Source organism: Gallinula chloropus (assembly GCF_964237585.1).
Source record: "Gallinula chloropus genome assembly, chromosome: 14".
NCBI lineage: Eukaryota > Metazoa > Chordata > Aves > Gruiformes > Rallidae > Gallinula > Gallinula chloropus.
In genome coordinates this window covers 1-68693 of record NC_140099.1, presented here as the reverse complement: position 1 = coordinate 68693, position 68693 = coordinate 1, and the positions used below count along the sequence as shown (strand labels likewise).

Here is a 68693-nt window from a genome sequence, read left to right as displayed (position 1 = left end):
GCTGTTGGTCTCTGTTCAGCTCTTTACTCAACCTCTGACCCTCAGCACTTGTAAACCAGAGTGGTGTCATCTGGGGCAGCTCTGACTCACTGCTGATGGACCCAAAGCAGGAGGGACAGTCTGAAAACACCAGGAATCGGTGATTTACAGCCCAGCTCTCTGGCAGCTGCTGCCTGCCATCGCCAAGGTGACACTGCCTACAGAGGAAGTAAATTTATAGGGCCAAAGCTCTTTCTTCCCACCACTCCACTCTCCTGAAGGTGACTCTGAGCCATACAGGCATCATGGTCTGCCCCCAGGCAGCCAGCAAGCTGGAGAGCATCCAAAAGAGCATCCCCCACACATCAGACTGGGAACAGAGGGGTACTGTGTCCCAGGCTGCATGGGAAGGATGGCCCTCCTCCTTTTCCTCCTCATTTATCCATCCTTTCCAAGGTAGTTTCCCCAGGTCTTCTAGCTAATTATCCTCAGACTTTGAAAACTGGCCAAAAAGCCTTGACAGCCCCAAATTTATGGTTGAGGAGACTGCAGTGGTGACCCTGGCCACAGGTGACCCAGCGTTGCCTGTGAGGCCATGCCTCCTGCTCCAGAGACCCCTGCTCATCTCGTTATTAATCAAAATGCTGTCTTAATTGCCTCCAGCCTCAGAGGGAGATGGTGCAGCGTCACACATAGCTCAACTCATGGCCATGGTCTGTGACCTGAGAGCAGGGATATTACATTGCCAGGCACGTTCACTGTCCTCCCCTCCCCGTGCCATGACTCTCCTCCTGGGCCATACTGGAATCCCAGGTCCCCAAGGCCATGAATTACACAGTGACACAGCCAGGATCAGGGGCCTGGAGAGTTCAGAACAGCCCCAAGACTGAACATGACATCTCAGAGGGCAAAGCCTGAGGTTAACCCCAAGAATAAAGACACCCCTTGGGTGCTCAACCAGTTGGGTGCAAGCCAATGAGCATCCCATCAGATCCTCCCCCAGCCCAGCCATTCCCACAGGGCACCTTGTTCATCTCTGGAGAGGATGGAGGTGCCCCACTGGATGCTGCAGCTCTGGAAGGGATGCATGAGGGTGAGGTACCTTCTTCTGAGGTCAAGCTCCAGCCCTGTTGAGCATCTGGGTGGATTCATGATGCTGGAGCATCTGGGTGGATTCGTGGGGGGTGTCAAAGACAGCAGCACTTGCAAGCTAGGGATCCCTTCTGATAAAACAAGGCTCCAGAAGCTCCACCTGATGGTGTTTCCTTGGGTTCACTGATGAAGGGATGGCTCAGACACAGTCTGTAGGCACCCAGACAGCAAAGGATTCCTGTCAGGAGCTTCCTCCTCAGCCTTGAAGGAAATTATTGCCTGGCAAGAGCTAGGAGAGAGCAGGTACGGGGAAAATTAACTTGGGAGATAAAGCACAAGAGGGCAGCACTAATGAGGTGAGAAGGAGGTTAGAAGTATTGATTGCCACAAGTGTGAGGGAGATGACAAACAGACCCAGCTCCAAGGCAGGTTTCCATGCAAATACCTGTGCTCCACAGAGCTGCAGAAGCAGGGAAAAGCTGGGCTTGTGCAGCAGCCACAGACAGGGAAGGGACAACAAGGAAGGGTCTGAAACCCCAGAATCTGTGAGGGGTTTGGGTGGGGATCGGTAGAAGATCCTACAGTAGAGAAGGCTACCCCCATCGAGGTTGTTTTCTCTAGTTATTGTGCCACAGGACAGCCCTGGGATGCTGAGCAGCTCTCAGAGGTGCTGGTGCCACCTTCTGCTCGGGCAGCTGTGGAGCTCAGCAGGGCACCAGCTCTGAAGTCACACCAGCGAGCTGGAAAAGCAGCCAAATGCTGATCCTGGGGAGCTTCAGAGGAGGCAACAGATGCTGAACCTTCCTGGCTGATGAATATTGCAGGAGAGCCTTGATCTCCCTTTGCAGATGTCTCCCCACAGCTTGGGAGAGGGGGTGTGGAGTGAGATAGTCCACGTGTGGTTTGGAAACAGCCAAGGCACAGAGGTGTGCAGGTAGGAGAGACTGCAAAGGCCAGGACTAGCACATGGCAGAGACCAGCAAGAGGGTGCCAGAGGTGTGGAGAAGTGATTTGGGGTTTCTCACGAGGTGAGAACTAAGAGGAGGTCTTGGACATCTGGTTTCAACCTGACCCAAGTGCAAATCCATCATTTAACTGTGGAATTTGCTGGGCAGGATGCTGTGGAGAGCAAAAACATCCATAAATAAATAAAAATGAAAAGAAAAAGGGTAAGACTGACTAACATAAATGGTAACTCTACCAGTAGGCTTTGAGTGTGAGGCTCCTAGTACAGGTCCTCCAGTCAGGGAGATGCTGACACCACATACCTCATCGATGTGGTGAATGTGTGGGGTCTCACAGCTGCTTCCTTCCTCCCAGAGAGAGAATGTGCATCTACAGGGGCTTTTTATCAGATGCAGGACACAGCCTTGAACAGAGAACCTGCTCTGTTGGCAATGGTGCTCCAAGGAAGACAAAGAATTGGGCATGAGGTTGGAGAATGTGCTGGTTTGCAGCTGTCCTGAAAAGAAAGGGGTTTTTTTTGGAAAAAGAAAAAAGAACAGCTGTCTCTATCTCCATCAAAGCCCATCAGCTCCCTCCCACAGCAGACTCTTGCTGTGACCAGCCTAAGATTGCCTTGAGCACCATCACCTGAAGGAAGATGTCCCAATGACCTGGTTAAAGCAGCAGATTAGACCTTTCTTGCCAGCAAGATCTGCTCTCAGCTGTCCTCCCAGGCAGAGGAATGTGCTCCTGGTACCCACTCAGAGGGGCTGGGGAACATTTTGGGTAGCCTGGTCTCCTGCCAGTCTTCCTTCTGCACTGAAGATGCTCATCCCTGTGCAAACATGGAAAAGATTTCGGTGAGAGGCACATTCATGCCAAATGCTTAGGAATAAAAAACCACCCCAACACCACAACCCAACACTAGAAATCAGGGTGTATTGGTGCTTTGGCTGACAGCTTTCCAGTGAAGGACCAACAGCAGCAGAGCCAAGCCCTGGCACAGGAGGGAGGGCTGGGAAGCTGCCTGCTCTGCCAACCTGCTGCCTCATGTTTTGGGGCCAGGAGGGATTTTAATTCTCCCTGTTGGAGCTGAGCCATGGTGACCTTACGTTGATCAATGGGGTTTGATCTGGTGCCCACACACAAAGACAACATGCTGGCAAAAGCCACGCTGGTTCCAACAGAGTGCATCAACTGGTGTCAAATCCAGGCTGGGAGGGGGGCTAATTAAGGTCCAACACTGATGCTCATTGTTCTGTGAAGTTAATGAGCCCAGTTAGTGCTGTAGGTCTCATTTTGGAGAAGGTGACAAAGCGAAGCCTTAGGGGATGAGGGCTGAAGGGCTGGAGCAGCTCCCTTGTGAAGAGAGGCTGAGGGAGCTGGGCTGGGTCAGCCTGGAGAAGAGAAGGCTGTGGGGGGACCTCACTGCAGCCTCCCAGTCCCTGAAGGGACCCCAGGAACAGGAGGGGAATGGGCTTGTTAAAGGGCAGAGACTGGCAGGACAAGGGGGCTGGAGTGAAGCTGGAGGAGGGAAGGGGAGATGAGATCTTAGGGGGAAGTTCTTTGCAGAGAGAGTGGTGAGGGGCTGGAAGGGGCTGCCCAGAGAGGGGGTGGGTGCCCCATCCCTGGGGGTGTTCAAGGCCAGGTTGGCTGGGGCCCTGGGCAACCTTGTGTAGCTCCAGGGCTGGAGGTTGGTGTCCCTGCCTGTGGCAGGGGGTTGGGGCTCTGGGACCCTTGGGGTCCCTTCCAACCCAGACCAGTCTGGGATTCTGTGATTCTATGACAAGAAACAGAGGGGGCCAAGCACAGTTGGTTCAATGCTTCCTTTAGAAAATATCTCCAACTGTGATCACTTCAATCCAACAAATGAAAAGAAACCCAACAAGCGGATCAGCACCAGCCCATTTCAAGTGCACGTTAGTACTGACCTTGGTTTACAAAGCTCTGCGTGTCCCAGGGCAGTGAAAACTGACGGTGTCAGCAGCCCATGAGTGTTCATCTTCCCTCTGCCATCAAACCAATTTGAAGTCCCCATCTTGATGTATCAGAAGAAATCACGTGCTCCTGGGCAGAAATTTCTGGAAGGGGACCTTTGTTTTGGGTTGCATGGGCCTGGCTAAAGGATTGTCCCATCTCCAGTGCCCACACCAGGAGGGTGATGCAGAGCACAGGGAGGGACCCCGTGGTATCACGAGGCACATTCTGCATCACTTTGTTCACCCCAAAAGGTCTGAAGATGCTCCTGGGATGTCCCACAGACAGGTCACCAAGCATCTCATCCACAGCAGGGATAGAAACAACTAATTCAAATTGGAAGGGACACACAGTCCAACTGTCTGACGGTTTCAGGGCTGACCAAGAGCTAAGGACAATTATTGGAACATAATCAAAATTCCTCTTAAACACTGACAGGGCACCTGGTACATCTCTAGGAAGCCTGTTCTTGTACACACACGTGGCTAGAGCAGAAATGCAGTAAGCCCTGTGTGCTGCTGCAGAGCCATGTCATGGGCTTTGTTTTTCTTGGGTTTTGTTTCCTTTGCTTTTTTTAAAATAAAAAAAAAAAACCAAAACCCAACAACCAAGTTTGGAAAGTCTCAGGAAATCAAAACAAGAAACTGCTGACAAGTGTCCTGCTGCAACCGAGCGAGAACAAGGAGCTCAGCTCCATGGATTCCCAGAAACACAGCCCAGATGTGGCTCACAGTGATGGTGCAGCCAAGCCACAACCCCCAAAATGACTATCCCCACGACTGGGAAGCTTCCTCACCACCCCATCCAGCGACAGATGATGCCTCAAACTCCACCCAAGCAAAGACCCTGAGAAGACAGCGTTGGCAGCAGGGCCTGGAGGGGCCCTACTAGTGCCTAACGTTGAGGAACAGCAGTAAGATGCAGTTGGCACCGACACAGCATGAAGGCTGCCCTGGCAGAGGAGGTCACAGGGAAGGTTGATGACCCAGGGTAAAGAGCCGAGCAGAAAAGGCTGCCTGTTCACAGACTCAGAGAGCTGTAGGTGTTGGAAGGGACCTCCAGAGCCCATCAGTCCAACCCCCTGCCCAAGCAGGGTCCCTGGGACAGGTCACACAGGTCGGTGTCCAGATGGGGCTGGAATCTCTCCAGAGAAGGAGACTCCACACCCCCTGGGCAGCCTGTCCCAGGGCTCCCTCACCCTCACTGGGAAGAAGTTCTTCCCCAGATTGGGGGGAACTCCCTGTGCTCCAACTTGAGCCCATCGCCCCTTGTCCTGTCCCCACAGACACTGAGCAGAGGCTGCCCATGGCCCCCTGTGTCCCACCCTTCAGCTATTGATCCCCATTGATCAGATCCCCTCTCAGTCTCTTCTCTCCAGGCTGAACAGCCCCAGCCCACTCAGCCTTTCCTCACAGGGAAGATGCTCCAGGCCCTTCAGCATCTCTGTCCCTCCTCTGGACTCTCTCCAGGAGATCCCTGGCTGTTTGACCCCAGGGAGCCCAGCACTGGCCACAACACTCCAGGTGGGGCCTGACCAGGGCAGAGCAGAGGGGGAAAGCGTTCTTCCTTCAACCATGAGCCTTAAACTCCCCATACAGCAGAGAAGATTTACTCCCTGTACTCCACAGGAGAGATTATCTCCAGTTGCCATTATTCCATTATCAATAATTCACCAGGCAGCCACGCTCCTGCCTGCATCGCTCCAGAGCTCAGCGCTGACTGAAAGAGCAGCCGTGAGTAATCACGTCCTCCTCTGATATCACTTACTCCTCTCAGCCAGGCAGAAGGAGTAACTCACACCACCAATGAGTCACATCCCCCTGGAAGCTTCTCATTTTAGCATCCCAGCAAGGAGAGCTGCTTTGCAGAAGCACTAAGGATTGCAAAGGCCTTGGTGCTTAAATAAACTAATAAAAGGGAGGAGAAAGAGATAATTTAACTCCATATTTCAGTGTTGTAGGAGGAGTTCAGATAAAGGCATGCTTTCTCCTTCCAGAAAATCTGATACAATTAAATGATTGAAAGAGAAAAGCAGATGTAAAACTCGAAGAGGGGAGGCCAGGCAAGCTGCTGTGAATACAGATCACACGCTTGATCAAGGCTCGCTCGCCCCCCCCCTTTAGAAGTACAAGCAGCTTGTTGCTGTTCCCACTTATCTCTCATGGAGTAACCACTGTGGTGTGTGGAGCTTGGGGTTCAAACAGCACCATTTCTTAGCAAGAGCGCATCTGACCGATTTATCCAGCACATACACACGATACATGGGCACAAACACCTCACTGCCCACTAAAGAGAGGATCATCAGCACATGAGCCTGCCTCCTCTGACTAAAACCCAACCATTAGAGTGATTTACAGCTCTGAAGATGCACAAGGGTCCTTCGTGACTAAATTAGGCACTGGGTGAGAGATGAAAGATGATCTACCCAGTTGTCACTGGGAAACCTCCACAACCACAGCTTTAGATGAACCATCTCGGATGTCCGAGACATCTGTGCAGTCATTGACTAAACCTTTAATCTCTCAGGATGGCTTCTCTTCAAAACACCCTGCCAGAGGCCCAAGCCAAACAGTTGGGTGCTCCTCCAGCCAGCCAGGTGGCTCTGTCTCCCACGGATTTAACACCACCTCTTTCCCCAGGAGACAGGAAAGTTTTCCCATTTCTCCATTCGTTTGCACATTTCAATGTGTGTCTTCAGAAACCCTCCCATGGGGGGAGTGGGAAGCATCCCTCTGGAGGAGGGCAGGATGCTCTCCAGGATGACGTGAGCAAATCAGAGAGCAAAAGGTATGGAGAAGACTTCTGGAGGGCAAGTCCCCATTGCATGGCCGGTACCACCAGCCCACATGAGCTGAGATGAAAATAAAACCCCCCAAAAGCTGGCTTTTCAACTCTCTGGGTTTACTCATCTGCCCCCCGCCCCCCCCCCCCCCCCAGCATCTCTGATAGCAGCCTGCAACCAGTCCGATGAGAACCCAGCCAGATCAGCCCTGGGCGCAGCGTGGCCACCAGCAGAGACAAGCTGCTCTGGCAGACACCAGACCTCTGGAGCCAGGCACTTTATTATCTTACACTTTGGAGGACAACAACGGGGGCCAAAGCCCCGTGGGGGCTCTTAGGCAACAGCAGAGCAAAGCCTCTGCGCCCCGGGGTTTGGGGATAACCCATCCTCATGCAAAGCTGTGACTCATGCCTGTGCAAGCACGCAGCCCTGGGCATCAGGACTCATAATCTGTGCCTGGACCCCTTTCTAACACTCCTAACTGGGTGAAATTAAATGGAAGAGACATTCAATTAGAGAAGGCCCAGTTCTAACAGCAAGGGATCCTTTGGAGTCGCTCTCTGGAGCTGTTAAGGGGTGGGATGGGATTAGCAGCCCCTGGTTCCCTCCTGCTCCAGCCGGGGTCGCAGCTGGCTGAGCTCTGGATTTACTGCTGGTGGTGCAGCTGTGACCATGCCAGCCTCCAAAGTGGGATCTGTCCCTTGGGGAGGAGGCAGTCAGGGGGCTAAGGACCCTCACACAGAGCCATGGACCCTCCCACTGGAGGAGATGCTGTCCCGGGCCCCGCCTGCTCTGGCGTAGGGGAAGGCACAGGTTCAGGTGAGCAGGCTCCTCCCAGCAGCAACAGCATGGGGAGCAGAAGACCCAAGCACGGAGGAGACCTGTGCCCACCCACACCAGCCAAGGGAGGGGGCACAGAGTCCTCACTAGCCCCCATCACGAGGGTGCCATGGGAAGGCAGGTGGGGAGACGATCTCATGGTTGGACTTGATGATTTTAAATGTCTTTCCCAAACTAAAGGGGTTTATGATTCTAGGAGATGCCAAGGGCTTACACCAACCCCTGAGGACAGCTCCCTCCCGGTACTCTGCCAGCTCACATCTCCACCACCACCCTTTCTACGCTTGCTGAAGCCTGCAGTGTGGGAAATGAAAGCGCCTACGTTGCCCACAGCAGCTCTGCTCCAGTCTCCACTCACTGCACAGTCAGCCAGGCTGATGCAGCAGGAGATGCTGCAGTACCTGACACCCCGCAGAAGATGACAGCAGCCTCAAACTGCTGGGTGGTGATGCTAAAGACAGCGTGACCAATGCGATGAATCAGAGCTGTGCTGCTCGGGGGGGGACGAAGGAGCTGGGGGAAATTGAAATTAAAAACCCCAGGAGTGTTGCTTTTAGCCCCAGGATTCAAAGGAAAGGCAGCATGTCCTGCTCCAGAAGGTGCTCTCCAGCTTGCCCCCACCCACCCTGGGAAGATGGGACCCCCTTGTCTTCCCCCTGCCCATGGAACCTGTCCCCACACAGCAAAATCCCCAGCTACTCACACCATCCTTGTGGTGCTGCTGCCTTGCAAAGCAGTTTCCTCCAAGGATCCAGGGAGTGGGTGCCTCATCTTACCATCCAGGCTGGAAGAAGGGAGATTAAAGCTGAGATACTAAACCCCCACCCCTGCAGCCCTCCTCTGTGAAGGGGACGCTGAAACAGCCCAGGATCTCATTCCCTTGGCCCACTGGAGCCCTTAGCACAGGGAAGGGATGTGGGGTTGTCCCTGCCATCCCCAGTGCCACTGCAAACCCAGTGCCTGCTCCTGGCATCCAGAGAGCAGCACCTCTTGGGTGACAGGGAGAGCAGGAGGAGATGTGACAAGGTCAGAGGTGGCAGTGGAAAGGGAAATAGTGTTTCCAAACCTTGGAGCTGGAGACACTACAAGACAGCATTCGGCATGGAGTGCTGGAGCACCCACAGCGTGCTGGCTCCAGCCTTTGCCAGCAGCCTGCAGAGCTCCACGTGGAGACTGGCCCTGGCAAAGCCCCAGGGGCCGCCCCTGCTCCATCTTTCTCTCAGCCACCCACCTACATGGCAGATAAATCCCAAAACACCAGCTTCCCTCCATCCCCATGCATGGCAGAGCCCCCCACCTTCTCCATTCCCACACCTCTCAGCCCTTTGCTCCTCATCCTCAGTGCTGCAACCCTCAAACACAAGGACAGGGTCAGAGCTCTGCTGCCTTGGGTGCTTTTTGGATCCTGCACAGCCAGGCAGGGCAAGGGTGGGAGCTCGCACCCCATCACCCTACACCATAACACCAAGAGCACCACCCAATAAGCCTGGACCAGCCAGAAAAGGTAACAGAGAGGTGGGACAGCACCTACCACGATGCCCATCTGCCCTACCGACCTCACAAGCCATGCCCTGCACCAGCACAGGAGGCTGGGGTGTGGGCAAGAACCCCAAGCACAGTGAGGGCTGCCACCCATCACCCTGCTCGGGGACCCTGTGGGCTGTAACTCACTACAGCAGAGGCATCAGGGTGTGGGAGAGCCAGCAGCACTGCCAGTCGGGGCAAAGAACCTGAAAGCATCTCCAGGATGGGCTGGTGGCTGCTCTTGACCCTTTTAGAAACCAAATAACTAACTTGTCCCCCCAAACTGCTCCATCAAATCAACATAATAACATGGAACATTTAACACTGCCAAGTGTCAGGTGCTGCACTTGGGCTGGAAGAATCCCAGACATATTGACAGCCTGGGAGAAGAGCTGCTGGGGAGCAGCCCTGAGGAGAAGGACCTGGGTGTCAGGGGGGATGAGAAACTCCCCATGAGCAGCAGTGGCTCCTGCAGCTGGGAAGGGCGATGGGATCCTGGGCTCCATCAGCAGAGGGGTGGCAGCAGGGACAGGGAGGGGATTGTCCCTCTCTGCTCTGCCCTCCCCAGCTGGAGTCCTGTGTCCAGAGCTGGGGCCCAACACAAGGAAGATGTGGGGCTGTTGGAGAGGGGTCAGAGGAGCCCCGGGGATGCTCAGAGGGCTGGAGCAGCTCCCCTACAGAGAGAGGCTGAGGGAGCTGGGCTGGGTCAGCCTGGAGAAGAGAAGGCTGTGGGGGGACCTCACTGCAGCCTCCCAGTCCCTGAAGGGACCCCAGGAACAGGAGGGGAATGGGCTTGTTAAAGGGCAGAGACTGGCAGGACAAGGGGGCTGGAGTGAAGCTGGAGGAGGGAAGGGTGAGAGGAGATATTGGGGGGAAGTTCTGTACAGAGAGAGTGGTGAGGGGCTGGAAGGGGCTGCCCAGAGAGGGGGTGGGTGCCCCGTCCCTGGGGGTGTTCCAGGCCAGGTTGGCTGGGGCCCTGGGCACCCTTGTGTAGCTCCAGGGCTGGAGGTTGGTGTCCCTGCCTGTGGCAGGGGGTTGGAGCTCTGTGACCCTTGGGGTCCCTCCCAACCCATGCCAGTCTACCGTTCTATGATTTGGTACCATTTAAAATCAGCAACCACCTCTCCTAAGCACAGTTCTCACTCCAGGGAGGGGAGAAGTGCTAGAAATCAACCCAAAATTGCAGTCAGTTCTCCAAGGAAGGAATTCAGCTGCTTTGCTGATAAGCAGCACCCTAAATCCTTAAGCTGGAGAGAGGTAGATCATTAAGGGGAAATGTTTAGAGAAATTAAATCCTTTTTTTTCCTTGCTTCTTATGCTAATGGGGGAAACCAAGCTGATTTGCAGGAGGGCAACATTTAGCAATATCTAATTCATCAAAGTCCCCATCTGTTCCTCCTGCTGAGTTTGTCAAAAATCAGCTTTTCTTCAACCAAAACGCCCGCGCTGCTTTTAACCGTGAGAGGCCAATTCTGGAGAGATTTGTAAATAAACCACTTCTGCAAATCCAGCCAGGAAAAACAGGCTGGGGAAGGGCCTGGTGACTAGAAATACATCTTGGGATTGGAGGGATTGAGGTGATGAAGCAAGTAAGGGGATAGGAGGGTGATTAGGCAGTGCAGCTGGGAAAATAACCCGGAGAGAAGGCTGGAGTAGTGTTAATGGTACCAGAATGAGGAAGTTTCCAAAGCAGGATGCTGCATCTGTGTCTCTGCTGGAGTTGTTGCTCCTGGATGAAGTGGAATAGGCAGACAGCTCCATGCTGGAGTCACGCTGTGTGTGGGGACTGGTGAGATCCACTGTAGATCTAGGGGGAAAAATATCTACCTCCTAAAAAAAGTCTTTCTGTTCCTGAGGGGAAGTGATGCTGAAATGGTTTGATGTACTGTTATTGGAGCAAACAGATTATCCATCTATTTAACTCAAGAACTCACCATAGAATCCCAGACTGGTCTGGGTTGGGAGGAACCCCAAGGGTCACAGAGCTCCAACCCCCTGCCACAGACAGGGACACCAGGGACGGGGCACCCACCCCCTCTCTGGGCAGCCTGTTCCAGCCCCTCACCAGTCTGTAAAAAATTTCAGATGGAACAAATCCTACTGAAAAACTTGTAATCAGATGACTAATGGCCTGGAGAATCTCCCCTGGGAGGAAAGGCTGAGTGAGCTGGGGCTGTTCAACCTGCAGAGAAGAGACTGAGAGGGGATCTGATCAATGGGGATCAATAGCTGAAGGGTGGGACCCAGGGGCCATGGGCAGCCTCTGCTCAGTGTCTGTGGGGACAGGACAAGGGGCGATGGGCTCAAGTTGGAGCACAGGGAGTTCCCCCCCAATCTGGGGAAGAACTTCTTCCCAGTGAGGGTGAGGGAGCCCTGGGACAGGCTGCCCAGGGGGTGTGGAGTCTCCTTCTCTGGAGAGATTCCAGCCCCGTCTGGACACCGACCTGTGTGCCCTGTCCCAGGGACCCTGCTTGGGCAGGGGGTTGGACTGATGGGCTCTGGAGGTCCCTTCCAACCCCTACAGCTCTGTGGTTCTATTATTATTAATGGAGTCCTGGTGAAATAAAAATCATGAGCATTTAATCTCAAGTTAGAGCCGCAGCAATGACACTTGGAAGGTGGGCAGCCCCCCAGATCATACCCATCACTTGGCAGAGGCCAGGCACCCTCAGATGGATGTGCTCATCCTGGATGTCTGACAGCCCATCCCCACCTCACCAGCAGCATCCCGCTGGGACACGCTCACCAGGTGCAGACAGGGAGCCGATGCGGCTTCCAGTGTCACATCAAGCAGAGGGGAACCCCCCTGACATTTGCTGCCCTCCAGACAAAACTGTTCAGGGTGTTTTTTAATCCTCATTCATTAGGCTGAAAATCTCCCCAGCTGCAGCACAGGCAGGAGCCCTGGGGCTCTGCTCAACACCTGCCCGTCCCACACCTTGTCTTCTCCTCCACAACCCAGCAGCTGCAGGGCCCAGGTGAGGAGCAGGCACAGACCAGCCTGGCTTTCCAAAACACTGCTCCTGCCCCCTGGCTCCCCCATTGCCTGGCACCAGCTGCCTGCGCCACCACCAGCCACCTCCAGCCTCCACAGACTCTGATGCTGGTGACACCAAGCTGGGTGGTGGGGCTAACGTGCCAGATGGAAGGGACGGGATGCCATCCAGAGGGACCTGGACAGGCTGGAGAAGTGGGCACAGAGGAACCTCATGGGGTTCAACAAAGCCAAGTGCAGAGTCCTGCACCTGGGTCAGGACAACCCCTGTTATCCACACAGGTCAGGAGATGATGGGCTGGAAAGCAGCCCTAAGGAAAAGGACTTGGGGGGATGGATAAGCTGGACATGAGCCACCGATGTGCATCTGCAGCCCAGAGGCCAACCCCATCCTGGGCTGCATCCCCAGGAGTGTGGGCAGCAGATGGAGAGAGGGGATTCTGCCCCTCTGCTCTGCTCTGGGGAGACCTCACCTGCAGTGCTGTGTCCAGCTCTGTAGCCCTCAGCACAAGGAGGACCTGTTGGAGCGTGTCCAGAGGAGGCCACAAAAATGATCCCAGGGCTGGAGCACCTCTGCTGTGGAGCCAGGCTGAGAGTTGGGCTGGTTCAGCCTGGAGAAGAGAAGGCTCTGGGGGGACCTTATAGCCCCTTCCAGTCCCTGAAAGGTGCCTGTAGGAAGCTGGGAAGAACTGTTCCTGAGGGCATGGAGTGATAGGATGAGGGGGGGTGGTTTTAGAGTAGAAAAGGGCAGATTTAGGTTGGGTGTTAGGAGAAAGTTCTTCCCTCTGAGGGTGGTGAGACACTGGCACAGGTTGCCCAGAGAGGTGGGGGAGGTCCTGTGCCTGGAGACATCCAAGGTCGGGCTTGATGGGGCTCTGAGTGTTTCCACCATGCAGCCATTTGCTTTACTTTTGGCCATGCAACTTCTTCCAGAGCTCTCCAAAGTTTGAGTAACCCTTTGGGAGACCTGTTCAAAAAACCACTTAAACACTTAAAAAATACCTATATAAAACTAGCCAGAATGGAGCAGACCTCAGCTGGGAGCCTTTGAGGTCCTTCAAGCAACATGGGGAGCACTAGCTCTTGCTCAGCTACCTAATTACAGCCGACAAAGCAAAGAGCCATGCCCTGCAGCACCTCCTGAGGTGGGGGACCCCACCTGAGCACTCCCCAAAAGCCAGCTTCAGCCCCAACCCCCTCCCCCCCCCCCAGGAGCTGACACCCCGGCCCAGGCTACAGCCACCTTCTTGATTTTTCTGAATGTACAGAAGACAAAAGAAGGGGTTTTTTTCAGTGCAGGACAGCAGGAGATCACAGATGAGCTGAGGGACTTCAGTCCTGCCAAGACACTACTACAAGGCCTCTCTGTCAGGCCTCTGCCCGCGCGGTGCTGGCAGCCTCCTGCAGCCCAGCGAGGTCTCGTTACACCACCCCGTGGTGGATGGAGTTGTAGTCAGAGCATCAAGACAAACAACTCTTCCCGCTCCTCAGGGGCCCACAGCTCCTGGCAGGGTTTGTTCCAGCTTATGGAATAAACAAACACGCAGAAACCTTCCAGAAAAACTCCCATCCTACTCGAGGCGGGGGATCCGGGGTGGCTTCTGTGATGGGTCCCAGCTTCCAGCTGGGCTGACAACTGGTTGTGTAGCCTGGCTGCAGAGACCATCACCCACCTCTCTGCACCCTCCTGGCAGGGAAGGGGAGGTGGGGAGAAGGTCTCCCCTCAGCCTCTTCTCCAGATCAAGCCCAGAGTGTGTGAAAACTCCTTCCCAACCAAAGGAACCACCAACAGTGAATGTCCAACTCACACCAACATCACCTACCCAAACCACAAACACCTCAGCACAGCTTTAGTTTGAAGTATGATACTATGCCACCTCCTCAGCCAGGGGACAGGAGATGGGACAAGGGGCAATGGGCTCAAGCTGCCCCAGGGCAGGGTCAGCTCAGCTGGGAGGGAAAAGTTCTTCCCTGGCAGAGCTGTCAGGGCCTGGCACAGGCTGCCCAGGGAGGGGCTGAGTCCCCACCCCTGGGTGTGTTTAACAGAGGGGAGATGAGGTGCTCAGGGAGCTGGTTTAGCACAGGACAGGGACGGTTGGACTGGATGAGCTTAAAGGGCTTTTCCAACCTGGCGATTCTGTGATGTGTCTTTGCAAAAAGAATTATCACAAATGTTTCCTCTATAAAACCACAAACTTCCCCCCTCCCCCCATGGAAACAACAAGCAACTGCAGTCTTGTTTCACTGCTGAACAGCAGGATGGAGTCTTTAAAAAGACGACACAAACACAGTAATCTAATCTAAAGTTCATGGTTATTTTTTACTTGAAGACTCTCTGTAAAATTAAAAAACCCAATATAATTACAGTTAATTAGTTCCTTCTGGAATGAAATTGGTCAAGGTGAGGATATGGAAAGGGCAGTCTGACTTTTAGGGAACTGGGATTCAAGCATCATTCATACACACAAGGGACAGGCTCTGATTTTGTTACACTGCAACCTTCAGCTCAGCCTCAGTAAACATCTTTGGAGCACAGAGTTCAGCAAGATAATCAAGTAACTTAAATATTCACAGGACAGAACCATAATGTGATGAAAAACATGACCAGTAAGAGTTACAGCCATCAGCAAACACAGGCTGCCTTAGGGATAATTGAAAGTTACACACCACAAGCCCAGGTCTGCCACAATGGGGCTGGATTCCAGCAACTAGGAACACTGGGGACCTTGAGGCAGCTTTGGGATTTGGTTACTTGCCTAATGCAGAGAGGCAGTAGGAAAAGGGAGGCGTGGGGCGAGGCAAAGGCAAGGGAAATCAGTGCTAGAAGTTCTTGTTGAACCAGGAGCCTGGAAGTACAGCAAGAACAGCTTGTTTGTTCATTTAAAAGCAGAAGCTAGCCAAAAAAAAAGCTCTCAGAATGTATCTTCTATATTGCACCAAGGGTTTTAAAAGTAACTGAAAAATTAGACAGCCCTGCATTCATAACAGCTACATTTAGATATATTCCAGGAAGAGTCAGCCTGTGTAATTCAGCTTGTAAAACAACTCAAGGCTTCTCCCTAACTTCAGCATACAGCATTTGTATCCCTGTCCCTCTCCATTTATCAGAGACAGTGCTACCAGCTCTCCTCAATACATCATGGATTTATAGCTTCTTTTTTTAACTAGCAACAAAGGCCAAGAGCAAAGCTTATAGAGAATTTAAGGGAATCCCACAGGCCCAACACCTTATGGGTGGTTAGGGCACACAGTGGCCTTCAAACAGCAGGAAAAGTTGGATGTTTGAACAGAAACCAACTAAGAAAACCAAAAGGAACACTCAGATTTTAACCAAAAGGACCTTTTCAGGGATTAGTTATTATCCTCTGACCACACAACCCAGCACTGAAGTTCTAAGTCATTCCAGAGCATCAACGTTCAGGAAAGGAAAGGAAAGATGAAGTCAGAGAAGGAAATTCCAGGACAGATGAGCAAGAACGTGTTATGTCAGTAAGAACTTATTGGAAGATTCACTCAGGTATCTGGAGTGACAAAAGCCATGGAGTATTCCTAAGAGCTTTACAGTTCCCTGCTCAGAGTATTGCTTCTCTTAACATTTCTCTTGTATCCCATGGAGTCCACTGTGAGCTCCTTGTCTGATGTAGTCTTAATCATCAGAGGAGAGCCTGGCTTTAGAAAGCCTGGCTTTAAGAGAGCCTGGCTACAGTGAAATTACCATCCAAAGCCTTTCCATATTTCTCTATTACTCACAACCAAGTTCACCACTGACACAGATTTACCAACTGCCCCTCCTGCAAACCCAATTCAGATTTAAAAACAAACAAACAACAAAGAAAAAACCAGAAAACAAACCACCCCAGCAAGAACAGGCTTGTCCAAAAACCTACATGCTCAGTGTTAGGCTAACCCTTCCCTTGCAGATATTTTGGTAATTAATTGAATTAATGTGGAAAAACTCTTGACAAGTGATGCAAGATAATACTGGCCCAAGGGCCAAGTGCATTCTTTATTTCTGTACAGAAGGAAAACAAGAAGCATATAGAAAACAGGGGGCTGCAGGGGGTTTAGAATGAATTGTTTAGTTGTTGCAGGGTGGTTTTGTGAGAACAGAGAATGTAACTTTCTTTAAAAGACAATTAAGCAGCAGTTATTTCAACTTCAGGCTGGGTACAGCCTGACTGGATCTGCAGTAAGTTTGACTTAAGCTGAAATCACTGGTGATGTATTAAAAAGAAGCAGAGTCCTCCTGCCTACCCAGCAGGATGAACAGGTAGGATCTGTGCTCAAAGAACTCTGCATGTAAACTATTCCCATCTGAATCAAGCCGAGAGAAACAAGAGTTCCTGGTGCTACCTGTAATGTTTTTTCTAGAGAATTACTCATGTTTTCTATGGTCTTTTCTAAAAGAAATCGATGCAAGCAGCAGGTTTGTGGTCAAGCAGAGGTTCCATGTGGGGAAACGTCCACCTGGGAGGATGGGAAAGCTTTAGAGGACAACTTTTGCTCCTCTAAATGGAGACAGCAAGTTTTCTCTCTTCAGAAGAAGAAAGACTGGAGGATGGGGAGGGCATAGAGCTCACTGTCACAGCAGAAAGCCTGGAGCATGCCCCATAACTGAAGGAAACTTTCCCCCTTGCAATTTCTTCGGAGTTTAGGCAGGTTTATAGGGAGAGGCCTTCTTGGGTGCTTTGCCAGCAAACAGGTTAGTGCATTTTCCTTGCTAATGTTCCCTAACACCACAAGTACACTGCTTTACATCCTGTTAAAGAGAGAAATATTATAAATCCCTATGGAACAAGTCACTCAAGGAGTCAGGTACATCACTTCTCAGCACTTCCCTGCACACAGACAGGAGTTCAGCCATCTGCAAGAGCATGTTTACTTCTGAAAGCCTGATGCCAAAACCAGCACCTTTGGCACCTTTTTCTTTTTTTAATTTCTTTTTTTTTTTCTCTGAATTCATGAAATGCATCGATATTACCATGAGAGGAGGCATTCTGCTCTGGAAGCTGAAGGATCTGACACTTTACCTCCTCTTGAGGTGGTGACTCAAAGGCTAATCCCCCACACCAGCACAGCTATGATTTATCTGTCGCAGCAGCTGGATTCACTGGGCGCTGCCTCACGCTGCTTGGGGATGAGTTCCTGTCAGACAGCTCTTTACCCTCTGCTTCATCATCTGAGACATCTTCCTCATCGGCTTCTTGCTCTTCATCCAGCTTTTTCAGCAGCTGAGCTGACTCTGGAGCTAGCTTTCCTTAAGGAGAAAGGAAAACACACATCCACAATAAATACCATCACCATGTGAAACATAATTAATGACTTTTTTAATGTGAGGGGCAGGGACAGAATTTTAATGACTTCAATTGAGGTGGCAATTTCCAGTCCCAAGCTGCTATCTTAGGTAGAATCACTGCTAGCATGAACTTGCCCACAGGTGAAGTATTAACAGATTAGAGACTATCTAGACAGTTAATAAAAAACTTCCTCCAGCTTTAGGAGAAAAATAAAAAAAGTTCAGGTTCCTACAAACCATAAACCAGCATTCAAAGGTTCTTCCACGACTTTTTAAGATTGCAGAGGCCAGCCCCAAACTGAATCACTTGCTAGAAACACAAAGTCAATTGTAATCCTTGCTCTGCCCCCAGAAATTATACAGAACCCCAACTTCACAGCACTGACAGAGCTCTGCTCAACACTTCTCTCTCCCTGCACAAAGGGAATTTTCTATCTAGGGCCAAGAGGATGCTCAGAGGGCTGGAGCAGCTCCCCTACAGAGAGAGGCTGAGGGAGCTGGGCTGGGTCAGCCTGGAGAAGAGAAGGCTGTGGGGGGACCTCACTGCAGCCTCCCAGTCTCTGAAGGGAGCAGAGGAACAGGAGGGGAATCAGCTTGTTACAGGGCAGAGACTGGCAAGACAAGGGGGCTGGAGTGAAGCTGGAGGAGGGAAGGGTGAGATGAGATATTAGGGGGAAGTTCTGTACAGAGAGAGTGGTGAGGGGCTGGAAGGGGCTGCCCAGAGAGGGGGTGGGTGCCCCATCCCTGGGGGTGTTCAAGGCCAGTTTGGCTGGGGCCCTGGGCAACCTTATGTAGCTCCAGGCCTGGAGCTCTGTGACCCTTGGGTCCCTCCCAGCGCAGACCACTCTATGATTCTATGATCTTACAGGCAGGAAAAATTTTCTAACCCCCAAAAAAGTTTAGAAAAGAACAATTCAGCTTTAGCTAAATAGAAAATACAAACAGCTGGAGGTGAAGCACAGCATCAACCCCAAGTATAAACTTCTACACCACTTCCCATGCCCTGCCAACACAAGTTATATACCAGTGTTTATTGAATAAGCTTTACCAAACAGCTTCACTGAATTAGAAGTGTGCAGAGGGCTTACTGGAATACGGGTACTGCGGCGGTCTGTGCCTTTTAGATGGACAGATACAGTCTGCCAGGAACACCATCACCTGAACGCAAAGGAAGCAAGTTCAAACCAAACATCCTGCATGTTAGAATCACCTGAATGACCTGGACAGGCTGGAGATCTGGCCAGGGAGAAACCAAATGAGGTTTAATAAAAGCAAGTGTAGAGTCTTGCACCTGGGAATGAATAACTGCTGGAATCAGGACAGGCTGGGGGGAGCTGCTGGAGAGGAGCTCTGTGGAGAAGGACCTGGGGGTGCTGGTGGGTGACAGGGTGGCCATGAGCCAGCAGTGTGCCCTGGGGGCTGAGAGAGCCAAGGGGATCCTGGGGGCATCAGGAGGAGTGTGGGCAGCAGGTGACAGGAGGGGATCCTCCCCCTCTGCTCTGCCCTGGTCAGGCCCCACCTGGAGTGTTGTGTCCAGACTGGGCTCCCTGGGATCAACCAGCCAGGGATCTCCTGGAGAGAGTCCAGAGGAGGGACAGAGATGATTAAAGGCCTGGAGCATCTCCCCTGGGAGGAAAGGCTGAGTGGGCTGGGGCTGTTCAGCCTGGACAGAAGAGACTGAGAGGGGATCTGATCAATGGGGATCAATAGCTGAAGGGTGGGACCCAGGGGGCCATGGGCAGCCTCTGCTCAGTGTCTGTGGGGACAGGACAAGGGGTGATGGGCTCAAGCTGGAGCACAGGGAGTTCCCCACCAATGTGGGGAAGAACTTCTTCCCAGTGAGGGTGAGGGAGCCCTGGGACAGGCTGCCCAGGGGGTGTGGAGTCTCCTTCTCTGGAGAGATTCCAGCCCCGTCTGGACACCGACCTGTGTGCCCTGTCCCAGGGACCCTGCTTGGGCAGGGGGTTGCACTCAAACTCTGAAGGTCCTTTCCAACCCCTGTGATTCCGTGACTGTGTTATCATTTTGGTTGGAAAAAGACACTTGAGATTGAGCTGAACTGTTAACCCAGCTCTGCCAAGCCCACCACTGTCTCTAAGCACCACTGCTTTTACTCTTAAAAGACCGAGGGAAGGGTGGAACTAGCACAGAGTGGACACAGCCCGATCCAGGTGCTTCACTTACAAGCCCCAGTATGAGCCCACAGAATAGAGTTGCCAACGCAAAGACAGCGTACGACATCCAGACCGTCATCCCAACGCGTTCTGTTAGGTAACCATGGCAGTGCTGGAAGACAGACAAGAGAATTAGTGCAGGAAGAGCAGAGTATCACGTTGGGTAAGATAAAGCAGACATCTAAGCACCTACCCTGATCCACATTGACAACTGAAACAAAGCTGACATACTGCTCATCCTGAAAGAAAGCACAGAAAGTCACTTGAAACATCTTTAAACCAGTCACAGACCTGCATCTTCCAATTCACCTGACTGGTCAGTATTTAGTCCCATTTAGTCCCATATTTAAGAACTTTCTTCTCCTGTCTGGTTCCCTTCCCAACTACTTGGACTTTTATCTTCTATTTTGTCTTTTACTTCAATAAACACTTCCTAAGAATCTGCCTTCAGCACCAGCTTCTAAACTCAGAAGTTTCCTTGACTTGGATCTGCTGAAGTACAAATTTCAGTCAGTTCTGTTTATGTTCTGTGTTACTTTTGGACCCAGAGGCTATGAGAAGCCAGGTGGAACTACACTTAAGGTTGTTTTGGTTTTGCATGGCAAGGTTTTGGTAGCAGAGAGGCTGCAGGGACAGCTTCTGTGAGAAGCTGCTAGAATCTTCTCCAGGTCTGACAGAGCTGATGCCAGACAGCTCCAAGATGGACCAACTGCTGGCCAAGACAGAGCTCATCATCTGGGATAACCTATTTAAGAAGGAAAAAACCCCAAACCAAAGAACAGCAGCTTTTGATCCCAGAGAGAGGAGTGAGATGAGGTGAGAAACTCTGCAGACACCAAGGTCAGCGCAACTGGAGCAGGTGGATGCACCATCAACCTCCAGGCCTGGAGCTACACAAGGTTGCCCAGGGCCCCAGCCAACCTGGCCTTGAACACCCCCAGGGATGGGGCACCCACCCCCTCTCTGGGCAGCCCCTTCCAGCCCCTCACCACTCTCTCTGTACAGAGCTTCCCCCTAAGATCTCATCTCACCCTTCCCTCCTCCAGCTTCACTCCATCCCCCTTGTCCTGCCATTGTCACCCTTTTAACAAGCTGATTCCCCTCCTGTTTGTATGTTCCCTTCAGGTACTGATCTGTCCCAGCACAGCACAGGGCATGTGCACACAGAAATGACTACAAAAATCATGCCAAAACTTACAGGAAAGAGGAAGGACCAAACCATGATGAAACTGGTTCAAGAGATTTCCATTCCTGGTCACTGATGAAATTTATGAAATCAGTTTGGGTTCTTGCACCCTGGTATCTCCTGAACTCCCCATCTTTACAGCTGTAAAACAAACAAACAAGAAGTCCTTAATTTTTAACAGCCCAAGCAGGCAGCATTTGTTTCCAATCAACACCTTCCCTCCCATCACCTTGCCCATTTTTTTCCATTTTTATAGCTGTACTTAGGTTTAGATTACATTGGAAAAATGTTTTAGAGCAAAAAACATTGGGAATCTGCAACTATTTCTATTATCTTGACTCCACATGTATCTTGATTAGCTTTAGGTTGCCATTTCATAAAGAGATAATCATCTTCCTAGACAGACAACTGCGTTAAGATAACCTACAGCAGAAAGATTGCAACACACAAACACAGAGGAAAAGGCAGAATAAATAAGGCCTGAAGGGAAAAGGCAAAAAGAACTCAACTGGCAGGACTGTAAGGGCAGAGCAGGTGAGACAGAGGTTGTCTCTATGTAAAGGAGCTCCTGTTCTTAAAGGGCTTGGTAAATGCCATTCATTTGCCCCAAACCCAAGGAAAACTATGTTCCCCTTCCTCCCCAAAAGTCCTGCTGCATCACACACTTACTGGTAGATCGTGGGAAGTGCTGTTATTACAAATCGCCCGCTCAACCCTGCAAGAAAGCAGTTGTTCAGGGATTAGTAGAGCACTCTCAGGGAAGGGAAGGCAAGAACTGCTAATGTTCACCAAAATAAACCCAGCTGCTCCAGGTATCCATCTTCTAAGTGTGATCAAACACAAACTTGTGCAGATCACAGCACTGCACAGAGTCTAACAGAAAGGGCCCTGGACAAAGAGTGAGAAGGCTTCTGCCTGGGGAAAAAGAGATGCCCAGAGACAAAGGGAGGTGCTATGAGAGGGGAAGCTGAAACCAAGGTTTTCACTCTGTGTGATGCTTTGAAAGCATGGCCAAAGCCTCCCTGAAGTCCTCCAAACCACTTTCTAGAGAGGTCATAGAACAGAATTGTCTGGGTTGGAAGGATCACAGAGCTCCAACCCCCTGCCACAGGCAGGGACACCAACCTCCAGCCCTGGAGCTACACAAGGTTGCCCAGGGCCCCAGCCAACCTGGCCCTGAACACCCCCAGGGACGGGGCACCCACCCCCTCTCTGGGCAGCCCCTTCCAGCCCCTCACCACTCTCTCTGGAAAGAACTTCCCCCTAATATCTCCTCTCCCCCTTCCCTCCTCCAGCTTCACTCCAGCCCCCTTGTCCTGCCAGTCTCTGCCCTTTAACAAGCTGATTCCCTTCCTGTTCCTGGGGTCCCTTCAGGGACGGGGAGGCTGCAGTGAGGTCCCCCCACAGCCTTCTCTTCTCCAGGCTGACCCAGCCCAGCTCCCTCAGCCTCTCTCCATAGGGGAGCTGCTCCAGCCCTCTGAGCATCCCCGTGGCTCCTCTGACCCCTCTCCACCAGCCCCACATCTTTCCTGTATCAGAGGCCCCAGCTCTGGACACAGGATTTTTGTTCCCTCGGTCTATTGAGGTGCATTCAGCCTTCATACACAACCTGCCTTCAGAAGAGACTTCAGACCTTTACCACCGCCACCAATCCCGTCTCACAGGGAGCTCACAGGAGCCCAGAGCCGCGGGGAGGGCGCCGGGAGCTGCGGCCCGTCCCCGCCAGACTCACCCGGCTGCTCCGTGACATCCACCTTGGCGATGTTCACCTCCAGGTCCTCGCCCCACTCGGCAAACTTCTCCCACTCGGGCTGCAGGCTCTGGCAGGCTGGGCACCACGGGGCGTAGCTGGTGGGAGGGGAGGGCGCGGGGGGTCATTTCTGCCAGGAGCCGGGCCCGCTGGGTCCCCGCCGCCCGCCCGCCGCCCCCCCGCCATCCCCTCCCGACTCACAACTCCACCATCCACTCGCCCTGCAGCAGCTCCCGCCACATGCCGTCCGACAGCACCTTCACCGGGCTGCGCTTCCCCTGCGCGGCCGCGCCGGCCGCCAGCGCCAGGCAGAGCAGGGCGAGCAGGGCCCCCGGCCCGCCGCCGCCGGCCGCGGCCATCTTCCCCTCGCGCGCTTCCGCCTTCCCGCGACGGCGACCGAGAGGCGGAAGCGGAGCCCAGCCCGGCCCCGCGCCCCTCCCGCCCCGCACGTCACGACTGGCCACGCCCCCAAAACACCCGCACATGCGCGGAAAGAGCCCCGAGCACCCTCCCTAAACGAGTGCCGGGGGGCGGGGAAAGCTGGGGGGCGGGCTTAATGGGCGCCACAGCCTATAGGGCGTCGCGTAGCGCGGGTTGTGGGCACCGGTTTCAGCCAATGGGCAGCTTGTCCGCCCCAGAGGGAGCCCCGCCCCGCGGCCGTCGGGCGCAGCGTGACGGGGAGAAGCTTCCGGAAGCTGCTTCCCGAGCCTCCCGGCGCTGAGGCGGCCCCGCCGCTGGCCCCTCAGAAGCCCCAGGCCAGCACAACCGGCGGTAGTTTTTGCTGCCCGAGGGAGGAGTGGGAAGGTGTGAGGGGAACAGCCCCAGGCCCGTGAGGAGGGAGGGGGCGGGTTCCCCTCGGAGGAGCCCGTGGTGAGGCCGGCTGGCCCCCTGCCCCTGGGGAAGGGTGGGGAGCAGCGACCACAGCTGCGGCCTGCAGCGGGCGCCGTGCTGGCGGCGGGTGGGCGCGCCCGAAGGAGGCTGCGGCCGAGCTCCTGACGGGACCCGCGGCGCACGGAGGGAGAGGCCCACGCTGGAGCAGGTTCGCTGGCAGGACTTGTGACCCCCGTGGGGGACTGTGCTGGAGCAGGCCGAGCCCTGAGGACTGCGCCCGTGGAAGGCACCTGCAGCCGGTGGGAAGGGCTCGTGTCGGACAAGTTCACGGAGGACTGTCTGCCGTGGGCGGGACCCCACGCTGGAGCGGGGGCAGAGCATGAGGAGCCCTCCCCTGAGGAGGAAGGTGCAGCAGAGGCAACGTGTGATGGGCTGACCCAAGCCCCCATTCCCATTCTCCATCCCCCTGTGCTGCTGAGGGAAGGAGGGGAGCGAACAGGAGTGACATTGAGCCTGGGAAGAAGGGAGGGTTGGGGACGGGGTTAAGATTTCATTTACCATTGCTGTGCTCTGTTTTGCTTGGCATTAAATTAGATTAATTTTTTTCTAAGTTGAGTCTGTTTTGCCCATGACAGTAACGGGTGAGTGATCTCTCCCTCTCCTTATCTTGCTCCATGAGCCTTTTGTTGGCATTCTCACTCCCCTGCCAAGCTGAGGAGGGGGAGTGATAGAGCAGCTTTGGGGGACACCTGGCCTCCAGCCACCATAGTACAGTCGTGTTACTCTCATACACCCTGTTTCCTGCCCAAGGAGTAAGAGGGAGCTCTGGGCACTCAGTATGGATAATGGCCCACAGTGAGATGAGCAAACTGCTGTACGAAGTCATGGGGAGAACAGATGCTCCTCACTCCAACCTCTTTGCATCTTAAGCCACTTCTGGCAGGAGGTTACTTCCTGGTAACACCAATCCGGTGTCACTTCACTGCTGTTTGTCAACACCTGCAGCTCTTCAAGGGAAGGAACCTCTTTTTCTTTCACATGCACATAGTTTCTCTGCCAACAAAGTTTTCTCCAGCTCTTGGTGCGGAGTGACTGTGATAATGTCACCTCTCCTGTACTGCCTGCATGGCTTTCATAGGGGCCTTTGGCATCATTTGGTATCCCATAATTTAAAGCTACGGAGGGAGCTGGTCTGCAGCAGCCATTGGAGCAGTGCAGGGAATGAATAAATCAGTGTTTGGGGTGTTTTTCCAATTTTGGCAATTATTCTATAGTACAATGTGTGTGTTCCTTTCTGTAGAACAGTAAGGCACTACTGAGGCCGCGGTGAAGCTTGTTGTTCATTGATTCAGTAATAAATCACTGCTTGCAGCACCCTCCCTGCCCGTTGCCATCCTTTTCAGTCGAAACTAAACTTGGGCAGTTAGTTACTGATAATCCAGGAATAACTCTGCTCTGCCTGGGGAATACGAGATGAGATGTGAAGAGCTGTCTGCAGTTCCTCAGGGCAGCAGTACACATCCTGGCATGGTAAGATGTATTGAAGAATCAGTGTATAAATGAATCCATTGCAGTGTTACCATGTGGGTGTTCTACATCCTGGGGAAGACGGCTGGAAGCACGATCCCACCTTTTATTCATGCTGAGTAAGAGGATAATGAAGTGTTCCTTTGGTATATCCAAACAGATGACTGCATGAAGGATGAGTTTTGATTTAATGTGTGTGTGTGTGTTAACACAAGAGGCACAACCAACCATGGTGATGTGCAGGCACTAATGAAGCAACCATGGCGCAGCCTTTAGATGGCACCACGGAGAGTTCTTCTGGGATCGAGTCCCACCAGGAAAGGATGAGGCAGGGAAAATGGTTTTTCCATTTAATGCTCCCAGGTTGGAGGAGAACAGAGCTGGTGGCTGCTTGCTGAAAGTAAAGAGTAGTTTCAAAGGCACATCAAAAGACCTTGAAAAGGATGACTTCATTTCTCCTTCAGGGAATCATAGACTCATTGGATGTGTAAGGTTGGAAGGGACCTTCAGAGCCCATCTAGTCCCACCCTGCAGTGAGCAGGGACATCTTCACTAGAGCAGGTCACTCAGAGCCCCATCAAGCCTGACCTTGGATGTCTCCAGGGATGGGGCCTCCACCACCTCTCTGGGCACCCTGTGCCAGTGATCCACCACCCTTAGAGGGAAGAATTTTCTCCTAATAACTGAAATCACTTGGTTCCAGTAATTATTTTTAAAGGTAATAAGCACAGTGAATAACTTTTCATCTCCATTATTATTACACTGACATCATCTTCTTTCTTTCTAAAGTTCCAAAGCGTTTCAGAACAAGAAAACCTTGAAACAAGAAAACCTTTAATGCCTTCTTCCTCCAGCCTATTTGCCTCAGCCCTCCCAAGCTGACTGGAGAAATGCCTGCCTCATCTTGCAAGGTTCACAGTGATTTAACAACCAACCGGACATCAGATGCCACAGAATGACCCCGTGGAACGAGAACATTTTATAATGCTGCCCCTTTTCCCTTCCTCTGTGCCTGCTCTGTTACTGTGACTGGAGATTCACCAAAAAAAAAGGTTGCTTTATGACTTCCAGAAATGTGGTGAGGGGCTGGAAGGGGCTGCCCAGAGAGGGGGTGGGTGCCCCGTGGGTGCCCCGTCCCTGGGGGTGTCCAAGGCCAGGTTGGATGGGGCCCTGGGCAACCTTGTGTAGCTCCAGGGCTGGAGGTTGGTGTCCCTGCCTGTGGCTGAGTGGATTTTTTTCACCAATTAGTGATTGATTTCTTTATTTTCCCATGTCCCTTTTCCAGCGCTGCCACAGAGCGGCAGAGTTGAGGCTGCTTCTAACGGGAAGAGACTGAAAGTTCAGAAGAAAATCCTCCAAGAAATTACCCGGCTCTCCTGCTGAGCACACCCTGGCATCTCTCAAGGTGTTAACTCAGAGGGCTTTTCCCTTGTCCGATAATACTCTTACTCCTGCTTTCAGGTTGTTTTTCTAAGGAGCTGAGGTTAAAGGGGGATTTTAAGGTCAGCCTGCAGTCCTTCCTCAGGATGCACAACCGTGGTGTGTTTTGGCCAAGGTTGGGGTTACAGAAATTGTGCTGCAGAATGGCTTGAGAAGCAAGGCTATGGGTCTATGGAGCCACTGTTCAAGCAGTGTCCTGTGTAACTTAGTACCAGTCTCCCATGAAACTTAATAGCAAGAGTAGGCCTCACACCATCTTGACCCAAATGACAGAGAGGACGGTCATAGCTGTGTTACACAGTAACAAGTAGAAACAAGATGTGTGTTTCAAGCATCTGCTGTTCCTGAGAATGAGAAGGAAGCACAGTTCCCAGACCACAAGATGGGTGATGTAACCTGGTGATGTAACCTTTAACCAAGAACCAATCAAGTTGTGATAATTACAATATGCATTAGTGACAATTATAATGTGTATTAACAATAGTATCAAAGAAAGCCATTAGCCATAATAAATTGCCACATTGGCTGTCTGCATCTTCCCTCTCGCCACGTCAGGAAACATCAAGTCTGTGTAACTTTCACAGAATCACCAGGCTGGAAAAGCCCTTTAAGCTCATCGAGTCCAACCATCCCTGTCCTGTGCTAAACCAGATCCCTGAGCACCTCATCTCCCCTCTGTTAAACACACCCAGGGCTGGGGATTCAGCCCCTCCCTGGGCAGCCTGTGCCAGGCCCTGACAACTCTGCCAGGGAAGAACTTTTCCCTCCCAGCTGAGCTGACCCTGCCCTGGGGCAGCTTGAGCCCATTGCCCCTTGTCCCATCTCCTGTCCCCTGGCTGCAGAGACCATCGCCCACCTCTCTGCACCCTCCTGGCAGGGCAGGGGAGGTGGGGAGAAGGTCTCCCCTCAGCCTCCTCTGCTCCAGGCTGAACACCCCCAGCTCCCTCAGCTGCTCCTCAGAGGATTTGCCCTCCAGCCCCTTCCCCAGCCTGGCTGCCCTTCTCTGGACATACATGCTCCAGGACCTCAGTGCCCTTATGGTAAGGGGCCCAGAACTGGAAAGAGTTCACTGAAAACTCAATGAAAGAGTTGTCTGGTTAGAGCCAATGAGTACCTCTGACACACAGAGAGGCTGAAGCACAAGCCCAGATTATTGTTTGACAGAGGGATAACTATTTTAACCACAGGGAAAGCTTCAGTCAGCAGCACCACTTGTCAGACAAGGGGGTTCTGAGCTGTGAGGTACCAAGCCTGGCAAACAAGGCTGATAACGTTCTCCTGCCCACAGAGCTGTTTGGTTTTGATGTAGGATGAAAAATGATAAAGCAAAAACTGCCTGTGTAATCAAGAAATCATCCTTTCCTTGATATCTGTGCCTCAGAAAATCAGAGCCCACAGGTAGGAGCAGGAGTAGAAAGACTCTGCTTCCTTTTGAGCTGAAAACGAGGGGAAGAAACAAAAAAAAACCCCAGACAACAAAAACACTTGAATGTCTTGACATTTTCCCCAAAGTTCCAGCCATGGAGATGTATATATTTTCCAAATTCAGCCCGTTCTCTAAGTGATCAAAACCATTTTAAAAACTCCCTACAAATTCCCCCATTCTTTTCCTTTTTTCCCCCAGCATGTTAATTCCTCTTCTATTTGAGCTGTGCCCACATTGATCCAGCTTTGATCTTTACACATTTCCCTTTTTTTTCTAAGTACCCTTCCATGTCCTGACAATGAGCTGAACACTAAAGCAGATGTGAACAAGCAGCTGGAGCAGAGAGCCTGCCCGCCCGGGGCTGACCTCGTGAAGGACCACTTGGAGAGAGCAAGAGTGCCAGCCAGGTAATGATTTCCAAACACAGACCAAGCTCTGCAGTCCCTGGATGAGGTTACAGCATCAGAGCCCTGACCTCACTTACAGAGCCTACATTTATGAAATGCCAGGAGATTATGCAGAGCACTCTCCTCCCCGTAATCATATGAGGCAGGAGACATGAAGTCATTGTCCTAAAGCCCAAGGTGAAACCAGGTTGAACCTGAACATCCTGGGCAGTCGTAGGGATGGGTTTTGTACTGCTGTAGGAAGGAAAAGTGATCCTGCCTAATTAATTTGGCTGTTTTCTGGCTTTGTCCCTTTGCAAAAGTTGGCATTTAGAATTCCACTCAGAGGAGCTTTCTGGGCTTCAGCATTAGAAGAATTAAAGTCAAGAGCTAATTACTTTTCTGCAGCTCGGGATTTCATTCCAGGAAGACAATCCATGCATCAATGCTTCCTCCGATGAAAAAATCCTCATCATCAGGAGAAATAATTTCACCTTACCTGCCTAAACTGCAGCCCACAGACATGTGAGGAGCCAAATTTGGCTCGGTGCCTGGGAACGCAGATTTCACTCCGTGTGGAGTTGAGGAGGAGGAGCAGATAGCCCCCCTCTACCAGGAACCATGCTCAGAGAAGCCCCATCAGCAAGCACCATCCCATCCAACAGCCTCCTTCCTCCTGCTCCCCAGAAGATGAGGAGCCCCCACATCGGCTCACAGGGTCCAGAAGACTCGGGGGGTGGGGGGTGGGGGTGGGTTCTTGAGAGCTTCAGCTTCAGTGCGAACAGAGTTCGACAGCCTCAGCTTCTGCCGTTATGTGACCTCTAGCCGACTGCAGCTCCCGTCAGCCAGAGGAGATGCTGAGTGCAGCAAGGTGAGCTGCTTCCTGCCCTGGAAAACTATGTGGAAGACCTCAGAATTACAGCCCAGAACCACAGAATCATTAAATCACAGACTGGTCTGGGTTGGGAGGGACCCCAAGGGTCACAGAGCTCCAACCCCCTGCCACAGGCAGGGACACCAACCTCCAGGCCTGGAGCTACACATTTTGGGAGGGGGCGCGCGGGGGGGTCACTGTCAGGTGCGGGGATTCGAACACGGGGTGAGGTCGCCCATCCGGGCGCTGACCGAGCTGGTACCTGCTTAGCTTCCCGGACGGGGAAGCTGTGAGGTCACCGGACGCTCCCTCCCGGAGAGGCGCCGGTACCCCCCCCCGCCCCCCCCCTCGCGGGATCACTCGGTGCTGCCGCCTTGCGGACACGCAGCGGTACTGCGCCCGGGTGGCGCAGCGCACGGAAGCCGCAGCGTTCCGAAAGTTCCCTCCCGGTGAGGCGGGGTTTCCTTCGCCCGTCGCGGGGTCGGCCGGGGCACTGTCAGGTCCGGGGAACCCTCGAAGGTGATGGGACTCCCTCGGGGGGGGTCAGATTTTGGGAGGAGGGGCGCACGTGGCGGGGGCACTGTTAGGTGCGGGGATTCGAAGACGGGGTGAGGTCGCCCATCCGGGCGCTGACCGAACTGGTCCCTGCTTAGCTTCCCGAACGGGGCAGCTGTGCTGTGTAGCCCCCCCCAAGCTCGCGCCCCCAAACGGGGGCCCGGAAGCCCCCCGGCGGCCATTTTTCCGTCGGAGCCGCACGGAGATGGGCGCCGCCATGCTCGGAAGCCCCCCGGCCGCCTTTTAACAGCCGGAGCCGCACGGAGATGGGCGCCGCCATGCCCGGAAGCCCCCCGGCGGCCATTTTTCCGCCGTAGCCGCACGGAGATGGGCGCCGCCATGCCCGGAAGCCCCCCGGCCGCCTTTTAACCGCCGAAGCCGCACGGAGATGGGCGCCGCCATGCCCGGAAGCCCCCCGGCGGCCATTTTTCCGCCGGAGCCGCACGGAGATGGGCGCCGCCATGCCCGTAAGCCCCTCGGTCGCCATTTAACCGCCGGAGCCGTACGGAGATGGGCGCCGCCATGCCCGGAAGCCCCCCGGCGGCCATTTTTCCGCCGGAGCCGCACGGAGATGGGCGCCGCCATGCCCGGAAGCCCCCCGGCCGCCTTTTAACCGCCGAAGCCGCACGGAGATGGGCGCCGCCATGCCCGGAAGCCCCCCGGCGGCCATTTTTCCGCCGGAGCCGCACGGAGATGGGCGCCGCCATGCCCGTAAGCCCCTCGGTCGCCATTTAACCGCCGGAGCCGTACGGAGATGGGCGCCGCCATGCCCGGAAGTCCTCCGGCGGCCATTTTTCCGCCGGAGCCGCACTGGAACGTATCCCGGCATGCCCCGCTCCCTTGCGGGGGAGTATATCCCGGCATGCCCCGCTCCTTTCCGGGGCAGTATATCCCGGCATGCCCCGCTCCTTTCCGGGCAGTATAACCGCGGAGCTGCCACGAGGAGCCTGCCCGTGCTTTCCGGGGCGATGAGGGGGCCCGTCGGGATGCCGGCGCTCCCTCCCGGTGAGGCTCCGGTTCCGCCGCCCGTCGCGGGGTCGGCCGGGGCCGGGCGGTCGGCGGGTCGCGGCGCGAGTGGTCGCGGCGGGCCGGGGGTCGGTGCGGGGCGCGCGGGCGGCGAGGCGCCGCGCCTTCCACCCCCCCCCAGCCGCGGCCGGCCTTCTGCCGGCGCCGGTCCGTGCCGGGACGTGTCTCCGCGGCGTCCGGCGGGGTGTCTGGGCCGGGAGGGGGGGCTCCGCGCCGCGCGGGCAGTGCGCGGAGGGGGTCGCGGCGGGGGCTTGGGGGTGCGGCCGGGCCAGAGCTCCCGTTCCCCGAGCAGCCGGCACGGGAGACACGGGGCACCGAAGGGGCCGGCGGGGCGGGGCGCGACTGGGCTCTTCCGGTCAGTCTGAGCGTGTTCGGGCCGCGGGGCTGGCAGGTTTGGGGGGATTTGGGGGTTTGCGTGGGTCTGTGTCTCTCTCTAGTTGCGGCTTGTGGGTTTTCTGTCTCGCGGGGCTCTTTTGGCAGAGGAGGGCTTAGGGCTTCTCTTGTGGCTGCTGTGGCGTTCAGTGGTTATCGGGGGTTCTTGTGGTGTCTGGGGTTTCCGGGTTTGCTGGTTTCTTCGGCTCGGTGGTTATTTTGCTCTGGTCTTTTGTTGGTTTTCTGGTTTGGGTTTCTTTTGTGGTTTTAATTGGGTTTTTGGGGGTTCCGTGGCTCGCGGGGTTTCTATAATTTTTTATGGTAAATGAAAATGGAGCACAGGTTCTGCTCTGCCTTTTGTTTCTTTGTCAGCCTTTGTTGCCCTTGTGAAATGTCCAAGCCCATTGGAGACATTACTGTTTGGCTTGCTATTTGAGCTTTCTTCTTGGATACCTTGTACCCATTAAGTCCCCAAAAGTTTAAGAGTTGGGTGGTTACCCATCCAGAACCTGTTGTCCTTCTTGTGAGTCTTGGTCCTTCCCAGCCCTCCACTGACCCCTGCCCTTTCTTACTACTCCTCTGATTTTTTTTTTTTTTCCCCTTGCCTGTACTTCTCTATTCTACTGTCCTGCTCCCTTTTCTTCTCTCCCTTTCTCTTTCTTCATCTCCCTCTCCCTTTTCTTTTTCTCTCTGTGCTTTTTTCCTGCTTTCTCTTCCTCCTTTTTTCGTCTTCCATCTCTGTCCTGCAGGCCACTGCAGTTACTTTCCTTTTCCATCTCTTTGTCGTGATCTGCACCTGTCTTGTTTTCTCCAACAATTTCTCTAGCCTGTTGTCTGGTGTTCTTTTTTTTTTTTCATTCTATATCTCACTGTCCCAGGCAGCAAGCTGGCCCTTGAATATGCTTTATTCTCCATAAATGCAGGTGCTGTTGGCAGCAGTTCATGAAACGAGGGGCATCTCCAGCAGATCCTGTAGAAGACAGAGTTGCTGCCTGAGGAGAGCACGCCTCAAAGTGTGCATCGTCAGATTTGCGCTCGCTAGAGAGTATGGGACGAAGCTGGCATTGGCATCCTGTCCAGCCAGTGCCAGGTGACACCCACTTTGCTGCGCACTGGTTACAGGAGGATCTAGAGTAATACAGATGTACTTCTCAGCGAAGGCAGCGAAGCAACACTTTCCTTTCAAACGGTGAGGCTGGTAAGGAAAGCGCAGTTTGTCTCTGACTGTCTCTATTCCCTTTGTCTCAGGGAGGCTGAATGAAAATGATGACTTCTTGACTGTGTTATCACACTGGGTGAGTAGGTGTGACATGCTGGAGCTGGATACTGAAGTTGAGTACGTGGTGGAATCGATGGATCTGTGTTTTCTGCATGGAGAAGGTAACCTGTCATTCGTTTATTTTTCTTAAAATGAAGCAAAGGACTAGGGAAGGTGGGTTCTTCTTCACAGCGCAGATTTTGATGACATTGTTGGAGTAGAAATCCATCCAAGGGTGGTCCTAAAGTTGGCAACATCAGTAGCATAACAAGAGAGTCTCATGGTTCCACTGTAAAGTGGAAGTACAGAAAGCTGTTCAGCTCGCAGAGTGCAGGCCTGTGTGACCTGGGAATCTACTGATGGACTCTGCCTTATGAGGTGAGATATTTTCGATCGAGCAGGGGGAGTCATCGTGACTTAACAATGTGGTAGCTACACTTGTGATGGGCTCCTGCAGTTTTATCAGCTATCGGACCCCGGAAGGCCTTCATCCTCCCTCCGTCTCTAGGATGAAAAGGCAAAAAATGCCATATTGTGAGGATGATTGAGTACAATTTTCTGCCGCTCCATAAATAACTTTGATACTTAGTATATGTTAGGAGTGCTTGTGGGAGCTTCAGCCTCTTCTCGAAGCAGTCCCGTCTGTCTAAAGCGCGTGCTTTTAAAAACATCTGTGTGTTACATACATTAGGAACTAAAACTGCAGCTTGATTTTCCTCCTCTAGGGCTGATTTTTCATAATTGCTTCACCCCGGTAACAGAAACGGATAGGCCCTGTTTCGTCAGGGTCAGTCCTGACCTCGTTTAAATGCTGCTGCAAAGCTTCAGTGTTTCAGTTTGCAAGCTGTAAAAATACTTTGTTAAAGATAAGAGTGCTTCTTGGAACTTAAGTGGTAGAACCACCTTCTCAATGGTAGCTTTTGCTGGCTTGCTTTTGTGCAATGTACATCTTTGCCATTGTGATTTAGCGTGCCTGATTGGTTTAGCAGACAGACATTGGCACCCGCTGAGTTGATAAACAGGTCTTTCTCACTGTGCCATTTTTCCACTTCCTTTAATTGTATCTTTTTCAGTCTGTAACCACAGTTAATGTCTTTTTTTTTTAAAAAAAGCACACTACAGCAGCTTGCTTTGTTCATGTGTTCAAAAGATGTTTGTGGTTGCTTTTCCCCAGTTGTTGCTTGGTTTTTTTTCCTCTTTAAATGCTTTCTGAAAGGTAGAACTGCATTTCCTTGTAGGGTGCACTTAGACTTTTTCCATGTTATCGGAGTTGTAAGAACATGTCAGTTTCAACACAGAAAAAAGGTCCAGCTTTTGCCACGAGGCTTTTGCCATTAGGGTTTAGCCTAATGTTGCCGAGGAAGCTTTCTTTCTGCTTCCCTCTAAGCCTTACTGTAAAAAAGAAAAAAAAGCTGTCATGGGAAAGCCGGTTAAATCGGGCTCGGACCCCAGATTGTCACCGGTTTAATGCAATGAAAGTGTCCTGACTGGACTGAAGCACCCTAAAACACTTTGCGTGCTGCAGCATAAGAATGCAGATGGCTTATCACGCAGTAACTTGGGGATCAGCACCGTTTGCTGCCACTGGCAGAGGCTTTTTTCTTATTCCTTCTGACTGACACGGCCATAGGAGGTGCCTGTTTTGTGGCAGTAGTGCAGCAGCACCATCTCTCGACCCTGCTGCCTCAGACATTGCTTAGCCTCACTGCATTTTGTTTCCTGGTTTTGCTCGGCAGGACAAGTCCTGTTTGGCTGTAATTGCAGGGTTAGAGTGTAATATGAGGAAAGGAGGGTGTTGGCTTAGGAATTTCTGTTCCGCTTGCCACAGTTTTGCCACCAGTATTGCAGTTGGCGAGGTGGCTGTCGGGCGTGGGAATCGCGGGGGTGAGTCTCAGTGTGGGGACAGGTTTGTTGCTGACGCTTCAGCTGTTGGGGTTTTTGAGTTGCTGATGTGTGTTTTCTCATTCTACAGAACCACCTTCATGTTGCGTTCCAGGGAGTGTACTGTGGATGTACAGGAAAGATCTTTCCTGGTGAGACTGTCTATAACCACCGAAGATGTTCGCCAGCTCTGCGCTGAGAAGTTCGAGGTGGACAAGCCGGCAGAGTGCAGCCCGTTTCTTGTTGTCGATGACACCTGGCAGCAGCTGACGGAGCATACCTGCCCTCGGGAAATGAAGGCTGAGTTGCACAGCTGTCCCCAACCCCAGGTCTTCCACTTTGTCTACAAATGTGTTAACAGAGATCTGTGTGGTGCCATTTGTCACAATGATGACTCCACGTTTTAAAAGCAGCAGCTCGTCGTTGGATTTCTGTTCCTCTTGTTAACGGCTGAAAACATCTTTGTTGGCTGGCATTCCTTAGGAGCCGAGACTGGTCTTAAACCAGGATTGCCCAGTAAAAATCCCTTAGCCACATCAGGCATAGCTTAGAAAACCCCATGTAAATCGTGCCCAGGGCCGGTTATGCAGACTATTCCACCAGCGTGTTTGAGCGAACAGCCACAAGACTCTGCTGCAGCATATCATATCGTGGCCCTCGGCAGGTTGTCTGCTGTGGTGTGCAAATGTCTTATTTTTTTTGCACCTGGCCTCTAGCCACATGTCATTTTGATTTATATATGTGTATGCTAGACAAGCATTGCAGTAAACTGGCTGGTGTTAGCTTGGGTTCGACTTGTCCCATTCAGGGCATCAGTTAACTCAGAATTACCTGGATGATTGATTGCATTCTTTCCTGGTTTTTTTTTTTGTTTGTTTGTTTTTAATTACAGAAAATTGTGGGGGTTTATTATAGACATCTTGCAGCAGTTGCAGGTAGACTGTCAGGGTCGTCTTCTAAAAATATTTTTTCAGCTGTAAAGAATTCTGTAATTATGCATGTGATTTTAACATTCAATATACAAGAATAAGTCTCTTTCGGGTTTTGGCGTATTGCATTTAAGGTCTCTATGGTTTCTCCTCTTTTCCTGTTACAGGTGAGTTCTTGGGAGCTTGTGGTACCTGTAAGAAGGTCGTAGTATTGGCGCTGGTGATTTCATTGCCTTTATCTGAACTGGATGTACTGTTACCTGGGTTAGTGTTTCTATCCATTGGTTTAGACAGCCTTGTGGGTAGGAAGAGGAAGTTGAAAGAAAAGGATGTAGAGAAGGGGCAGAGAAAGAACGCAGAGAACCGAGTTTAGGATTAAAATGTGTTAGTCTGTCTGCTGGTGCAGGCTCCTCTCAGAAAATGAGCCAAGGAGGTTGGTAAGGTGTTTGTAGTTTTACTGATTTTTTTTTTTTTTTTTTTTTCCTGGTTTTTGTGGCTATAGGGGTTGGGTGGGTTGGTTTTTTTACAGGGTCTGGGATTTGTGGGGTTAGTGTGGGCTTGTGAGGTTTTTCTGTTGGTTTGTTTTTTTTAACTGGGGTTCTAAGGGGGGGGTTTGGTTCTCTGCCTTTTGAAGGCTTTGGGGTTCTGTGGGTTGCGGGTTTGGGGGAGGGCTAGGGGCTTCTGTGGTGTTTTGAGTTCCCGCAGCTTTTCTTGTGGGGTCTGGGGTTTGTGTGTGTCTTTAATGGGGGTTTGTGGCTTCTTTGGTTTTTGGGCTTTGGGGGGGTTTCTAGTTTGTGGGAATTCTTTGGGTATTTTGGTTTGGTTTTTCTTAGGCTGAGAGGCTTTAGGAGGAAAGCCTGTTCTGAGCGTGGTGTTCTCCTTGTAACAGAAGCAGGGTCTCACTGTGGCATGCCAGCTGTCGTGGCTAACAAGGGAGCTTTTTTGTTTTGTGTTGTTATAAATATTACAAGAGTTCCACTTTGTAAAATGCTTTTGTGATGAGTTCAGGCTACGTCTTGCATCCATTGAAAGCAGTATTTACTGGGGCCGAGTCTTCCTGTTTGGAGCTGAGGAAGGAAGTATGGATTGAATAACAATGTATTGGTTTTTGACCTGCAGATGGTGGAAGAAAGTGAGGAAAGACTAACAGAAGAGCAGATTGAGTCACTTCTCCAGGCAGTCACCAGTCTTCTTCCAGGGGATCCAGAAGAACAGCCAAGAGACTTGGCAATGTTGGCTGAAGACGAAGGTGACCAAACCTTGGAGGCATCTCAGCCCAACGCTGGCAACGGTTTCGACAGAGGAGAATCGGCTAACAATTTTCTGGGTTATACTTGGCAGCAGTTTACTGTTGTATTGGACATTGTTGTAAAATGCCTTAGAATTTTTATTATTCAGAGGTGATGAGGGAACCAGTTGTTTCCAAGAAAGCGTGGCCAAGGCCACTGTTGTTGTGGCATCTTTCCATCGATGGGGCTGGCAGCAGCTGAGTCAGGGCGGTTGGCTCTTTTTGGGGGACTATGGGGTCTTTACAGGGTCTCTTTTTGGTGGGGTCTAGGGCTTTTGGGGGGGGTTCTCTAAGGGGGGGTGTGGGGTTCTTTGAGGGGATCTTTATGGGGTCTCATTTTGGGGGGGATGTGAGGGGCTTGGGGGCGTCTTTAAGGAGTCTCAGGTTTTTTGGGGGGTGGTTAGGGTTCTTTATGGGGTCTGTTTGGGGGGTCTGGGTTTTTTGGGGGGGCTCTTTGGGGAGTTGGGGGGCCCTAAGGGCCTTTTTAGGGGATCGTGGGGGGGCTCTTTGGGGGGGGGTGTCTCTGAGGGGTTCTGGGGGGGTCTCTCTAGGGTCTATTTTTGGGGTGTTGGGGGTTCCTTCGGGGGTCTTCTAGGGGGTCAGGGGCCATGGTGGGGTTCGAGGGCTCTCAGAGGGGTCGCAGTAGGGTTGGGAGGGGGGTTGAATTCGCTGGAGGAGATGGGGGGTTGTTAATGAGCGCAGGTCAGCGGCAGACGGGTAATTAGTGGGGCAGGGGGAGCCGAAAAGGGCCGAACAGAGGCGGAGAGATACGAGCACTGGCGGAAAGGCCCGAGCACTGGCGGAAAGGCCCGAGCGGGGATTCGAACACGGGGGTCCTCGGTGCTGCCGCCTTGCGGACACGCAGCGGTACTGCGCCCGGGTGGCGCAGCGCACGGAAGCCGCCGCGTTCTGCTGCCTCCGTGCACACTCGCCGCGTTCCTGCGCGGGTGCGCGCAGAGCCCGCTGCGTGCGGACTGCGGCCGGGCGGCGCAGCGCGAGCGGCAGGGCGCTTTAACGAGGGACGCCGCCATTGCGGGGCGGCCGCTCCCTCCCGGTGAGGGGGGGGTTCCGCCGCCCGTCGCGGGGTCGGCCGGGGCACTGTCAGGTCCGGGGAACCCCCGAAGGCGATGGGACTCCCTCGGGGGGGCAGATTTTGGGAGGGGGCGCGCGGGTGGGGGGGGGGTCACTGTCATGTGCGGGGATTCGAAGACGGGGTGAGGTCGCCCATCCGGGCGCTGACCGAGCTGGTACCTGCTTAGCTTCCCGGACGGGGAAGCTGTGAGGTCACCGGACGCTCCCTCCCGGAGAGGCGCCGGTACCCCCCCCCGCCCCCCCCCTCGCGGGATCACTCGGTGCTGCCGCCTTGCGGACACGCAGCGGTACTGCGCCCGGGTGGCGCAGCGCACGGAAGCCGCAGCGTTCCGAAAGTTCCCTCCCGGTGAGGCGGGGTTTCCTTCGCCCGTCGCGGGGTCGGCCGGGGCACTGTCAGGTCCGGGGAACCCTCGAAGGTGATGGGACTCCCTCGGGGGGGGTCAGATTTTGGGAGGAGGGGCGCACGTGGCGGGGGCACTGTTAGGTGCGGGGATTCGAAGACGGGGTGAGGTCGCCCATCCGGGCGCTGACCGAACTGGTCCCTGCTTAGCTTCCCGAACGGGGCAGCTGTGCTGTGTAGCCCCCCCCAAGCTCGCGCCCCCAAACGGGGGCCCGGAAGCCCCCCGGCGGCCATTTTTCCGTCGGAGCCGCACGGAGATGGGCGCCGCCATGCTCGGAAGCCCCCCGGCCGCCTTTTAACAGCCGGAGCCGCACGGAGATGGGCGCCGCCATGCCCGGAAGCCCCCCGGCGGCCATTTTTCCGCCGTAGCCGCACGGAGATGGGCGCCGCCATGCCCGGAAGCCCCCCGGCCGCCTTTTAACCGCCGAAGCCGCACGGAGATGGGCGCCGCCATGCCCGGAAGCCCCCCGGCGGCCATTTTTCCGCCGGAGCCGCACGGAGATGGGCGCCGCCATGCCCGTAAGCCCCTCGGTCGCCATTTAACCGCCGGAGCCGTACGGAGATGGGCGCCGCCATGCCCGGAAGCCCCCCGGCGGCCATTTTTCCGCCGGAGCCGCACGGAGATGGGCGCCGCCATGCCCGGAAGCCCCCCGGCCGCCTTTTAACCGCCGAAGCCGCACGGAGATGGGCGCCGCCATGCCCGGAAGCCCCCCGGCGGCCATTTTTCCGCCGGAGCCGCACGGAGATGGGCGCCGCCATGCCCGTAAGCCCCTCGGTCGCCATTTAACCGCCGGAGCCGTACGGAGATGGGCGCCGCCATGCCCGGAAGCCCCCCGGCGGCCATTTTTCCGCCGGAGCCGCACGGAGATGGGCGCCGCCATGCCCGGAAGCCCCCCGGCCGCCTTTTAACCGCCGAAGCCGCACGGAGATGGGCGCCGCCATGCCCGGAAGCCCCCCGGCGGCCATTTTTCCGCCGGAGCCGCACGGAGATGGGCGCCGCCATGCCCGTAAGCCCCTCGGTCGCCATTTAACCGCCGGAGCCGTACGGAGATGGGCGCCGCCATGCCCGGAAGTCCTCCGGCGGCCATTTTTCCGCCGGAGCCGCACTGGAACGTATCCCGGCATGCCCCGCTCCCTTGCGGGGGAGTATATCCCGGCATGCCCCGCTCCTTTCCGGGGCAGTATATCCCGGCATGCCCCGCTCCTTTCCGGGCAGTATAACCGCGGAGCTGCCACGAGGAGCCTGCCCGTGCTTTCCGGGGCGATGAGGGGGCCCGTCGGGATGCCGGCGCTCCCTCCCGGTGAGGCTCCGGTTCCGCCGCCCGTCGCGGGGTCGGCCGGGGCCGGGCGGTCGGCGGGTCGCGGCGCGAGTGGTCGCGGCGGGCCGGGGGTCGGTGCGGGGCGCGCGGGCGGCGAGGCGCCGCGCCTTCCACCCCCCCCCAGCCGCGGCCGGCCTTCTGCCGGCGCCGGTCCGTGCCGGGACGTGTCTCCGCGGCGTCCGGCGGGGTGTCTGGGCCGGGAGGGGGGGCTCCGCGCCGCGCGGGCAGTGCGCGGAGGGGGTCGCGGCGGGGGCTTGGGGGTGCGGCCGGGCCAGAGCTCCCGTTCCCCGAGCAGCCGGCACGGGAGACACGGGGCACCGAAGGGGCCGGCGGGGCGGGGCGCGACTGGGCTCTTCCGGTCAGTCTGAGCGTGTTCGGGCCGCGGGGCTGGCAGGTTTGGGGGGATTTGGGGGTTTGCGTGGGTCTGTGTCTCTCTCTAGTTGCGGCTTGTGGGTTTTCTGTCTCGCGGGGCTCTTTTGGCAGAGGAGGGCTTAGGGCTTCTCTTGTGGCTGCTGTGGCGTTCAGTGGTTATCGGGGGTTCTTGTGGTGTCTGGGGTTTCCGGGTTTGCTGGTTTCTTCGGCTCGGTGGTTATTTTGCTCTGGTCTTTTGTTGGTTTTCTGGTTTGGGTTTCTTTTGTGGTTTTAATTGGGTTTTTGGGGGTTCCGTGGCTCGCGGGGTTTCTGTAATTTTTTATGGTAAATGAAAATGGAGCACAGGTTCTGCTCTGCCTTTTGTTTCTTTGTCAGCCTTTGTTGCCCTTGTGAAATGTCCAAGCCCATTGGAGACATTACTGTTTGGCTTGCTATTTGAGCTTTCTTCTTGGATACCTTGTACCCATTAAGTCCCCAAAAGTTTAAGAGTTGGGTGGTTACCCATCCAGAACCTGTTGTCCTTCTTGTGAGTCTTGGTCCTTCCCAGCCCTCCACTGACCCCTGCCCTTTCTTACTACTCCTCTGATTTTTTTTTTTTTTCCCCTTGCCTGTACTTCTCTATTCTACTGTCCTGCTCCCTTTTCTTCTCTCCCTTTCTCTTTCTTCATCTCCCTCTCCCTTTTCTTTTTCTCTCTGTGCTTTTTTCCTGCTTTCTCTTCCTCCTTTTTTCGTCTTCCATCTCTGTCCTGCAGGCCACTGCAGTTACTTTCCTTTTCCATCTCTTTGTCGTGATCTGCACCTGTCTTGTTTTCTCCAACAATTTCTCTAGCCTGTTGTCTGGTGTTCTTTTTTTTTTTTTTCATTCTATATCTCACTGTCCCAGGCAGCAAGCTGGCCCTTGAATATGCTTTATTCTCCATAAATGCAGGTGCTGTTGGCAGCAGTTCATGAAACGAGGGGCATCTCCAGCAGATCCTGTAGAAGACAGAGTTGCTGCCTGAGGAGAGCACGCCTCAAAGTGTGCATCGTCAGATTTGCGCTCGCTAGAGAGTATGGGACGAAGCTGGCATTGGCGTCCTGTCCAGCCAGTGTCAGGTGACACCCACTTTGCTGCGCACTGGTTACAGGAGGATCTAGAGTAATACAGATGTACTTCTCAGCGAAGGCAGCGAAGCAACACTTTCCTTTCAAACGGTGAGGCTGGTAAGGAAAGCGCAGTTTGTCTCTGACTGTCTCTATTCCCTTTGTCTCAGGGAGGCTGAATGAAAATGATGACTTCTTGACTGTGTTATCACACTGGGTGAGTAGGTGTGACATGCTGGAGCTGGATACTGAAGTTGAGTACGTGGTGGAATCGATGGATCTGTGTTTTCTGCATGGAGAAGGTAACCTGTCATTCGTTTATTTTTCTTAAAATGAAGCAAAGGACTAGGGAAGGTGGGTTCTTCTTCACAGCGCAGATTTTGATGACATTGTTGGAGTAGAAATCCATCCAAGGGTGGTCCTAAAGTTGGCAACATCAGTAGCATAACAAGAGAGTCTCATGGTTCCACTGTAAAGTGGAAGTACAGAAAGCTGTTCAGCTCGCAGAGTGCAGGCCTGTGTGACCTGGGAATCTACTGATGGACTCTGCCTTATGAGGTGAGATATTTTCGATCGAGCAGGGGGAGTCATCGTGACTTAACAATGTGGTAGCTACACTTGTGATGGGCTCCTGCAGTTTTATCAGCTATCGGACCCCGGAAGGCCTTCATCCTCCCTCCGTCTCTAGGATGAAAAGGCAAAAAATGCCATATTGTGAGGATGATTGAGTACAATTTTCTGCCGCTCCATAAATAACTTTGATACTTAGTATATGTTAGGAGTGCTTGTGGGAGCTTCAGCCTCTTCTCGAAGCAGTCCCGTCTGTCTAAAGCGCGTGCTTTTAAAAACATCTGTGTGTTACATACATTAGGAACTAAAACTGCAGCTTGATTTTCCTCCTCTAGGGCTGATTTTTCATAATTGCTTCACCCCGGTAACAGAAACGGATAGGCCCTGTTTCGTCAGGGTCAGTCCTGACCTCGTTTAAATGCTGCTGCAAAGCTTCAGTGTTTCAGTTTGCAAGCTGTAAAAATACTTTGTTAAAGATAAGAGTGCTTCTTGGAACTTAAGTGGTAGAACCACCTTCTCAATGGTAGCTTTTGCTGGCTTGCTTTTGTGCAATGTACATCTTTGCCATTGTGATTTAGCGTGCCTGATTGGTTTAGCAGACAGACATTGGCACCCGCTGAGTTGATAAACAGGTCTTTCTCACTGTGCCATTTTTCCACTTCCTTTAATTGTATCTTTTTCAGTCTGTAACCACAGTTAATGTCTTTTTTTTTTAAAAAAAGCACACTACAGCAGCTTGCTTTGTTCATGTGTTCAAAAGATGTTTGTGGTTGCTTTTCCCCCAGTTGTTGCTTGGTTTTTTTTCCTCTTTAAATGCTTTCTGAAAGGTAGAACTGCATTTCCTTGTAGGGTGCACTTAGACTTTTTCCATGTTATCGGAGTTGTAAGAACATGTCAGTTTCAACACAGAAAAAAGGTCCAGCTTTTGCCACGAGGCTTTTGCCATTAGGGTTTAGCCTAATGTTGCCGAGGAAGCTTTCTTTCTGCTTCCCTCTAAGCCTTACTGTAAAAAAGAAAAAAAAGCTGTCATGGGAAAGCCGGTTAAATCGGGCTCGGACCCCAGATTGTCACCGGTTTAATGCAATGAAAGTGTCCTGACTGGACTGAAGCACCCTAAAACACTTTGCGTGCTGCAGCATAAGAATGCAGATGGCTTATCACGCAGTAACTTGGGGATCAGCACCGTTTGCTGCCACTGGCAGAGGCTTTTTTCTTATTCCTTCTGACTGACACGGCCATAGGAGGTGCCTGTTTTGTGGCAGTAGTGCAGCAGCACCATCTCTCGACCCTGCTGCCTCAGACATTGCTTAGCCTCACTGCATTTTGTTTCCTGGTTTTGCTCGGCAGGACAAGTCCTGTTTGGCTGTAATTGCAGGGTTAGAGTGTAATATGAGGAAAGGAGGGTGTTGGCTTAGGAATTTCTGTTCCGCTTGCCACAGTTTTGCCACCAGTATTGCAGTTGGCGAGGTGGCTGTCGGGCGTGGGAATCGCGGGGGTGAGTCTCAGTGTGGGGACAGGTTTGTTGCTGACGCTTCAGCTGTTGGGGTTTTTGAGTTGCTGATGTGTGTTTTCTCATTCTACAGAACCACCTTCATGTTGCGTTCCAGGGAGTGTACTGTGGATGTACAGGAAAGATCTTTCCTGGTGAGACTGTCTATAACCACCGAAGATGTTCGCCAGCTCTGCGCTGAGAAGTTCGAGGTGGACAAGCCGGCAGAGTGCAGCCCGTTTCTTGTTGTCGATGACACCTGGCAGCAGCTGACGGAGCATACCTGCCCTCGGGAAATGAAGGCTGAGTTGCACAGCTGTCCCCAACCCCAGGTCTTCCACTTTGTCTACAAATGTGTTAACAGAGATCTGTGTGGTGCCATTTGTCACAATGATGACTCCACGTTTTAAAAGCAGCAGCTCGTCGTTGGATTTCTGTTCCTCTTGTTAACGGCTGAAAACATCTTTGTTGGCTGGCATTCCTTAGGAGCCGAGACTGGTCTTAAACCAGGATTGCCCAGTAAAAATCCCTTAGCCACATCAGGCATAGCTTAGAAAACCCCATGTAAATCGTGCCCAGGGCCGGTTATGCAGACTATTCCACCAGCGTGTTTGAGCGAACAGCCACAAGACTCTGCTGCAGCATATCATATCGTGGCCCTCGGCAGGTTGTCTGCTGTGGTGTGCAAATGTCTTATTTTTTTTGCACCTGGCCTCTAGCCACATGTCATTTTGATTTATATATGTGTATGCTAGACAAGCATTGCAGTAAACTGGCTGGTGTTAGCTTGGGTTCGACTTGTCCCATTCAGGGCATCAGTTAACTCAGAATTACCTGGATGATTGATTGCATTCTTTCCTGGTTTTTTTTTTTGTTTGTTTGTTTTTAATTACAGAAAATTGTGGGGGTTTATTATAGACATCTTGCAGCAGTTGCAGGTAGACTGTCAGGGTCGTCTTCTAAAAATATTTTTTCAGCTGTAAAGAATTCTGTAATTATGCATGTGATTTTAACATTCAATATACAAGAATAAGTCTCTTTCGGGTTTTGGCGTATTGCATTTAAGGTCTCTATGGTTTCTCCTCTTTTCCTGTTACAGGTGAGTTCTTGGGAGCTTGTGGTACCTGTAAGAAGGTCGTAGTATTGGCGCTGGTGATTTCATTGCCTTTATCTGAACTGGATGTACTGTTACCTGGGTTAGTGTTTCTATCCATTGGTTTAGACAGCCTTGTGGGTAGGAAGAGGAAGTTGAAAGAAAAGGATGTAGAGAAGGGGCAGAGAAAGAACGCAGAGAACCGAGTTTAGGATTAAAATGTGTTAGTCTGTCTGCTGGTGCAGGCTCCTCTCAGAAAATGAGCCAAGGAGGTTGGTAAGGTGTTTGTAGTTTTACTGATTTTTTTTTTTTTTTTTTTTTCCTGGTTTTTGTGGCTATAGGGGTTGGGTGGGTTGGTTTTTTTACAGGGTCTGGGATTTGTGGGGTTAGTGTGGGCTTGTGAGGTTTTTCTGTTGGTTTGTTTTTTTTAACTGGGGTTCTAAGGGGGGGGTTTGGTTCTCTGCCTTTTGAAGGCTTTGGGGTTCTGTGGGTTGCGGGTTTGGGGGAGGGCTAGGGGCTTCTGTGGTGTTTTGAGTTCCCGCAGCTTTTCTTGTGGGGTCTGGGGTTTGTGTGTGTCTTTAATGGGGGTTTGTGGCTTCTTTGGTTTTTGGGCTTTGTGGGGGTTTCTAGTTTGTGGGAATTCTTTGGGTATTTTGGTTTGGTTTTTCTTAGGCTGAGAGGCTTTAGGAGGAAAGCCTGTTCTGAGCGTGGTGTTCTCCTTGTAACAGAAGCAGGGTCTCACTGTGGCATGCCAGCTGTCGTGGCTAACAAGGGAGCTTTTTTGTTTTGTGTTGTTATAAATATTACAAGAGTTCCACTTTGTAAAATGCTTTTGTGATGAGTTCAGGCTACGTCTTGCATCCATTGAAAGCAGTATTTACTTGGGCCGAGTCTTCCTGTTTGGAGCTGAGGAAGGAAGTATGGATTGAATAACAATGTATTGTTTTTTGACCTGCAGATGGTGGAAGAAAGTGAGGAAAGACTAACAGAAGAGCAGATTGAGTCACTTCTCCAGGCAGTCACCAGTCTTCTTCCAGGGGATCCAGAAGAACAGCCAAGAGACTTGGCAATGTTGGCTGAAGACGAAGGTGACCAAACCTTGGAGGCATCTCAGCCCAACGCTGGCAACGGTTTCGACAGAGGAGAATCGGCTAACAATTTTCTGGGTTATACTTGGCAGCAGTTTACTGTTGTATTGGACATTGTTGTAAAATGCCTTAGAATTTTTATTATTCAGAGGTGATGAGGGAACCAGTTGTTTCCAAGAAAGCGTGGCCAAGGCCACTGTTGTTGTGGCATCTTTCCATCGATGGGGCTGGCAGCAGCTGAGTCAGGGCGGTTGGCTCTTTTTGGGGGACTATGGGGTCTTTACAGGGTCTCTTTTTGGTGGGGTCTAGGGCTTTTGGGGGGGGTTCTCTAAGGGGGGGTGTGGGGTTCTTTGAGGGGATCTTTATGGGGTCTCATTTTGGGGGGGATGTGAGGGGCTTGGGGGCGTCTTTAAGGAGTCTCAGGTTTTTTGGGGGGTGGTTAGGGTTCTTTATGGGGTCTGTTTGGGGGGTCTGGGTTTTTTGGGGGGGCTCTTTGGGGAGTTGGGGGGCCCTAAGGGCCTTTTTAGGGGATCGTGGGGGGGCTCTTTGGGGGGGGGTGTCTCTGAGGGGTTCTGGGGGGGTCTCTCTAGGGTCTATTTTTGGGGTGTTGGGGGTTCCTTCGGGGGTCTTCTAGGGGGTCAGGGGCCATGGTGGGGTTCGAGGGCTCTCAGAGGGGTCGCAGTAGGGTTGGGAGGGGGGTTGAATTCGCTGGAGGAGATGGGGGGTTGTTAATGAGCGCAGGTCAGCGGCAGACGGGTAATTAGTGGGGCAGGGGGAGCCGAAAAGGGCCGAACAGAGGCGGAGAGATACGAGCACTGGCGGAAAGGCCCGAGCACTGGCGGAAAGGCCCGAGCGGGGATTCGAACACGGGGGTCCTCGGTGCTGCCGCCTTGCGGACACGCAGCGGTACTGCGCCCGGGTGGCGCAGCGCACGGAAGCCGCCGCGTTCTGCTGCCTCCGTGCACACTCGCCGCGTTCCTGCGCGGGTGCGCGCAGAGCCCGCTGCGTGCGGACTGCGGCCGGGCGGCGCAGCGCGAGCGGCAGGGCGCTTTAACGAGGGACGCCGCCATTGCGGGGCGGCCGCTCCCTCCCGGTGAGGGGGGGGTTCCGCCGCCCGTCGCGGGGTCGGCCGGGGCACTGTCAGGTCCGGGGAACCCCCGAAGGCGATGGGACTCCCTCGGGGGGGCAGATTTTGGGAGGGGGCGCGCGGGTGGGGGGGGGGTCACTGTCATGTGCGGGGATTCGAAGACGGGGTGAGGTCGCCCATCCGGGCGCTGACCGAGCTGGTACCTGCTTAGCTTCCCGGACGGGGAAGCTGTGAGGTCACCGGACGCTCCCTCCCGGAGAGGCGCCGGTACCCCCCCCCGCCCCCCCCCTCGCGGGATCACTCGGTGCTGCCGCCTTGCGGACACGCAGCGGTACTGCGCCCGGGTGGCGCAGCGCACGGAAGCCGCAGCGTTCCGAAAGTTCCCTCCCGGTGAGGCGGGGTTTCCTTCGCCCGTCGCGGGGTCGGCCGGGGCACTGTCAGGTCCGGGGAACCCTCGAAGGTGATGGGACTCCCTCGGGGGGGGTCAGATTTTGGGAGGAGGGGCGCACGTGGCGGGGGCACTGTTAGGTGCGGGGATTCGAAGACGGGGTGAGGTCGCCCATCCGGGCGCTGACCGAACTGGTCCCTGCTTAGCTTCCCGAACGGGGCAGCTGTGCTGTGTAGCCCCCCCCAAGCTCGCGCCCCCAAACGGGGGCCCGGAAGCCCCCCGGCGGCCATTTTTCCGTCGGAGCCGCACGGAGATGGGCGCCGCCATGCTCGGAAGCCCCCCGGCCGCCTTTTAACAGCCGGAGCCGCACGGAGATGGGCGCCGCCATGCCCGGAAGCCCCCCGGCGGCCATTTTTCCGCCGTAGCCGCACGGAGATGGGCGCCGCCATGCCCGGAAGCCCCCCGGCCGCCTTTTAACCGCCGAAGCCGCACGGAGATGGGCGCCGCCATGCCCGGAAGCCCCCCGGCGGCCATTTTTCCGCCGGAGCCGCACGGAGATGGGCGCCGCCATGCCCGTAAGCCCCTCGGTCGCCATTTAACCGCCGGAGCCGTACGGAGATGGGCGCCGCCATGCCCGGAAGCCCCCCGGCGGCCATTTTTCCGCCGGAGCCGCACGGAGATGGGCGCCGCCATGCCCGGAAGCCCCCCGGCCGCCTTTTAACCGCCGAAGCCGCACGGAGATGGGCGCCGCCATGCCCGGAAGCCCCCCGGCGGCCATTTTTCCGCCGGAGCCGCACGGAGATGGGCGCCGCCATGCCCGTAAGCCCCTCGGTCGCCATTTAACCGCCGGAGCCGTACGGAGATGGGCGCCGCCATGCCCGGAAGTCCTCCGGCGGCCATTTTTCCGCCGGAGCCGCACTGGAACGTATCCCGGCATGCCCCGCTCCCTTGCGGGGGAGTATATCCCGGCATGCCCCGCTCCTTTCCGGGGCAGTATATCCCGGCATGCCCCGCTCCTTTCCGGGCAGTATAACCGCGGAGCTGCCACGAGGAGCCTGCCCGTGCTTTCCGGGGCGATGAGGGGGCCCGTCGGGATGCCGGCGCTCCCTCCCGGTGAGGCTCCGGTTCCGCCGCCCGTCGCGGGGTCGGCCGGGGCCGGGCGGTCGGCGGGTCGCGGCGCGAGTGGTCGCGGCGGGCCGGGGGTCGGTGCGGGGCGCGCGGGCGGCGAGGCGCCGCGCCTTCCACCCCCCCCCAGCCGCGGCCGGCCTTCTGCCGGCGCCGGTCCGTGCCGGGACGTGTCTCCGCGGCGTCCGGCGGGGTGTCTGGGCCGGGAGGGGGGGCTCCGCGCCGCGCGGGCAGTGCGCGGAGGGGGTCGCGGCGGGGGCTTGGGGGTGCGGCCGGGCCAGAGCTCCCGTTCCCCGAGCAGCCGGCACGGGAGACACGGGGCACCGAAGGGGCCGGCGGGGCGGGGCGCGACTGGGCTCTTCCGGTCAGTCTGAGCGTGTTCGGGCCGCGGGGCTGGCAGGTTTGGGGGGATTTGGGGGTTTGCGTGGGTCTGTGTCTCTCTCTAGTTGCGGCTTGTGGGTTTTCTGTCTCGCGGGGCTCTTTTGGCAGAGGAGGGCTTAGGGCTTCTCTTGTGGCTGCTGTGGCGTTCAGTGGTTATCGGGGGTTCTTGTGGTGTCTGGGGTTTCCGGGTTTGCTGGTTTCTTCGGCTCGGTGGTTATTTTGCTCTGGTCTTTTGTTGGTTTTCTGGTTTGGGTTTCTTTTGTGGTTTTAATTGGGTTTTTGGGGGTTCCGTGGCTCGCAGGGTTTCTGTAATTTTTTATGGTAAATGAAAATGGAGCACAGGTTCTGCTCTGCCTTTTGTTTCTTTGTCAGCCTTTGTTGCCCTTGTGAAATGTCCAAGCCCATTGGAGACATTACTGTTTGGCTTGCTATTTGAGCTTTCTTCTTGGATACCTTGTACCCATTAAGTCCCCAAAAGTTTAAGAGTTGGGTGGTTACCCATCCAGAACCTGTTGTCCTTCTTGTGAGTCTTGGTCCTTCCCAGCCCTCCACTGACCCCTGCCCTTTCTTACTACTCCTCTGATTTTTTTTTTTTTTCCCCTTGCCTGTACTTCTCTATTCTACTGTCCTGCTCCCTTTTCTTCTCTCCCTTTCTCTTTCTTCATCTCCCTCTCCCTTTTCTTTTTCTCTCTGTGCTTTTTTCCTGCTTTCTCTTCCTCCTTTTTTCGTCTTCCATCTCTGTCCTGCAGGCCACTGCAGTTACTTTCCTTTTCCATCTCTTTGTCGTGATCTGCACCTGTCTTGTTTTCTCCAACAATTTCTCTAGCCTGTTGTCTGGTGTTCTTTTTTTTTTTTTTCATTCTATATCTCACTGTCCCAGGCAGCAAGCTGGCCCTTGAATATGCTTTATTCTCCATAAATGCAGGTGCTGTTGGCAGCAGTTCATGAAACGAGGGGCATCTCCAGCAGATCCTGTAGAAGACAGAGTTGCTGCCTGAGGAGAGCACGCCTCAAAGTGTGCATCGTCAGATTTGCGCTCGCTAGAGAGTATGGGACGAAGCTGGCATTGGCGTCCTGTCCAGCCAGTGTCAGGTGACACCCACTTTGCTGCGCACTGGTTACAGGAGGATCTAGAGTAATACAGATGTACTTCTCAGCGAAGGCAGCGAAGCAACACTTTCCTTTCAAACGGTGAGGCTGGTAAGGAAAGCGCAGTTTGTCTCTGACTGTCTCTATTCCCTTTGTCTCAGGGAGGCTGAATGAAAATGATGACTTCTTGACTGTGTTATCACACTGGGTGAGTAGGTGTGACATGCTGGAGCTGGATACTGAAGTTGAGTACGTGGTGGAATCGATGGATCTGTGTTTTCTGCATGGAGAAGGTAACCTGTCATTCGTTTATTTTTCTTAAAATGAAGCAAAGGACTAGGGAAGGTGGGTTCTTCTTCACAGCGCAGATTTTGATGACATTGTTGGAGTAGAAATCCATCCAAGGGTGGTCCTAAAGTTGGCAACATCAGTAGCATAACAAGAGAGTCTCATGGTTCCACTGTAAAGTGGAAGTACAGAAAGCTGTTCAGCTCGCAGAGTGCAGGCCTGTGTGACCTGGGAATCTACTGATGGACTCTGCCTTATGAGGTGAGATATTTTCGATCGAGCAGGGGGAGTCATCGTGACTTAACAATGTGGTAGCTACACTTGTGATGGGCTCCTGCAGTTTTATCAGCTATCGGACCCCGGAAGGCCTTCATCCTCCCTCCGTCTCTAGGATGAAAAGGCAAAAAATGCCATATTGTGAGGATGATTGAGTACAATTTTCTGCCGCTCCATAAATAACTTTGATACTTAGTATATGTTAGGAGTGCTTGTGGGAGCTTCAGCCTCTTCTCGAAGCAGTCCCGTCTGTCTAAAGCGCGTGCTTTTAAAAACATCTGTGTGTTACATACATTAGGAACTAAAACTGCAGCTTGATTTTCCTCCTCTAGGGCTGATTTTTCATAATTGCTTCACCCCGGTAACAGAAACGGATAGGCCCTGTTTCGTCAGGGTCAGTCCTGACCTCGTTTAAATGCTGCTGCAAAGCTTCAGTGTTTCAGTTTGCAAGCTGTAAAAATACTTTGTTAAAGATAAGAGTGCTTCTTGGAACTTAAGTGGTAGAACCACCTTCTCAATGGTAGCTTTTGCTGGCTTGCTTTTGTGCAATGTACATCTTTGCCATTGTGATTTAGCGTGCCTGATTGGTTTAGCAGACAGACATTGGCACCCGCTGAGTTGATAAACAGGTCTTTCTCACTGTGCCATTTTTCCACTTCCTTTAATTGTATCTTTTTCAGTCTGTAACCACAGTTAATGTCTTTTTTTTTTAAAAAAAGCACACTACAGCAGCTTGCTTTGTTCATGTGTTCAAAAGATGTTTGTGGTTGCTTTTCCCCCAGTTGTTGCTTGGTTTTTTTTCCTCTTTAAATGCTTTCTGAAAGGTAGAACTGCATTTCCTTGTAGGGTGCACTTAGACTTTTTCCATGTTATCGGAGTTGTAAGAACATGTCAGTTTCAACACAGAAAAAAGGTCCAGCTTTTGCCACGAGGCTTTTGCCATTAGGGTTTAGCCTAATGTTGCCGAGGAAGCTTTCTTTCTGCTTCCCTCTAAGCCTTACTGTAAAAAAGAAAAAAAAGCTGTCATGGGAAAGCCGGTTAAATCGGGCTCGGACCCCAGATTGTCACCGGTTTAATGCAATGAAAGTGTCCTGACTGGACTGAAGCACCCTAAAACACTTTGCGTGCTGCAGCATAAGAATGCAGATGGCTTATCACGCAGTAACTTGGGGATCAGCACCGTTTGCTGCCACTGGCAGAGGCTTTTTTCTTATTCCTTCTGACTGACACGGCCATAGGAGGTGCCTGTTTTGTGGCAGTAGTGCAGCAGCACCATCTCTCGACCCTGCTGCCTCAGACATTGCTTAGCCTCACTGCATTTTGTTTCCTGGTTTTGCTCGGCAGGACAAGTCCTGTTTGGCTGTAATTGCAGGGTTAGAGTGTAATATGAGGAAAGGAGGGTGTTGGCTTAGGAATTTCTGTTCCGCTTGCCACAGTTTTGCCACCAGTATTGCAGTTGGCGAGGTGGCTGTCGGGCGTGGGAATCGCGGGGGTGAGTCTCAGTGTGGGGACAGGTTTGTTGCTGACGCTTCAGCTGTTGGGGTTTTTGAGTTGCTGATGTGTGTTTTCTCATTCTACAGAACCACCTTCATGTTGCGTTCCAGGGAGTGTACTGTGGATGTACAGGAAAGATCTTTCCTGGTGAGACTGTCTATAACCACCGAAGATGTTCGCCAGCTCTGCGCTGAGAAGTTCGAGGTGGACAAGCCGGCAGAGTGCAGCCCGTTTCTTGTTGTCGATGACACCTGGCAGCAGCTGACGGAGCATACCTGCCCTCGGGAAATGAAGGCTGAGTTGCACAGCTGTCCCCAACCCCAGGTCTTCCACTTTGTCTACAAATGTGTTAACAGAGATCTGTGTGGTGCCATTTGTCACAATGATGACTCCACGTTTTAAAAGCAGCAGCTCGTCGTTGGATTTCTGTTCCTCTTGTTAACGGCTGAAAACATCTTTGTTGGCTGGCATTCCTTAGGAGCCGAGACTGGTCTTAAACCAGGATTGCCCAGTAAAAATCCCTTAGCCACATCAGGCATAGCTTAGAAAACCCCATGTAAATCGTGCCCAGGGCCGGTTATGCAGACTATTCCACCAGCGTGTTTGAGCGAACAGCCACAAGACTCTGCTGCAGCATATCATATCGTGGCCCTCGGCAGGTTGTCTGCTGTGGTGTGCAAATGTCTTATTTTTTTTGCACCTGGCCTCTAGCCACATGTCATTTTGATTTATATATGTGTATGCTAGACAAGCATTGCAGTAAACTGGCTGGTGTTAGCTTGGGTTCGACTTGTCCCATTCAGGGCATCAGTTAACTCAGAATTACCTGGATGATTGATTGCATTCTTTCCTGGTTTTTTTTTTTTGTTTGTTTGTTTTTAATTACAGAAAATTGTGGGGGTTTATTATAGACATCTTGCAGCAGTTGCAGGTAGACTGTCAGGGTCGTCTTCTAAAAATATTTTTTCAGCTGTAAAGAATTCTGTAATTATGCATGTGATTTTAACATTCAATATACAAGAATAAGTCTCTTTCGGGTTTTGGCGTATTGCATTTAAGGTCTCTATGGTTTCTCCTCTTTTCCTGTTACAGGTGAGTTCTTGGGAGCTTGTGGTACCTGTAAGAAGGTCGTAGTATTGGCGCTGGTGATTTCATTGCCTTTATCTGAACTGGATGTACTGTTACCTGGGTTAGTGTTTCTATCCATTGGTTTAGACAGCCTTGTGGGTAGGAAGAGGAAGTTGAAAGAAAAGGATGTAGAGAAGGGGCAGAGAAAGAACGCAGAGAACCGAGTTTAGGATTAAAATGTGTTAGTCTGTCTGCTGGTGCAGGCTCCTCTCAGAAAATGAGCCAAGGAGGTTGGTAAGGTGTTTGTAGTTTTACTGATTTTTTTTTTTTTTTTTTTTTCCTGGTTTTTGTGGCTATAGGGGTTGGGTGGGTTGGTTTTTTTACAGGGTCTGGGATTTGTGGGGTTAGTGTGGGCTTGTGAGGTTTTTCTGTTGGTTTGTTTTTTTTAACTGGGGTTCTAAGGGGGGGGTTTGGTTCTCTGCCTTTTGAAGGCTTTGGGGTTCTGTGGGTTGCGGGTTTGGGGGAGGGCTAGGGGCTTCTGTGGTGTTTTGAGTTCCCGCAGCTTTTCTTGTGGGGTCTGGGGTTTGTGTGTGTCTTTAATGGGGGTTTGTGGCTTCTTTGGTTTTTGGGCTTTGTGGGGGTTTCTAGTTTGTGGGAATTCTTTGGGTATTTTGGTTTGGTTTTTCTTAGGCTGAGAGGCTTTAGGAGGAAAGCCTGTTCTGAGCGTGGTGTTCTCCTTGTAACAGAAGCAGGGTCTCACTGTGGCATGCCAGCTGTCGTGGCTAACAAGGGAGCTTTTTTGTTTTGTGTTGTTATAAATATTACAAGAGTTCCACTTTGTAAAATGCTTTTGTGATGAGTTCAGGCTACGTCTTGCATCCATTGAAAGCAGTATTTACTTGGGCCGAGTCTTCCTGTTTGGAGCTGAGGAAGGAAGTATGGATTGAATAACAATGTATTGTTTTTTGACCTGCAGATGGTGGAAGAAAGTGAGGAAAGACTAACAGAAGAGCAGATTGAGTCACTTCTCCAGGCAGTCACCAGTCTTCTTCCAGGGGATCCAGAAGAACAGCCAAGAGACTTGGCAATGTTGGCTGAAGACGAAGGTGACCAAACCTTGGAGGCATCTCAGCCCAACGCTGGCAACGGTTTCGACAGAGGAGAATCGGCTAACAATTTTCTGGGTTATACTTGGCAGCAGTTTACTGTTGTATTGGACATTGTTGTAAAATGCCTTAGAATTTTTATTATTCAGAGGTGATGAGGGAACCAGTTGTTTCCAAGAAAGCGTGGCCAAGGCCACTGTTGTTGTGGCATCTTTCCATCGATGGGGCTGGCAGCAGCTGAGTCAGGGCGGTTGGCTCTTTTTGGGGGACTATGGGGTCTTTACAGGGTCTCTTTTTGGTGGGGTCTAGGGCTTTTGGGGGGGGTTCTCTAAGGGGGGGTGTGGGGTTCTTTGAGGGGATCTTTATGGGGTCTCATTTTGGGGGGGATGTGAGGGGCTTGGGGGCGTCTTTAAGGAGTCTCAGGTTTTTTGGGGGGTGGTTAGGGTTCTTTATGGGGTCTGTTTGGGGGGTCTGGGTTTTTTGGGGGGGCTCTTTGGGGAGTTGGGGGGCCCTAAGGGCCTTTTTAGGGGATCGTGGGGGGGCTCTTTGGGGGGGGGTGTCTCTGAGGGGTTCTGGGGGGGTCTCTCTAGGGTCTATTTTTGGGGTGTTGGGGGTTCCTTCGGGGGTCTTCTAGGGGGTCAGGGGCCATGCTGGGGTTCGAGGGCTCTCAGAGGGGTCGCAGTAGGGTTGGGAGGGGGGTTGAATTCGCTGGAGGAGATGGGGGGTTGTTAATGAGCGCAGGTCAGCGGCAGACGGGTAATTAGTGGGGCAGGGGGAGCCGAAAAGGGCCGAACAGAGGCGGAGAGATACGAGCAGAGGCGGAGAGATACGAGCAGAGGCGGAGAGATACGAGCAGAGGCGGAGAGATACGAGCACTGGCGGAAAGGCCCGAGCGGGGATTCGAACACGGGGGTCCTCGGTGCTGCCGCCTTGCGGACACGCAGCGGTACTGCGCCCGGGTGGCGCAGCGCACGGAAGCCGCCGCGTTCTGCTGCCTCCGTGCACACTCGCCGCGTTCCTGCGCGGGTGCGCGCAGAGCCCGCTGCGTGCGGACTGCGGCCGGGCGGCGCAGCGCGAGCGGCAGGGCGCTTTAACGAGGGACGCCGCCATTGCGGGGCGGCCGCTCCCTCCCGGTGAGGGGGGGGTTCCGCCGCCCGTCGCGGGGTCGGCCGGGGCACTGTCAGGTCCGGGGAACCCCCGAAGGCGATGGGACTCCCTCGGGGGGGCAGATTTTGGGAGGGGGCGCGCGGGTGGGGGGGGGGTCACTGTCATGTGCGGGGATTCGAAGACGGGGTGAGGTCGCCCATCCGGGCGCTGACCGAGCTGGTACCTGCTTAGCTTCCCGGACGGGGAAGCTGTGAGGTCACCGGACGCTCCCTCCCGGAGAGGCGCCGGTACCCCCCCCCGCCCCCCCCCTCGCGGGATCACTCGGTGCTGCCGCCTTGCGGACACGCAGCGGTACTGCGCCCGGGTGGCGCAGCGCACGGAAGCCGCAGCGTTCCGAAAGTTCCCTCCCGGTGAGGCGGGGTTTCCTTCGCCCGTCGCGGGGTCGGCCGGGGCACTGTCAGGTCCGGGGAACCCTCGAAGGTGATGGGACTCCCTCGGGGGGGGTCAGATTTTGGGAGGAGGGGCGCACGTGGCGGGGGCACTGTTAGGTGCGGGGATTCGAAGACGGGGTGAGGTCGCCCATCCGGGCGCTGACCGAACTGGTCCCTGCTTAGCTTCCCGAACGGGGCAGCTGTGCTGTGTAGCCCCCCCCAAGCTCGCGCCCCCAAACGGGGGCCCGGAAGCCCCCCGGCGGCCATTTTTCCGTCGGAGCCGCACGGAGATGGGCGCCGCCATGCTCGGAAGCCCCCCGGCCGCCTTTTAACAGCCGGAGCCGCACGGAGATGGGCGCCGCCATGCCCGGAAGCCCCCCGGCGGCCATTTTTCCGCCGTAGCCGCACGGAGATGGGCGCCGCCATGCCCGGAAGCCCCCCGGCCGCCTTTTAACCGCCGAAGCCGCACGGAAAAGGGCGCCGCCATGCCCGGAAGCCCCCCGGCGGCCATTTTTCCGCCGGAGCCGCACGGAGATGGGCGCCGCCATGCCCGTAAGCCCCTCGGTCGCCATTTAACCGCCGGAGCCGTACGGAGATGGGCGCCGCCATGCCCGGAAGCCCCCCGGCGGCCATTTTTCCGCCGGAGCCGCACGGAGATGGGCGCCGCCATGCCCGGAAGCCCCCCGGCCGCCTTTTAACCGCCGAAGCCGCACGGAGATGGGCGCCGCCATGCCCGGAAGCCCCCCGGCGGCCATTTTTCCGCCGGAGCCGCACGGAGATGGGCGCCGCCATGCCCGTAAGCCCCTCGGTCGCCATTTAACCGCCGGAGCCGTACGGAGATGGGCGCCGCCATGCCCGGAAGTCCTCCGGCGGCCATTTTTCCGCCGGAGCCGCACTGGAACGTATCCCGGCATGCCCCGCTCCCTTGCGGGGGAGTATATCCCGGCATGCCCCGCTCCTTTCCGGGGCAGTATATCCCGGCATGCCCCGCTCCTTTCCGGGCAGTATAACCGCGGAGCTGCCACGAGGAGCCTGCCCGTGCTTTCCGGGGCGATGAGGGGGCCCGTCGGGATGCCGGCGCTCCCTCCCGGTGAGGCTCCGGTTCCGCCGCCCGTCGCGGGGTCGGCCGGGGCCGGGCGGTCGGCGGGTCGCGGCGCGAGTGGTCGCGGCGGGCCGGGGGTCGGTGCGGGGCGCGCGGGCGGCGAGGCGCCGCGCCTTCCACCCCCCCCCAGCCGCGGCCGGCCTTCTGCATGGCGCCGGTCCGTGCCGGGACGTGTCTCCGCGGCGTCCGGCGGGGTGTCTGGGCCGGGAGGGGGGGCTCCGCGCCGCGCGGGCAGTGCGCGGAGGGGGTCGCGGCGGGGGCTTGGGGGTGCGGCCGGGCCAGAGCTCCCGTTCCCCGAGCAGCCGGCACGGGAGACACGGGGCACCGAAGGGGCCGGCGGGGCGGGGCGCGACTGGGCTCTTCCGGTCAGTCTGAGCGTGTTCGGGCCGCGGGGCTGGCAGGTTTGGGGGGATTTGGGGGTTTGCGTGGGTCTGTGTCTCTCTCTAGTTGCGGCTTGTGGGTTTTCTGTCTCGCGGGGCTCTTTTGGCAGAGGAGGGCTTAGGGCTTCTCTTGTGGCTGCTGTGGCGTTCAGTGGTTATCGGGGGTTCTTGTGGTGTCTGGGGTTTCCGGGTTTGCTGGTTTCTTCGGCTCGGTGGTTATTTTGCTCTGGTCTTTTGTTGGTTTTCTGGTTTGGGTTTCTTTTGTGGTTTTAATTGGGTTTTTGGGGGTTCCGTGGCTCGCAGGGTTTCTGTAATTTTTTATGGTAAATGAAAATGGAGCACAGGTTCTGCTCTGCCTTTTGTTTCTTTGTCAGCCTTTGTTGCCCTTGTGAAATGTCCAAGCCCATTGGAGACATTACTGTTTGGCTTGCTATTTGAGCTTTCTTCTTGGATACCTTGTACCCATTAAGTCCCCAAAAGTTTAAGAGTTGGGTGGTTACCCATCCAGAACCTGTTGTCCTTCTTGTGAGTCTTGGTCCTTCCCAGCCCTCCACTGACCCCTGCCCTTTCTTACTACTCCTCTGATTTTTTTTTTTTTTCCCCTTGCCTGTACTTCTCTATTCTACTGTCCTGCTCCCTTTTCTTCTCTCCCTTTCTCTTTCTTCATCTCCCTCTCCCTTTTCTTTTTCTCTCTGTGCTTTTTTCCTGCTTTCTCTTCCTCCTTTTTTCGTCTTCCATCTCTGTCCTGCAGGCCACTGCAGTTACTTTCCTTTTCCATCTCTTTGTCGTGATCTGCACCTGTCTTGTTTTCTCCAACAATTTCTCTAGCCTGTTGTCTGGTGTTCTTTTTTTTTTTTTTCATTCTATATCTCACTGTCCCAGGCAGCAAGCTGGCCCTTGAATATGCTTTATTCTCCATAAATGCAGGTGCTGTTGGCAGCAGTTCATGAAACGAGGGGCATCTCCAGCAGATCCTGTAGAAGACAGAGTTGCTGCCTGAGGAGAGCACGCCTCAAAGTGTGCATCGTCAGATTTGCGCTCGCTAGAGAGTATGGGACGAAGCTGGCATTGGCGTCCTGTCCAGCCAGTGTCAGGTGACACCCACTTTGCTGCGCACTGGTTACAGGAGGATCTAGAGTAATACAGATGTACTTCTCAGCGAAGGCAGCGAAGCAACACTTTCCTTTCAAACGGTGAGGCTGGTAAGGAAAGCGCAGTTTGTCTCTGACTGTCTCTATTCCCTTTGTCTCAGGGAGGCTGAATGAAAATGATGACTTCTTGACTGTGTTATCACACTGGGTGAGTAGGTGTGACATGCTGGAGCTGGATACTGAAGTTGAGTACGTGGTGGAATCGATGGATCTGTGTTTTCTGCATGGAGAAGGTAACCTGTCATTCGTTTATTTTTCTTAAAATGAAGCAAAGGACTAGGGAAGGTGGGTTCTTCTTCACAGCGCAGATTTTGATGACATTGTTGGAGTAGAAATCCATCCAAGGGTGGTCCTAAAGTTGGCAACATCAGTAGCATAACAAGAGAGTCTCATGGTTCCACTGTAAAGTGGAAGTACAGAAAGCTGTTCAGCTCGCAGAGTGCAGGCCTGTGTGACCTGGGAATCTACTGATGGACTCTGCCTTATGAGGTGAGATATTTTCGATCGAGCAGGGGGAGTCATCGTGACTTAACAATGTGGTAGCTACACTTGTGATGGGCTCCTGCAGTTTTATCAGCTATCGGACCCCGGAAGGCCTTCATCCTCCCTCCGTCTCTAGGATGAAAAGGCAAAAAATGCCATATTGTGAGGATGATTGAGTACAATTTTCTGCCGCTCCATAAATAACTTTGATACTTAGTATATGTTAGGAGTGCTTGTGGGAGCTTCAGCCTCTTCTCGAAGCAGTCCCGTCTGTCTAAAGCGCGTGCTTTTAAAAACATCTGTGTGTTACATACATTAGGAACTAAAACTGCAGCTTGATTTTCCTCCTCTAGGGCTGATTTTTCATAATTGCTTCACCCCGGTAACAGAAACGGATAGGCCCTGTTTCGTCAGGGTCAGTCCTGACCTCGTTTAAATGCTGCTGCAAAGCTTCAGTGTTTCAGTTTGCAAGCTGTAAAAATACTTTGTTAAAGATAAGAGTGCTTCTTGGAACTTAAGTGGTAGAACCACCTTCTCAATGGTAGCTTTTGCTGGCTTGCTTTTGTGCAATGTACATCTTTGCCATTGTGATTTAGCGTGCCTGATTGGTTTAGCAGACAGACATTGGCACCCGCTGAGTTGATAAACAGGTCTTTCTCACTGTGCCATTTTTCCACTTCCTTTAATTGTATCTTTTTCAGTCTGTAACCACAGTTAATGTCTTTTTTTTTTAAAAAAAGCACACTACAGCAGCTTGCTTTGTTCATGTGTTCAAAAGATGTTTGTGGTTGCTTTTCCCCCAGTTGTTGCTTGGTTTTTTTTCCTCTTTAAATGCTTTCTGAAAGGTAGAACTGCATTTCCTTGTAGGGTGCACTTAGACTTTTTCCATGTTATCGGAGTTGTAAGAACATGTCAGTTTCAACACAGAAAAAAGGTCCAGCTTTTGCCACGAGGCTTTTGCCATTAGGGTTTAGCCTAATGTTGCCGAGGAAGCTTTCTTTCTGCTTCCCTCTAAGCCTTACTGTAAAAAAGAAAAAAAAGCTGTCATGGGAAAGCCGGTTAAATCGGGCTCGGACCCCAGATTGTCACCGGTTTAATGCAATGAAAGTGTCCTGACTGGACTGAAGCACCCTAAAACACTTTGCGTGCTGCAGCATAAGAATGCAGATGGCTTATCACGCAGTAACTTGGGGATCAGCACCGTTTGCTGCCACTGGCAGAGGCTTTTTTCTTATTCCTTCTGACTGACACGGCCATAGGAGGTGCCTGTTTTGTGGCAGTAGTGCAGCAGCACCATCTCTCGACCCTGCTGCCTCAGACATTGCTTAGCCTCACTGCATTTTGTTTCCTGGTTTTGCTCGGCAGGACAAGTCCTGTTTGGCTGTAATTGCAGGGTTAGAGTGTAATATGAGGAAAGGAGGGTGTTGGCTTAGGAATTTCTGTTCCGCTTGCCACAGTTTTGCCACCAGTATTGCAGTTGGCGAGGTGGCTGTCGGGCGTGGGAATCGCGGGGGTGAGTCTCAGTGTGGGGACAGGTTTGTTGCTGACGCTTCAGCTGTTGGGGTTTTTGAGTTGCTGATGTGTGTTTTCTCATTCTACAGAACCACCTTCATGTTGCGTTCCAGGGAGTGTACTGTGGATGTACAGGAAAGATCTTTCCTGGTGAGACTGTCTATAACCACCGAAGATGTTCGCCAGCTCTGCGCTGAGAAGTTCGAGGTGGACAAGCCGGCAGAGTGCAGCCCGTTTCTTGTTGTCGATGACACCTGGCAGCAGCTGACGGAGCATACCTGCCCTCGGGAAATGAAGGCTGAGTTGCACAGCTGTCCCCAACCCCAGGTCTTCCACTTTGTCTACAAATGTGTTAACAGAGATCTGTGTGGTGCCATTTGTCACAATGATGACTCCACGTTTTAAAAGCAGCAGCTCGTCGTTGGATTTCTGTTCCTCTTGTTAACGGCTGAAAACATCTTTGTTGGCTGGCATTCCTTAGGAGCCGAGACTGGTCTTAAACCAGGATTGCCCAGTAAAAATCCCTTAGCCACATCAGGCATAGCTTAGAAAACCCCATGTAAATCGTGCCCAGGGCCGGTTATGCAGACTATTCCACCAGCGTGTTTGAGCGAACAGCCACAAGACTCTGCTGCAGCATATCATATCGTGGCCCTCGGCAGGTTGTCTGCTGTGGTGTGCAAATGTCTTATTTTTTTTGCACCTGGCCTCTAGCCACATGTCATTTTGATTTATATATGTGTATGCTAGACAAGCATTGCAGTAAACTGGCTGGTGTTAGCTTGGGTTCGACTTGTCCCATTCAGGGCATCAGTTAACTCAGAATTACCTGGATGATTGATTGCATTCTTTCCTGGTTTTTTTTTTTTGTTTGTTTGTTTTTAATTACAGAAAATTGTGGGGGTTTATTATAGACATCTTGCAGCAGTTGCAGGTAGACTGTCAGGGTCGTCTTCTAAAAATATTTTTTCAGCTGTAAAGAATTCTGTAATTATGCATGTGATTTTAACATTCAATATACAAGAATAAGTCTCTTTCGGGTTTTGGCGTATTGCATTTAAGGTCTCTATGGTTTCTCCTCTTTTCCTGTTACAGGTGAGTTCTTGGGAGCTTGTGGTACCTGTAAGAAGGTCGTAGTATTGGCGCTGGTGATTTCATTGCCTTTATCTGAACTGGATGTACTGTTACCTGGGTTAGTGTTTCTATCCATTGGTTTAGACAGCCTTGTGGGTAGGAAGAGGAAGTTGAAAGAAAAGGATGTAGAGAAGGGGCAGAGAAAGAACGCAGAGAACCGAGTTTAGGATTAAAATGTGTTAGTCTGTCTGCTGGTGCAGGCTCCTCTCAGAAAATGAGCCAAGGAGGTTGGTAAGGTGTTTGTAGTTTTACTGATTTTTTTTTTTTTTTTTTTTTCCTGGTTTTTGTGGCTATAGGGGTTGGGTGGGTTGGTTTTTTTACAGGGTCTGGGATTTGTGGGGTTAGTGTGGGCTTGTGAGGTTTTTCTGTTGGTTTGTTTTTTTTAACTGGGGTTCTAAGGGGGGGGTTTGGTTCTCTGCCTTTTGAAGGCTTTGGGGTTCTGTGGGTTGCGGGTTTGGGGGAGGGCTAGGGGCTTCTGTGGTGTTTTGAGTTCCCGCAGCTTTTCTTGTGGGGTCTGGGGTTTGTGTGTGTCTTTAATGGGGGTTTGTGGCTTCTTTGGTTTTTGGGCTTTGTGGGGGTTTCTAGTTTGTGGGAATTCTTTGGGTATTTTGGTTTGGTTTTTCTTAGGCTGAGAGGCTTTAGGAGGAAAGCCTGTTCTGAGCGTGGTGTTCTCCTTGTAACAGAAGCAGGGTCTCACTGTGGCATGCCAGCTGTCGTGGCTAACAAGGGAGCTTTTTTGTTTTGTGTTGTTATAAATATTACAAGAGTTCCACTTTGTAAAATGCTTTTGTGATGAGTTCAGGCTACGTCTTGCATCCATTGAAAGCAGTATTTACTTGGGCCGAGTCTTCCTGTTTGGAGCTGAGGAAGGAAGTATGGATTGAATAACAATGTATTGTTTTTTGACCTGCAGATGGTGGAAGAAAGTGAGGAAAGACTAACAGAAGAGCAGATTGAGTCACTTCTCCAGGCAGTCACCAGTCTTCTTCCAGGGGATCCAGAAGAACAGCCAAGAGACTTGGCAATGTTGGCTGAAGACGAAGGTGACCAAACCTTGGAGGCATCTCAGCCCAACGCTGGCAACGGTTTCGACAGAGGAGAATCGGCTAACAATTTTCTGGGTTATACTTGGCAGCAGTTTACTGTTGTATTGGACATTGTTGTAAAATGCCTTAGAATTTTTATTATTCAGAGGTGATGAGGGAACCAGTTGTTTCCAAGAAAGCGTGGCCAAGGCCACTGTTGTTGTGGCATCTTTCCATCGATGGGGCTGGCAGCAGCTGAGTCAGGGCGGTTGGCTCTTTTTGGGGGACTATGGGGTCTTTACAGGGTCTCTTTTTGGTGGGGTCTAGGGCTTTTGGGGGGGGTTCTCTAAGGGGGGGTGTGGGGTTCTTTGAGGGGATCTTTATGGGGTCTCATTTTGGGGGGGATGTGAGGGGCTTGGGGGCGTCTTTAAGGAGTCTCAGGTTTTTTGGGGGGTGGTTAGGGTTCTTTATGGGGTCTGTTTGGGGGGTCTGGGTTTTTTGGGGGGGCTCTTTGGGGAGTTGGGGGCCCTAAGGGCCTTTTTAGGGGATCGTGGGGGGCTCTTTGGGGGGGGGTGTCTCTGAGGGGTTCTGGGGGGGTCTCTCTAGGGTCTATTTTTGGGGTGTTGGGGGTTCCTTCGGGGGTCTTCTAGGGGGTCAGGGCCATGCTGGGGTTCGAGGGCTCTCAGAGGGGTCGCAGTAGGGTTGGGAGGGGGGTTGAATTCGCTGGAGGAGATGGGGGGTTGTTAATGAGCGCAGGTCAGCGGCAGACGGGTAATTAGTGGGGCAGGGGGAGCCGAAAAGGGCCGAACAGAGGCGGAGAGATACGAGCAGAGGCGGAGAGATACGAGCAGAGGCGGAGAGATACGAGCAGAGGCGGAGAGATACGAGCACTGGCGGAAAGGCCCGAGCGGGGATTCGAACACGGGGGTCCTCGGTGCTGCCGCCTTGCGGACACGCAGCGGTACTGCGCCCGGGTGGCGCAGCGCACGGAAGCCGCCGCGTTCTGCTGCCTCCGTGCACACTCGCCGCGTTCCTGCGCGGGTGCGCGCAGAGCCCGCTGCGTGCGGACTGCGGCCGGGCGGCGCAGCGCGAGCGGCAGGGCGCTTTAACGAGGGACGCCGCCATTGCGGGGCGGCCGCTCCCTCCCGGTGAGGGGGGGGTTCCGCCGCCCGTCGCGGGGTCGGCCGGGGCACTGTCAGGTCCGGGGAACCCCCGAAGGCGATGGGACTCCCTCGGGGGGGCAGATTTTGGGAGGGGGCGCGCGGGTGGGGGGGGGGTCACTGTCATGTGCGGGGATTCGAAGACGGGGTGAGGTCGCCCATCCGGGCGCTGACCGAGCTGGTACCTGCTTAGCTTCCCGGACGGGGAAGCTGTGAGGTCACCGGACGCTCCCTCCCGGAGAGGCGCCGGTACCCCCCCCCGCCCCCCCCCTCGCGGGATCACTCGGTGCTGCCGCCTTGCGGACACGCAGCGGTACTGCGCCCGGGTGGCGCAGCGCACGGAAGCCGCAGCGTTCCGAAAGTTCCCTCCCGGTGAGGCGGGGTTTCCTTCGCCCGTCGCGGGGTCGGCCGGGGCACTGTCAGGTCCGGGGAACCCTCGAAGGTGATGGGACTCCCTCGGGGGGGGTCAGATTTTGGGAGGAGGGGCGCACGTGGCGGGGGCACTGTTAGGTGCGGGGATTCGAAGACGGGGTGAGGTCGCCCATCCGGGCGCTGACCGAACTGGTCCCTGCTTAGCTTCCCGAACGGGGCAGCTGTGCTGTGTAGCCCCCCCCAAGCTCGCGCCCCCAAACGGGGGCCCGGAAGCCCCCCGGCGGCCATTTTTCCGTCGGAGCCGCACGGAGATGGGCGCCGCCATGCTCGGAAGCCCCCCGGCCGCCTTTTAACAGCCGGAGCCGCACGGAGATGGGCGCCGCCATGCCCGGAAGCCCCCCGGCGGCCATTTTTCCGCCGTAGCCGCACGGAGATGGGCGCCGCCATGCCCGGAAGCCCCCCGGCCGCCTTTTAACCGCCGAAGCCGCACGGAAAAGGGCGCCGCCATGCCCGGAAGCCCCCCGGCGGCCATTTTTCCGCCGGAGCCGCACGGAGATGGGCGCCGCCATGCCCGTAAGCCCCTCGGTCGCCATTTAACCGCCGGAGCCGTACGGAGATGGGCGCCGCCATGCCCGGAAGCCCCCCGGCGGCCATTTTTCCGCCGGAGCCGCACGGAGATGGGCGCCGCCATGCCCGGAAGCCCCCCGGCCGCCTTTTAACCGCCGAAGCCGCACGGAGATGGGCGCCGCCATGCCCGGAAGCCCCCCGGCGGCCATTTTTCCGCCGGAGCCGCACGGAGATGGGCGCCGCCATGCCCGTAAGCCCCTCGGTCGCCATTTAACCGCCGGAGCCGTACGGAGATGGGCGCCGCCATGCCCGGAAGTCCTCCGGCGGCCATTTTTCCGCCGGAGCCGCACTGGAACGTATCCCGGCATGCCCCGCTCCCTTGCGGGGGAGTATATCCCGGCATGCCCCGCTCCTTTCCGGGGCAGTATATCCCGGCATGCCCCGCTCCTTTCCGGGCAGTATAACCGCGGAGCTGCCACGAGGAGCCTGCCCGTGCTTTCCGGGGCGATGAGGGGGCCCGTCGGGATGCCGGCGCTCCCTCCCGGTGAGGCTCCGGTTCCGCCGCCCGTCGCGGGGTCGGCCGGGGCCGGGCGGTCGGCGGGTCGCGGCGCGAGTGGTCGCGGCGGGCCGGGGGTCGGTGCGGGGCGCGCGGGCGGCGAGGCGCCGCGCCTTCCACCCCCCCCCAGCCGCGGCCGGCCTTCTGCATGGCGCCGGTCCGTGCCGGGACGTGTCTCCGCGGCGTCCGGCGGGGTGTCTGGGCCGGGAGGGGGGGCTCCGCGCCGCGCGGGCAGTGCGCGGAGGGGGTCGCGGCGGGGGCTTGGGGGTGCGGCCGGGCCAGAGCTCCCGTTCCCCGAGCAGCCGGCACGGGAGACACGGGGCACCGAAGGGGCCGGCGGGGCGGGGCGCGACTGGGCTCTTCCGGTCAGTCTGAGCGTGTCCGGGCCGCGGGGCTGGCAGGTTTGGGGGGATTTGGGGGTTTGCGTGGGTCTGTGTCTCTCTCTAGTTGCGGCTTGTGGGTTTTCTGTCTCGCGGGGCTCTTTTGGCAGAGGAGGGCTTAGGGCTTCTCTTGTGGCTGCTGTGGCGTTCAGTGGTTATCGGGGGTTCTTGTGGTGTCTGGGGTTTCCGGGTTTGCTGGTTTCTTCGGCTCGGTGGTTATTTTGCTCTGGTCTTTTGTTGGTTTTCTGGTTTGGGTTTCTTTTGTGGTTTTAATTGGGTTTTTGGGGGTTCCGTGGCTCGCAGGGTTTCTGTAATTTTTTATGGTAAATGAAAATGGAGCACAGGTTCTGCTCTGCCTTTTGTTTCTTTGTCAGCCTTTGTTGCCCTTGTGAAATGTCCAAGCCCATTGGAGACATTACTGTTTGGCTTGCTATTTGAGCTTTCTTCTTGGATACCTTGTACCCATTAAGTCCCCAAAAGTTTAAGAGTTGGGTGGTTACCCATCCAGAACCTGTTGTCCTTCTTGTGAGTCTTGGTCCTTCCCAGCCCTCCACTGACCCCTGCCCTTTCTTACTACTCCTCTGATTTTTTTTTTTTTTCCCCTTGCCTGTACTTCTCTATTCTACTGTCCTGCTCCCTTTTCTTCTCTCCCTTTCTCTTTCTTCATCTCCCTCTCCCTTTTCTTTTTCTCTCTGTGCTTTTTTCCTGCTTTCTCTTCCTCCTTTTTTCGTCTTCCATCTCTGTCCTGCAGGCCACTGCAGTTACTTTCCTTTTCCATCTCTTTGTCGTGATCTGCACCTGTCTTGTTTTCTCCAACAATTTCTCTAGCCTGTTGTCTGGTGTTCTTTTTTTTTTTTTTCATTCTATATCTCACTGTCCCAGGCAGCAAGCTGGCCCTTGAATATGCTTTATTCTCCATAAATGCAGGTGCTGTTGGCAGCAGTTCATGAAACGAGGGGCATCTCCAGCAGATCCTGTAGAAGACAGAGTTGCTGCCTGAGGAGAGCACGCCTCAAAGTGTGCATCGTCAGATTTGCGCTCGCTAGAGAGTATGGGACGAAGCTGGCATTGGCGTCCTGTCCAGCCAGTGTCAGGTGACACCCACTTTGCTGCGCACTGGTTACAGGAGGATCTAGAGTAATACAGATGTACTTCTCAGCGAAGGCAGCGAAGCAACACTTTCCTTTCAAACGGTGAGGCTGGTAAGGAAAGCGCAGTTTGTCTCTGACTGTCTCTATTCCCTTTGTCTCAGGGAGGCTGAATGAAAATGATGACTTCTTGACTGTGTTATCACACTGGGTGAGTAGGTGTGACATGCTGGAGCTGGATACTGAAGTTGAGTACGTGGTGGAATCGATGGATCTGTGTTTTCTGCATGGAGAAGGTAACCTGTCATTCGTTTATTTTTCTTAAAATGAAGCAAAGGACTAGGGAAGGTGGGTTCTTCTTCACAGCGCAGATTTTGATGACATTGTTGGAGTAGAAATCCATCCAAGGGTGGTCCTAAAGTTGGCAACATCAGTAGCATAACAAGAGAGTCTCATGGTTCCACTGTAAAGTGGAAGTACAGAAAGCTGTTCAGCTCGCAGAGTGCAGGCCTGTGTGACCTGGGAATCTACTGATGGACTCTGCCTTATGAGGTGAGATATTTTCGATCGAGCAGGGGGAGTCATCGTGACTTAACAATGTGGTAGCTACACTTGTGATGGGCTCCTGCAGTTTTATCAGCTATCGGACCCCGGAAGGCCTTCATCCTCCCTCCGTCTCTAGGATGAAAAGGCAAAACATGCCATATTGTGAGGATGATTGAGTACAATTTTCTGCCGCTCCATAAATAACTTTGATACTTAGTATATGTTAGGAGTGCTTGTGGGAGCTTCAGCCTCTTCTCGAAGCAGTCCCGTCTGTCTAAAGCGCGTGCTTTTAAAAACATCTGTGTGTTACATACATTAGGAACTAAAACTGCAGCTTGATTTTCCTCCTCTAGGGCTGATTTTTCATAATTGCTTCACCCCGGTAACAGAAACGGATAGGCCCTGTTTCGTCAGGGTCAGTCCTGACCTCGTTTAAATGCTGCTGCAAAGCTTCAGTGTTTCAGTTTGCAAGCTGTAAAAATACTTTGTTAAAGATAAGAGTGCTTCTTGGAACTTAAGTGGTAGAACCACCTTCTCAATGGTAGCTTTTGCTGGCTTGCTTTTGTGCAATGTACATCTTTGCCATTGTGATTTAGCGTGCCTGATTGGTTTAGCAGACAGACATTGGCACCCGCTGAGTTGATAAACAGGTCTTTCTCACTGTGCCATTTTTCCACTTCCTTTAATTGTATCTTTTTCAGTCTGTAACCACAGTTAATGTCTTTTTTTTTTAAAAAAAGCACACTACAGCAGCTTGCTTTGTTCATGTGTTCAAAAGATGTTTGTGGTTGCTTTTCCCCCAGTTGTTGCTTGGTTTTTTTTCCTCTTTAAATGCTTTCTGAAAGGTAGAACTGCATTTCCTTGTAGGGTGCACTTAGACTTTTTCCATGTTATCGGAGTTGTAAGAACATGTCAGTTTCAACACAGAAAAAAGGTCCAGCTTTTGCCACGAGGCTTTTGCCATTAGGGTTTAGCCTAATGTTGCCGAGGAAGCTTTCTTTCTGCTTCCCTCTAAGCCTTACTGTAAAAAAGAAAAAAAAGCTGTCATGGGAAAGCCGGTTAAATCGGGCTCGGACCCCAGATTGTCACCGGTTTAATGCAATGAAAGTGTCCTGACTGGACTGAAGCACCCTAAAACACTTTGCGTGCTGCAGCATAAGAATGCAGATGGCTTATCACGCAGTAACTTGGGGATCAGCACCGTTTGCTGCCACTGGCAGAGGCTTTTTTCTTATTCCTTCTGACTGACACGGCCATAGGAGGTGCCTGTTTTGTGGCAGTAGTGCAGCAGCACCATCTCTCGACCCTGCTGCCTCAGACATTGCTTAGCCTCACTGCATTTTGTTTCCTGGTTTTGCTCGGCAGGACAAGTCCTGTTTGGCTGTAATTGCAGGGTTAGAGTGTAATATGAGGAAAGGAGGGTGTTGGCTTAGGAATTTCTGTTCCGCTTGCCACAGTTTTGCCACCAGTATTGCAGTTGGCGAGGTGGCTGTCGGGCGTGGGAATCGCGGGGGTGAGTCTCAGTGTGGGGACAGGTTTGTTGCTGACGCTTCAGCTGTTGGGGTTTTTGAGTTGCTGATGTGTGTTTTCTCATTCTACAGAACCACCTTCATGTTGCGTTCCAGGGAGTGTACTGTGGATGTACAGGAAAGATCTTTCCTGGTGAGACTGTCTATAACCACCGAAGATGTTCGCCAGCTCTGCGCTGAGAAGTTCGAGGTGGACAAGCCGGCAGAGTGCAGCCCGTTTCTTGTTGTCGATGACACCTGGCAGCAGCTGACGGAGCATACCTGCCCTCGGGAAATGAAGGCTGAGTTGCACAGCTGTCCCCAACCCCAGGTCTTCCACTTTGTCTACAAATGTGTTAACAGAGATCTGTGTGGTGCCATTTGTCACAATGATGACTCCACGTTTTAAAAGCAGCAGCTCGTCGTTGGATTTCTGTTCCTCTTGTTAACGGCTGAAAACATCTTTGTTGGCTGGCATTCCTTAGGAGCCGAGACTGGTCTTAAACCAGGATTGCCCAGTAAAAATCCCTTAGCCACATCAGGCATAGCTTAGAAAACCCCATGTAAATCGTGCCCAGGGCCGGTTATGCAGACTATTCCACCAGCGTGTTTGAGCGAACAGCCACAAGACTCTGCTGCAGCATATCATATCGTGGCCCTCGGCAGGTTGTCTGCTGTGGTGTGCAAATGTCTTATTTTTTTTGCACCTGGCCTCTAGCCACATGTCATTTTGATTTATATATGTGTATGCTAGACAAGCATTGCAGTAAACTGGCTGGTGTTAGCTTGGGTTCGACTTGTCCCATTCAGGGCATCAGTTAACTCAGAATTACCTGGATGATTGATTGCATTCTTTCCTGGTTTTTTTTTTTTGTTTGTTTGTTTTTAATTACAGAAAATTGTGGGGGTTTATTATAGACATCTTGCAGCAGTTGCAGGTAGACTGTCAGGGTCGTCTTCTAAAAATATTTTTTCAGCTGTAAAGAATTCTGTAATTATGCATGTGATTTTAACATTCAATATACAAGAATAAGTCTCTTTCGGGTTTTG

The 68693-nt window shown here is 53.5% G+C and overlaps 1 protein-coding gene and 4 long non-coding RNA genes across 8 annotated transcripts; 4 read left to right on the top strand and 1 right to left on the bottom strand.

Moving 5' to 3' along the window:
• Positions 1–16103: 16103 nt before the first annotated feature.
• Positions 16104–22899, bottom strand: TMX1 (thioredoxin related transmembrane protein 1; the record flags this gene model as incomplete). Its single annotated transcript, XM_084270415.1, has 8 exons — positions 16104–17391; positions 18519–18588; positions 19615–19716; positions 19798–19843; positions 20803–20931; positions 21460–21505; positions 22523–22638; positions 22742–22899. 8 exons carry the CDS (start codon positions 22897–22899, stop codon positions 17213–17215), a joined length of 846 nt encoding a protein of 281 aa, XP_084126541.1. The 3' UTR covers positions 16104–17212.
• A 7651-nt stretch (positions 22900–30550) lies between these two features.
• On the top strand, positions 30551–36482 carry LOC311197047. Its single transcript, XR_014617614.1, has 5 exons — positions 30551–30584; positions 31901–32357; positions 34208–34445; positions 35213–35309; positions 36165–36482. It is a non-coding gene; the product is annotated as an uncharacterized lncRNA (long non-coding RNA).
• Positions 36483–40449: 3967 nt separating this feature from the next.
• On the top strand, positions 40450–45027 carry LOC311196907. Of its 2 annotated transcripts, XR_014617606.1 has the most exons (4): positions 40450–40901; positions 42753–42990; positions 43758–43854; positions 44710–45027. It is a non-coding gene; the product is annotated as an uncharacterized lncRNA (long non-coding RNA). The 2 variants fall into 2 exon arrangements; XR_014617607.1 differs by lacking the exon at positions 40450–40901 and having other exon boundaries at positions 42536–42990.
• A 3723-nt stretch (positions 45028–48750) lies between these two features.
• LOC311196914 lies at positions 48751–53329 on the top strand. 2 transcript variants are annotated; one of them, XR_014617609.1, is made up of 4 exons: positions 48751–49202; positions 51054–51291; positions 52060–52156; positions 53012–53329. It is a non-coding gene; the product is annotated as an uncharacterized lncRNA (long non-coding RNA). The 2 variants fall into 2 exon arrangements; XR_014617610.1 differs by lacking the exon at positions 48751–49202 and having other exon boundaries at positions 50837–51291.
• Positions 53330–57093: 3764 nt separating this feature from the next.
• Positions 57094–61672, top strand: LOC311196996. 2 transcript variants are annotated; one of them, XR_014617612.1, is made up of 4 exons: positions 57094–57545; positions 59397–59634; positions 60403–60499; positions 61355–61672. It is a non-coding gene; the product is annotated as an uncharacterized lncRNA (long non-coding RNA). The 2 variants fall into 2 exon arrangements; XR_014617613.1 differs by lacking the exon at positions 57094–57545 and having other exon boundaries at positions 59180–59634.
• Positions 61673–68693: the final 7021 nt, after the last annotated feature.